We start from the raw sequence: 56,418 nt of genomic DNA, 5'->3' as shown, positions 1-56,418 counted from the left end.
AGAAGGTTGTGGTTTTATATTAGTTAAACCTACAGTCTACTGACTATATTCCATCCTACACCCCTACTGCTTTTCCAAAGATGATGATGTTTTTGTTTTTTTTTGGGGGGGGGGCAATGGGGAGCAGAGGAATTATTTTTACTTGCCTTAGGTGAGCTTATTTTACTCCTCACCATTTAGAATTAGACTTTATTGATTGTTATTGTACACTACAACAAAATTAGTAACTGAATTATTGAAACTCTCTCCCTTTGTCTCTCTCTATCTTTCAAAAATCTCTGGTTTTTCCACTTTTATTTTAATTTTTGATTTTTTTTTTCAGTTTTGTCACCACAAAATGCACTCTTAAAATGCCCATTGTTTAATAAGTGAAAAGGATATATCCATTAATCAAGTTTATTTGTATAGCACATTTCAGCAACAAGGAAGTTCAAAGTGCTTTCCATCAAAAATACATAAAAATACAAAGTCATTGAACACTCAGTCATTGTAGTCTAGTATTCCTAAAATTTCCTTTCAGGTAATTAATATTTATTTCTAGAATTGTACTGCTCAGGGTTGCAGCATGTTGGAGTATCTTTGTACTTTCACTGAAATTAGAATTTTGAATTTGAATTAATAAAGAACCATGCTTTTAATTCTGAAACTGTCCCTGGCTGCAGAATGCAAGTTTGTACTGTCACTGAACAGATGACAGTCTGATGATGTCATATATCATAGTGATGTCACAAAATCTACTTCTGTGATGCCAGTTCTGAGTCACTTGAATGAACTGAACTTCACTGCACTTCATTCCACTTTGGATCGCGGTGAAGTGTACACACTGAATTGGAACCAGTCTGTGAGCTGAGTTTCTTGGATTGACAGGAATTAGACATTTCTGGATTTAACTTAGACCTGCTTTTCGTGTAAAGACCCTTGGGATTCTGGTTATTGTGAAATACTTTCACTAAAAAATGGATAGAAATACAGTCATCCTACCATCATACTGTTGGTATACAATTCAGCAAATGTCAAGAGCACATAATCTTGTCAGTGAAAATTGCCAAAAGGAGTTTGATCGTTTGCGACCACAACTTAACATTATGGAGGCAAAACGCACTAAACACGTAGCAAAGAAAGACGCAGAGAAACTAGCAAAAGAGCAAGGATTTGACCGGATTGCTGAACAAGAAAGGATGTTCAAAGAACAGGAAAATCGTGCCCTAATTGAAGACAGCAAATACAGAATTATGCAAAGAGACAAGGCCGTGGAGAATTTTAACAGAGAACTCAATAAACAAGGGATAAAAGAATACAACAAGGTGTTGGCGGCATATCAACGAGACAAGAGGGCAGCTGCACGAAAACTTGCAAAAGAAAGTGGGGAGATCAATTCTTGGAACAATGCCGCCGATGAACGCATTAAAAATGACGCTATTAAACGGAAACAGAACACACGGGCTGATGCCGACAATTACATTGGCCGGATGCGTGAAAATAAACAAATTGCAGAACAGAAACGACAACTTGCACAAGAGGAGACAAGGCAAATTATGCTCCGAGATGCATACCTAAACCAAAAGGAAAATGAGGACAGACAGAAATGGAGGGAAAGGGAAAGGAATTGCATTGCGCAAAATGTTTTAAGGCCCAAACTCTCCAAAATGGAGCAGGTGGCAAAATCTCGCAAGGAGGACCCAGTGAATTGGGGGGATTTTCTCTCGACCTCTAGAAATCCAGAAAAACATAAGGCCGACAGATTAAGAGAGACTCAGATGAAGATACAAACCGTGTATGACAAACTGGCAGAGATAAAAAATGAGGAAGCTTCCAGGTTGGCTTCAAGAGAAGATAGAATGAGGAAAGTCGAGGAACAAATGAGGATGAAAGAAAAACAGCGAGCAGAGGAAGAACAGCAGAGAAAGACTGCAATGGAAAAATCAGTTTCGAAAACAAATGCTTATTTAGCAAGAGAGAAACTAGAGGGGAAACAATCCGACAAGGAGAAGAACAAAAAACGGCTGTATGAAATGAGGGAGGCTGACAAGTTGTATGCAGCTGAAGAAGAAAAAAAGAACCAACAAAAACGACAAATCAACGTCGACTGTTCCATCTTCAACCTTCGAATGGCAGCAGAGAAGCGTGCCAAAGAGAGAAATCAGAAAAATATGGACATGGAAGAACAGCGGAGGCTTCATCACAGTTTCACTACTGTTTCAGATCCAATTAAGGAATACATGAAGACTGAACTGCAGAAGGCTGAAGACAGGGGGCTGGATGTACGATACATCCAAAGCAAATTTAGGAAACCCAAGCCACCTCCCAAAGTTGGTGATTCTTGCAGGGTTTTAAACATTTGTCCCAGTTATGACACTTGTCCCAGTCTTGACACTGGTACCAGTCTTGACACTAGTCCCAGTTTTGAGCCAGACCCGGCAAATGTCGTCAAAGTGCAACATGCACGTATAATAAGGCATGCTCAAATGCCAAAACATGGCTTTCTGCCACCTATAACTTCCAACACTCCCTGCAATTGACTATCTAAAGCAGTGGTCTCAATCTGCAGTCCTCAAGACCCAGAGTCCTGCAGCTTTTAGATGTGCCCCTTGTCCTACACACTTGAATTAAACGGCAAAACTGCCTCACTAGCATGCAGTCAAGCTCTACAGAGCTCTGCTGATATGCTAGTATAGGATTTAGGTGTGCTGAAGGAGAGAGACATCTAGAATTTCAGGACCGGAGTTTGAGACCACTGCTCTAAAACTTCCCCCAATTGTACAATTTAATCTCATCTCTTCATCTCTTGTCTTGTCTTCTCATCTCGTCTTTGTCTATTCTGTTGGTTCTCTCCGGGTGCTCCGGCTTCTCCTGAAGTCCACAAACATGACACTTAATTGATCTCTTTAAATGACCCCATCACCATAGATTCTGTTATGTTATACAGTATGTATAGAAAATGGCTGGATAATAGAAATCAACTTGGATACAAATTCTATACAATTTTTACTATAATAATATTTTTACTATTAATACAGTAAAAATAACAAAATCTCCCCACTATGGAATAGCCACCTTAATGTGTGCAGCTAAGGGTCCCCAAGTCCAGTCCTCAAGGGCTACCATCCTACAACTTTTAGATGCATCTCTGCTCAAACACACCTGGATCAAATAAACTGCTCGTTACCAGCCTATTTCATAGCTGAATAAATGCTGGTGATGGTTAAATTGTAGCAGAGATGCATCTAAAAGTTGCATCTCTGCTACAGAGATGCAACTTTGCATCTCCTCCAGACATTGAGGACTGGACTTGGGGACCCCCAGGTCATACTATAAGCAGGTTGGTAGTTTTTATAAAATACAATAAAATAAGTCTAAGTCTCTATGTTCAACAGTATACCTGTATCTGAATACTCATTAGATGCTTAAACTTGCATACAAAATCTCTGTTTGTTAATTTACTGACTTATTTTCGTTTATCTATTTTAGACATGGTCAAAAGATCCTGGTTAAATAAGCCAATACTCCCCACCCTTCTCAACAACCTCTTTGGGGTTATATAATTGACAATCAATCAACTCACCTATTAGGTCCCCAAAAGGCAATTCTGTTGTAAAACTTAGTGGGGACAGCCAACGCATTCATACAAACTTTTACAAAGCAATTGATGAAACAAAATAGGAAGGTATATCTGACGAATGTCGAAAAATAAAATTAGTTAAAGAACAAATAAAAACATGAGCTAAAATGATATTGGACAGCAGCAATTCGACAACAACTTAAAGTTAGGGCTAACCTGGCCATTGCCTTCCTGTGCTATTCTGCTCGATTCAAATCTGGTTTATAGCTCAGTCTCGGCTTTCTCCCATTAATTTGGATTTCTCCCGAATTAATATTAACAGTCATCTTGTTTAGCTTAACACTTAAGAGTGGGGGTTGGCTATTTACAGCACAGGTAAGCTTCTTAACTTGGCGCATTACATGTCACAGCCAAACATGATACACAGCTCTGCATTACGATGTCACCAGGTGACTCAGAACCCTTCAAGTCACTGAACAGATGCTTAGACCAGATAAATGTGTGGATGTGCCAAAACTTTCTTCAGTTGAATAGAAACAAAACTGAAGTTATTATCTTTGGACCTAAAAAGGGACGGTCTAGAGCAGGGGTGGGCAATCCTGGTCCTTGAGGGCCGGTGTCCTGCAACTCTTAGATGTCTCCCTGGTCCAACACACTTGAATCACCTCCTAAGTGCAGTCAAGTTCTCCAGAGTCCTGCTAATGACCTCATTTTTTGACTCAGGTGTGTTGAAGTAGAGATGCATCTAAAAGTTTTAGTTTTGCCTTGAGGCTTGGAGTTCCCCACCCCTGATCTAGAATCAATGCACAGCTTCAGTTATTACAATTAAAAACCAGCAATCAGGCTGGAGAGTAGTGATGGACTCTGACCTGAACCTTCAGAGTCACATAAAAACAGTTACAAAATTGGTCTTCTATCACCTGAAGAACATCTCCAGGATTAGAGGATTAATGTCTGAGCGAGATCTAGAGAAACTCATCCATGCGTTTTATCTTTAGTCGCATTAATTACTGCAACAGCGTCTTTACAGGTCTGCCTAAAAAAATCAATCAGACAGCTGCAGCTGATCCAGAACGCTGCTGCTGGTGTTCTGACTAAAAACCAGGAAGATAGAGCACATCACTCCTGCTCTAAAGTCTTTACACTGGCTCCCTGTGGCTATGCATATTTTTAATGAATAAAAAAGACCACAGTTTCAAACTTAACACTACAATACCATTAATGTATAATTTATTGGAATTTGTATTTTTTCATCTTGTATTGTTTCTTTTCATTCATTGCTCCTCATTTCTTCATGTAGCTTATACATCAGGAAAAATGACTTAATAAATAAAATGTTGGGAATTTCTTGTACCCTTCTCCCGTAATATGTCTTTAGACGTCACAATTGAACCATGTTTTACTCACTACGGAAAAAATACATGCTGTAAATGTCATAAGAAACGCACTTGAGCAATCCCCTTGCTAAAAAAAATTGAATAAAAAATACATGTTATTATTCTATTGAGGTCCAAATAAAAAACCTCATTTCAAAACAAAGGCATATCTTAAAAGTACATCTACTTGGGTGTCACAGTTATGCTTTTTAAGGTGTGGCTTTCATTAAAGCTTCACAACAACTGCCTGGCAACTTTCTTGGAAAACCCCAAGCAAAGTGTGGTTTATAAATGGCAAGACTGGTTTTCTTGAAGAAATTCTGAGGCAGTTTTTAAAAAAATAATTTCTTAAACAACTGTCATCTTGTATGGATTGTCTACTAACATAGTCATACATTTACAAAAAAAACTACCCACAGCAAGTCAAGTCAGTGAGCGTGTGAAAACATGAACAGGAACTGCCATCACATGGCTAAAGATCATATGGCCCACACTGTCTGCAATGAACTTCAATCAGAGAAAAGGGAATAGTAATTTATTTCATTACATATACAGTAATATCACATCCAGCAGCTATGGGCAGGTCAGCAGCATGTCGTTCCGTCCTCACGAGCAGCGAAGCCTGTGTGTGAAACAAATATTACACATAGTTAAAGAATAATAATCAGTACAGAATAAAGTAACAGCAGGTAAAGAAACATGCAAACATTTCTGTGTAAACCTGTTTCTACAAGTGATTCAAAGAGAGCAACATGTTTATTTATAGTGCAACACAAGAACTGCTTATTCTCAACAGCACAGGATGATAAGCACATCTAAATTAAAACTGCAAAGAATCTGATGGAGAGATGTGGCATGTAAAAACACAAACAGCAACATGTTCTCCTTTATGGCCTAATTAAGAAAACATCTTCCTGTTTCAAAAAGAGACATTAGGTTTTCTCGCATTTCGCCATCACGTTTCTAAATCTGTCAGAGCTGAGATCATGTCTGCTTAGTGAGGCATAAAAGTCAGATGAAACAGGAAATGCTGAGTAAAATAGTCCATATTGTCCCCTTCTGTTTTTCAAACAGAAAAATGTGCTTTTTTATAAATCAGGTAAAACTGCATCAATACGTATTAATGACTGGCAATCTCAGTTTAAATATAATTAAGCATGTTTGATCTGAAAATATGCATTTAGGTTCATTGTCTTTCTTATTTTTGAAGAATGTCTCCATAAAGTTAGGCTGAAGGTAGAAGACGAATAAAGCTTGAGCATAATCTTCAAGGCCGCCGTGTTTATATTGAACCACCTGCGAGTCAGTTTCACTCTGTCTCCCACACTAAAGCTTTTCAAAGCATCTCCAAGTAGAAATTACATTTAGAAAGACTGTTAGCCTTGTACAGATGTTTATATTTTAATCAGCTTTAGAAGGAAAAATCTGGTAAATCAGGATACAGAGCTTGACACGATTAATCCTGGAAACCGTAACCACAACCAAAGTCACTTCTATAAACATTGTTTTAATAAAAAATGTGCTGAAAGTTCCTTGATGGAGGTGGTTGAGGAATTACAACATTATTCCCTATTTATGCATTAAAGCAAACATCTATTACTTTTATTTAACTTTGACTAAACTCAAAAGAAAGCACAATGAACATATTTATTGATCTATTTATAGATCAAAATTAGTAGGAGTTTTAGTTTTGCTGCATTAGAATGAAAAAAATGAACAAAAATCTGATTGTTTTGTATTTAACCTGTCGATCACTGATCTGAGCCTATCAATGGGAACTTGGATAAGTAAAAAATATCATAGGTTTCACTCTATATTTTTACCTCAGTTTATGAATCAAATATGAATAAAACATGTATGTTAATGGTTACATTATCCCTTCTCTTTAATGGATTAAACATTAACCATTAAAGAGCAGTGTAACTACTGTAATTTGTTTTTTTAACTGTTTGTCATAACTTGAGCATCTTATACCAGTTCAAATTTGAATTTAAGAATTCAGGGAACATGAAATAAACACAGAATAAAAATATTCCAGGAATAATTGAAAACAAAATGTTCCTAAAAAAATTGAATTATTCAAGGTAGAGTTGTTATTCAAGGTAGGCTACCTTTTGGTGGAGTTTGGTATTGATTCGATACCAAGTAAATACATGGCAGAAAGATACCTATATCCCACACCTCTATCTCATACTAGAGTTAAATCTTTCCACCTTTATTTAATAGTTAACATATACACAACTCAAATTAATCACTGTTTGTTGCTATGTGCAATTCATCACCTGGGTTACTGGAGAGATATAAAAAAAAGTGAATGACGTTATTGTGAGGGGCCACAGCCGCTGCTTTTGGGCTCCTGCTCTTCCTTCTTCAACACCGTGGGTCTCACCACGTCCACGTCACGGTGCAGGTGGTTCAACAAGCCGTCGAGGATGCTCGGAGCACAATAAAAGTCCACCAGAAAGTAAGTCCCTCTGCTGTGCCTCTCGTTGTGTTTTGTTATCTTGTAAGGCAGCAGCCTCTCTCCCATGTTCTCCAGGTTTCTCACCACCGCGCCGCGTTCCATCAGGGTCTCCACCGTGCGCCGGACGGCGGCCGCCGTCTCCGGTCGCTGCATCGCCTTCAGGATCAGAGCCAGCTCGTAGCGAGGCATGGCTGCAGTGAAGTGGTCCTCTTTTCAAGATTTCAATCTGGTTAACAACAAGTTGGGGTCATAGCAGTGAAGGCGACCATGTTATGACACGAGGGACACGGAAGGACTTCAGAATCACGCATGCGCATAACCTCCAAAAACCACAACTAATTATAAAAATAAAAATTGAGTTTGGAATATTATATCAAACTAATAAAAATATATATCTAAGTAAAATCCTACAGTAAGAATATGTACCTATTGGAATAAAAAAAAAAATATTCAGTGACATTCTTTGAAGTTCGGAAAATAAACTAGCAGTGGAGGTCTCACTCTGTCCGCAATAGAAAAAAAAGATACTTCAAATAGAAAAATAATTAAAGGCATTTTACATATTATATTGAATGTAAAACACTGTTTGATTTATTTTATTACCACATTGTCAGCAAGAACTGTTACCAGTTTTCTGAAAATGCTAAGCATTTTTTTCGAACGGAGGCAGCCATCGCCTCAGAGAGTAATCTGTTTACGTCATCATGAGGCGCCTGCGCGCTTCTGTCACTTCCTCTCTGTCCTAGGAGCGTGGTAAAAATGGCGGAGCCAAACTCTGTCCCGAGTGATCTTTATAAATGCGTTTATTCGTTCCTGCTGGAGAACAAGTTCACCAAGGCGGCTCAGCAGTTCCTCAAGCAGACTAAAGTTGTAAGTGTCTCACTTTGAGCCATCTGTTGTTTTGCAGGGAGAGGGTTTATAACGTAACTGAACGCACAGGTAACGTGGGGGGCCCGGTGAAATTAACACGTGCAGCTGTGTTGTAATCGCCACCTGTTTCAGAGAATAATGCATTAAATGTACTTATTTGTGAAAGTATAAAGAAGAAACGAGTCGATATGTGTAGTTGTGATTGAGACAGTTCTTTGAGATGAAAGACCAAGATATATTTTCTTGCTTCTTCCAGATTCCACAAGATCAAAATGAAGAAAGTCTGGTCAGCATCTACAACTTCTGGGTGAAGTCAGTTCCCTTTCATTTTTACACTCTTTTTCATAAGTATTTCCTCTCTACTGAAAAAAAAATGATCATAGATGATACTGGCAATATCATTAATACACTCTATTTTTTTAAATATGGTAGAAAATTGCTGGTGCGCCCTTCATTTTTAAATGTATTCCTTATCAAGAATGCTTGAATAAAATGCAATTGTTTTCCCGTTGCATGCTTCAATGTACGTTTGTGTCACAATAAATAAAAATTTAGTTAAAATATGTGGTACAAATAAAGCACGTTTGTTTAATTTTAATGACATTTGTAGTAAAAATCCAAACAAATATTTTCCCTATAAATTTAAGTCTAAGTAAATAAATTTTAATTCAGAAATTGTATATTATGGCCATATTATGACTTGACAGTCTTCCTGCAGGTTGTCATTGACACCATGTCTATCTCGCTTGTCAAATTAATGAAAAGCGTAGTGGAAGGAAAAAAGTATGGCATGAATAACCACAGTCTTTAGAGCAAGATGAAGCGAAGCCCATTTCAGAGTTAAAGGAAGACAAAGTCAAGAGTTAAAATTCTGACTGTTTTGCTTCTTCCAATGTTTGAACTTCGAGGAGCAGGAGATGGTGTAAATTCAAGATTTCCTGGTGAATAATCTAATTTGTTAGGAGTAATGTCATTCATTTTCCTTGATAAGGTCTCCTGAGGCCAGGAAACGGAAAGCAGCTTCAGCATCAGTTAATGGACCTTCAGCCAAGAAGGCCAGGCCCAGCGCAGAAAGCTCCAGCAGTGAGGACTCGAGTGACTCCGAGGAGGAGAAGAAAACTCCTGCAAAGGTGGGAATCAAAACCCTCATTCTGAAACTCAACATTTTTGCAGGATTTTCAACTGCACTCAGTTTCTAAAAATGAAATTTTACGTATGCAGACTGCTCTTAAGGCTGCGCCTGCTGCTGCAGCGGGTAGCAGCACGAGGAAGAAGGACAGCAGCTCTAGCAGCGAAGAGTCGGACTCTGAAGATGAGCAACCCGCCAAAGCTCCTGCAGCGAGTAAGTCAGAAGACGGCAAGAGTTAAACCTGTTAAACAGCATAAAGCTTATAATGAAAATGACTTTACATGCATTTTGTTTTTGATAACAGAAGCTGTCACAGCAGCCAAAGCAGCTGCTTCTGCTAAGAAGAAGCAGGAGAGCAGCAGTGAAGACAGCTCCTCTGACTCTGAGGATGAACCACCAGCAAAGGTAAACGGGGGGGGGGGAAAGTTTTCCAACCATGATTGCAGAAATGTATTGAAACATGTAATAATGGTTTAGTGTGTGTGTGTGTGTGTGTGTTCTGTAAGGCTCCTGCTAAAGCTGCAGCTCCAGTAAACAAAGCTGCAGCTCCAGTAAACAAAGCTGCAGCTCCAGTAAACAAAGCTGCAGCTCCAGGAAACAAAGCTGCAGCTCCTGCTGAGTCCAGCAGTGAAGACTCTTCATCTGAAGATGAAACTCCACCAAGCAAAAAACCCAAACCAGGTTTGATTTTGTTTTAAAGTTTTTAACTTTTATGTACTTGGAAATAACACCAGTCTGTCCATCCATCCATGTTTTTCATCTATTCCATCATCTACTTCTTTACAGTCGATCTTTTGCAACTTCCATATTAGAAGCCCGACCGCTAGAGACATATCTGTAATAAATCGATTGTTATAAACTCTATAAATGTTGATTTGAAAAATGTAAAGGATGTTTGTTCCTGCAGTCCCTTGTGACCTGATTGTAAATGTCCACCTCTGTCCTGTCAGGACCGTACAGCGCCGTACCTCCGCCTGCCTCCATCCAGAAGGCTCCTGCTGCAGCTGCTGCTAGCAAAGCCAAGGCCAGCGAGTCCTCAGAGAGCAGTGATGACAGCAGTGATGAAGAGGAGGAGAAGAAGAAGGTGGCTGGTAAGTTTTTCAGCTTTCTCAGTCTGACCTGTCAAAGGATTTAACTAGTGACTAAATGGTTAAATAATTACAGTAAAACCTGCTCCTGCGAAGAAAACCGCCGCAAAACCTGCAGCGACCAAACCTGCAGCAAAGAAGCAAGAGTCCAGTTCAGAGAGCTCCGGTAATGATCCCAGAACCCAAACGTTTTGTACTCTGGTTCATGTGAAGCTCAACAGATAAAATACATTTTTGCCTGTGTTTATGTACTCTTAGATTCAAGCTCAGATGAAGAAGAAGCCAAGAAGCCTGCGGCTAAAGCTACCCTGGCTAAAGCTACCCCGGCTAAAGCTACGCTGGCTAAAGCTACCCCGGCTAAAGCTACGCTGGCTAAAGCTACGCTGGCTAAAGCTACCCCGGCTAAAGCTACGCTGGCTAAAGCTACCCCGGCTAAAGCTACGCTGGCTAAAGCAGAGGACTCTGAGGAAGACTCAAGTTCAGATGAGGAGGAAGAGGGGGTGAAGAAACCTGCAGCAAAGACGCCTCCTGCCAAACCTGCTGCTGTTAAAGCTGCTCCTACTAAAGCTGCTGCGCCCATCACACCTGCTAAAAAGGATTCCTCCTCTTCCTCAGAGGATTCCAGCTCAGAGGAGGAACAGAAGGCGGTTAAAAAACCTGCAGTCAAAGCTCCACCTGCAAAAACCGCTGCAGCAAAGAAAGACGAGACCTCGAGCTCAGGTAAGGCAAGCCGGAAAGGAGCAGATTAGATCTGCAACTAATGATTATTTTAGTAATGAGTTATTATTAAAATTGGCACATTCTGCTGCTGATGTTTTTATTTAAGCTCTTAAACTATTTTATACAATGTCAGAAATGCAGTAAAAGAGGCAAATGAACAAACAATTTCCTTTTAAAATAAACATTTTATTTCCCTCAGTGAATCTGCTCTGGGTGAAGCTAAAACTATGAGGCAACTTGAAGAGTTTCTGGTAGAACATATTTACAGACAAAAGGCGTTTTTATCTTAAATTTATTATGTGTATATATATATTTTGTACAGATTTGGCTTAATTACTGCTCTGAGTGTGTTTTTCAGCAACTTGCATTTTTAAAAATCTGTATAGTCCAGTTAACAATGAATTGATTTCTTAATTATTTATCAAGCCTTAATCATTTCAGCCATAGAGCATTTCATGTCATCCTGGTTTTGAATGCAAATGTTTTGTCTCCTCAGAAAGCAGCTCTGAAGATGAGGCTCCAGCAAAGCCGCCCTCTAAGGCCGCGACCCCGAAGACCCAGACTGCTGCCTCTAAACCCCCCGCAAAGGCAGCAGAAACGAGCTCAGACTCGGAGGATTCCTCTGATGAAGAGGACGAACCCCCGAAATCTAAGCCAGCTGCTAAGCCAGCTGCTAAACCAGCTGCCGCTGCCCCAAAACCCGCTGCAAAGCCTGCTGCAGCAGCAGACAGCAGCTCGGACTCCGACTCCTCCTCTGAAGATGATGAGCCGGCGAAGACCAAACCAACAGCCCCTAAGGTGGCAACGCCAGTTTCAAAAGCCTCAACTCCTGCAGCCAAACCTGCTGCAGCAGCAGAGAGCAGCTCAGACTCTGACTCGTCAGACGAAGAAGAAGAGCCGGCCAAGGCGAAGCCAGCGTCAAAACCTGCAACACCTGCAGCCAAGGCAGCTACCCCAGCCTCAAAGCCTGCAGGAAAACCTGCAGCAGAAAGCAGTTCTGACTCTGACTCTTCTTCTGAAGATGAAGAACCAGCCAAGGCTAAACCAACAGCAACTAAAGCATCTACCCCAGCCTCAAAGCCTGCAGCTAAAACTGCAGCTGGAGCATCAAAGCCTGCAACACCTGCAGGAAATCCTGCAGCAACCTCTGAAAGCAGCTCTGACTCTTCCTCTGAAGATGAAGAACCAGCTAAACCCAAAGCTGCAGTGACCAAAGCAGCAACCCCAGCCTCAAAGCATGCAGCCTCAAAGCCTGCGACTCCTGCAGCAAAAACTGGTAAAACAAAGAGCAGCTCTGAGTCTGACAGCTCAGAGTCATCGGAGGATGAAGCAGCCACCAAACCTGCTGCAGCTGGGAAGGCCACCAAACCTGCTGCAGCTGGGAAGGCCACCAAACCTGCTGCAGCTGGGAAGGCCACCAAACCACCTGCAGCTGGGAAGGCCACCAAACCTGCTGCAGTGAAAAAGGCAGAAGAGAGCAGCTCTGACTCTTCAGATAGCTCCGACTCAGAAGAGGAGGCCCCTCCTGCTAAACCTGCAGCCACCAACGGCAAAGCAGCGACTCCTAAAGCTGCAGCTACAGTGGCGAAGGCAGCTGGTAAGCCTGCTGAGTCTTCATCCAGTGACAGCAGCTCTGAGGAGGAAGCAGTCAGTAAAACGAGTCAAGTTAAAGCTCCTGCTGCCGCAGCAAAGAACAAGACGGTGGCGGCAGCCAAAGCCGAGGAGAGCAGCAGCTCCTCAGACAGCTCCTCAGAGGACGAAGCTCCGCGGAAAGCAGCCACGGCTCCTCCCACTCCCACAGCCAACAGTGAGTTCCCCACATGTTGGTCTCCAGCATCAGATCATTTCTTTCCAACGGTCATCACTTGATCACTGTTATACAAAAACAGTCGAACCTCTAAACCTTTTCTCGTTCAGTCAGATTTCATAAAACACAAGTGGTTCATAATTGTGAAGTTTAAGGAAAATTATACATGGTTTCCAAAATGATAGACAAAGTGCGCCACCAGTGAAGTGTGGCGTTACAGTCACACAGAAAGCTTCTTGTCTTTTTATCACCTAAATTTACTTTAAATGTACTGAAAACTTCCTCCTTGACCGGTCTGCTGTGCTGCTTGGTCTTCATGAAGCTGATTTTTATTTTTTCTGTGGGCATTTGGAGCAAGGGATTTAATTTGGGGGCATCGGAGTTAAAGGGAACTGAACATAAATGCACACTACTGTTGGATTTTTCTTGTCTCCTTATGATCATGATTAATGTTTGCAGTTTGGATTGTTTTCTCCAAGTTTCTCCAACTGATTCATGCCTCTGATTCATCCAGATACAAATGGAAAGAGGAAACGTGATGAAGAGTCATCAGAAAGTGAAGAGGCAGCTGGAAAGACGCCAAAAAATAAGAAAGTAACGACCACACCGCAGACTTTCCCCAAAGCCAATAAGAAGGTAAATCCTGTGGAACTGATGCTGATGCGTTCAGATTTTATTGATGAGAAAACTGATGGAAATAACTTTGTTGCAGTCCTCCAACGTACCGTTCCGTAGAATAGTTGAAGAACATGTAGAAGTCGATCCCCGACTGGCAGATAACTCCTTTGAAGCTAAGGTGAGTTTAGATTTCTCTCAACATTTTACCCTTGAAGTCTCTCTCTCTCCCCCCCCCCTAGTTTTTACATTTTCATTTCTGCTTCTCCTCCCAGAATGGAGCCAACGGAGACTGGGGACAGAGAGCTAACGAGGCTCTCAAGTTTACCAAAGGAAAGTCATTCCGCCACGAAAAGACGAAAAAGAAGAGAGGGAGCTACCGCGGCGGAGCCATTTCCACCTCGGTCAACTCCATCAAGTTTGACAGCGATTGATCTCTCCTAATCCAGCTGTAGCCCAGCTGTGGGCTCAGGAATCTGTTGTTTGGTCCCCCAACCCCCCGGAGACGGTCTGACAGCATCACCTGAGCAACTGAGCCCAGCTGGCACTTAATGTACTCATCTACCTTTGGTCTTCTTTGATCTGATTCAAGGTGTGATATTACTTATGGCCACTAGGTGGCTGCAGGCCACCAGTTGATGGTACAAAGCTGAAGCTTATGTTAACCTGTCCCTCCGTCTCAAACGATTTGTGTCGTGTAACTTTCATTCTATAGGTTTAATTGTGAGTTGTCTCTTGGTGAATGACAGCCATGTGACCCATCAGGCTCATTTTTTTTTTTTTTTTTTTTTTTTTTTTTTGTAATGGAACTGAGGTATTGTTAAATTTAGACTTTGGAGCAGGGAGTGTTTGGGCTTTCCCCCTCCCTCTTACAATCACAGTAAACATTAAAATTTTATACTGTATTTATAGTAAAATTTTATTCCATGTGGGATTATTAGAGCCACCCATTTCTGCTCCATACCTTTTCTAATTGAACTTTTGTTTTGATCCTGTTTGTTTTGATCCTGTTTGTTTTGATCCTGTTTGTTTTGATGTGTGGATGCTCATGTTAACCCTCCACATTCGTTAGTGATGATGAGTTATTAGTAAAACTGAGAGCCATCTTTTCAGTGTAATGAGCTTCTATGTTGTTGTTTTTTTATTATTCTAACTTTAAATAAAAATCTAACATTAAAATATTTATGTTAAGGGATTCTGATGCTTAAAAAATATTTTTTAGAAACAAAAAACATGTTTTTGTTTGTTTAAAGCAAAAACATCACAGAACTAAATCAAATCTTTAAAATGAGATTTTATTTTTTATTTTTTTTTTCATGTATTAAAATCAAAATTTGATGTTTAGTTTTATTTTTTTTCTTCAGATTTAACAATTAAAAAATAATGACTTTTCTGGCTCCATACAGAGGTTGGTTGCACTGTCCTGAAGAGTAGCATTACTTCAAAGTAATGCATGAGTAAAATAAGTATCCTGCATTAAAACTACTCAACTTTATTTTTCAAAGTTACTCATGAAATGTACATGGTCACTACCAGCCTTTGCACTGAACCTGTCATCTACATGGTAAAGCATGGTGGTGGCAGAATTATGTTGTGTGAATTATTGTCTTTATCAGGAACAGAGAATATGAATTGGATTAAATAGTTACTTTGCAAAGACCTAATGGTTGCAAAAGACTTGAGATGCAGAGGAGGTTCACCTGCCAGCAGAACAATACCACTAAAACAGTGGTTTATGAAAGCATGTGTATGGGTAACCCAAAGACCTAGTCAAAGTCCAGACAGATATTTATTTGAAAATCTGTAGGAAAAATTTCAGCCTCCAGATGTCTAGTGAAGAGTTGCAGCTGTTACTGCAACAAAATATCTTTATGCAAAGTATGTTTCCTTCCATTTTGAAGTTATGTACCATTTTGTGATATGACATAAAATTTAATGAAAAAGTGTGGCTGTGATCTGACAAAATGTGAAACATGTCAAAAAGTATAAATAGTTCTGCAGGGAATATTACATATGTGTATTATATAGTCTTACACTAAAATAAATCCGAAAGGTTTTCATGGAGAAAGTACAAAATAATTTTAGGTCATCGAACACAAGCATTTGGGTTTGTTCCCATCGGAGCCTCCAGGTGGCAGCAAAGCACTTCTGTGTTTCTGTTTACATGTGGAACAGAGAGTTACTGGATGCCATGGAGGAGCTCTGAGTGGGTTTCTGGGTCCAGAAACCAAACAAAATGTCTGGATTATTTTTCACTAACAAGCCTGTCAACATGTGACGGTACTCCTTTAGCATTTCACTTTAGTAAAACGAATAATTTGACTGGGTCTCCATGACATTTACAGGTGCCATGAGTCAGAATATTAGCACCTTAGCTGCATTTCTTTCAACCTTAAATTAGAATTTAACACTAGATTGCACATTAAGCCAGATATGAAAAGGGTTTAATTCTCATCAGCTTCATCTTCTCATATGTCATTTCTGATGATGGGGCTCTCCTGTCATGAAAACATGGACATCTTGACGGCTCTCCCTCCAGGATGTTTAATTTTGGGTGCAGCTGAGTGTTTTACAGCACCACAGTGGAAAATCCACAATTATGTTGGCAGATCCTGTCACTCATCGCCCACACAAAGCATATAAGTGGGAAAATTTCAGTGTTAAAAGTGAGATCTAGGCAAGTTCAGACAGGAATAGTCGTGACATGTGACGCTTTATCACTTCTCAGTTGTTCTCGGTTATTTAAGAAAATAAGATTTTTATTCATGGAATCAAGCTAGATGACTGGTCAAGAACCTAACTCTGCTTTAATGTGAAAATAAAGCTCTCCTATAACTTTTAGAAACGATTAAGATCATTATCACCATTACATGAAACCAGCATACCATCGTGGGCCTACATGGGTTTGACTAATTCTCCCACATGAGCTTTGGCTGCCAGCAGTACCTCCAGAGTTACTTCGTATTCAATTTCTATGTTCAGGTGACAGTTTTTGAAATGCTCAAGGCTTGGAATGTTGTTTACCAAACCCTTTAATATCTGATCTTTCCTTTGTCTTCATGATGCCATTTGTTCTCTGAGCCCTTCACCAAACAACTAGATATGCCGACCTTAAATTAAATACAGCTGGACTCTATCGATTAGGTGGAATCTGAAGGTAGGCTCACTGGATGATATTTATGGGTATAATGTTGTTGTGTAGTTGTACTGGGAACAAGGAAATGCCAACTTCCCAGCCGGAAAAATCAATTGAAACGCCCTATGAAGTCAAAATTCCCAGTGGAAAAAGCCCCCGACCACTTCCCCCAGTTACGACCTTTAAAAGCCGACTTTGCGTTTCAATATGGCCGCTTCTGACGTCAACAGTAGCTGTGGCGGAAATATATTTAACAAGACACGTAAGAATGCATGTAAAATATTTGTTACATGCAGCGCCAGCAACTCTAAACAAATTAAAAGTGGTATTTGCTTATGGAAACTTAAAATGATGTAAGAGGTACTACAAACATGCGCGTCGCCATTTTGAAATTCCACTTCTTCACTGTCTGGTACCTGTTAATCTCTGACTTCCAAGGTAACTGGAGTGCAGCTCAGGAGTAAAGGGCCGGGGCCTGAATACAAATGGTCTAAAATCTCAATTTTCTTATAAGAATGTGGTTGTAACAGAACAGTTGTGGTATTTTAATTAATTCAAGAGAAGACCAGGCGGCCTGGTGAGTCACACATTTTCCTAATTGTAAATTAAAAAGCCCTTAGCATTTCAAAAACAGTATTATTAATGTGCACACAGAGAAAAGATAAGGGGGTAATTGATGTGAAGGAACATGATGTAATTACACAAAAGAGCTGGGCTGGCACCGACTCCGAATGCAGCTTCAGTGAGCAGGGAAACTTGACCGACCGTCCTTGCTCAGGGTTTACATGAATGGCTTCTTGAAATTCACTCTTCAGATGTGACTGTGTGCTGCCATTTCTGGGAGTTTTTGCACATCAAACAGTTTCTCTAAAGCGATTTTTGGGAATAAATGTCATGAAGTGAACACAATTTGAAACGAAACATTTTAATTTCAATGTGATTGGGATTCCAGACGTAAACTCCTGGAAGAAAACAGCTGAGGAATAATGATGAGAGGCCCTTGAACCTAATCTCCTGCCTAGCAATCACTCCTGAGCACCACTTCCGCCTGTCAGCGGTAAAACATGCGAGAGAGAGCAGAGCGGCTTGTTTCAGGCCAATGGTGCAGTGTGTGTGTGTGTGTGTGTGTGTGTGTGAGGAAGCTGCAGGACAATCTTTTAATGGGCAACAGAGGCCGAGGACTGCCCATCCTTTTCCATTTCAATTAGACAAAACTGCTGACTGTTTCCACACACACATCCATCGCTTTTATGTTTCTGAGTGTATGAGTTGGCAGATGTGATCAAAACACAAAATTTCACATAAACATGTTATAGTACACTCCATTATGCTTGACGAATGACTCCAGGTATCGGTGCCATTAATCCCTCACTGAGCTTTCCCTACAATTCAGACTGAAGAGAAGAACGGCACATTTACATTATGAAAAAATCTTTAATAGGATTTTCTTTGAAGATTTATCTTTAGAGAAAAAGAAGTATGTTCTTTATTGGACAAACTGGTGAGAAATATTAAGATAGAAGAAGCAGTGGGACTTGATTTGCTTTGTGCAAAACAAACTGAGCGGCCGGTGTCAGTACTGAACAAACATATCTGGGTAAAAACAAAACTGACTCCCCTTTTACTCTTAATTTCAATCAAAAAGTAAAGAAAAACAGTTGCTTTTAGTGTTTTTAAGTCAAATAATTAAAAAGCTTGAATATGGGGGGGAAAAAATAAGCAGAAACTTTGCAATATTCTGAAAAACACAAGTACAATGCAAGGCCTCAGAAAGGCACAAGAGCAGGAGCCGCTCAGGATGTTTCAGTCACGGTGGGTTAATAGCTTGAAGTACAGCAGCATGCAGTAATGACTGATGATCGCCCTCAGAGCTGCAGCTTTACTGAGTTCATGTCGATTCTCCTGAACAAAAGCGTCTTTGTCTCTTGCCACACAAAACGCCTCTGAAATGGTGTCCATTACGTCTTCGGAATGGCGAAGTCCCAGGCGGTGTCCTGGGCGCACTTCCACATGGCGCGCACCAGCCGGGTGAAGCCCATGTCTTTGGGTTTCTCCAACCCACGCATCAGCCGCTGCTTCATGATGGCGATGAACTCTTTGTTGCTAAGCTCCCCGTTCCCTGGAGGTGGGGGAGACAGACAGGGGGAGGGAGGTGATGAAATAATGAAGGAAGGGGAAGTAAGAAGAGGGGGAGAGGACTTCCAATTTTCTCAACTCTAGAGGCAATACAACACGGACAATATTCACACCCTTTGAAAAGCACAACATTTTGTCACATTCAAACTGCAACGTGTTCTATTCGGATTTGATCACAAAAGTCATGAATAATTGCAAAATGATGAATGGAAAAATAACATCCAGAAGCCTTATTGTGAAACATGGTGGTAGGAGCATCATACTGAGCGAATGCTGTTCTCCAGCAGAGACCAGATAGCGGGTAAAGGCATACCTAAAACACATGCGGCTGACATGGCAACCAAATCGCTCACTCAGGTTGGCCAAACGAGATTTTTAAAACCAATTTTCTTTTCATCAAAATGTTAACAATAAGGAGCTGCTTCACTCCTAAAATTTTGTTGTCACAATGATATTTATCATCAATCACCCTTGGCGACAGAAACTGCCATCAAGCATATGTGATACCCGACAATGAGTCTTTTCTCTCACAAGGGAGAAATTTTGTCCATCTTTAGAGAAAATTGTTTCAAATATACTGAAGGGTTTCAACTACGATCGGTCTGTTTGAGGTCGTGCTGCTTCATCTCAGTTGGATTTAAGTCCAGACTTAGACTAAGGCCACTTAAAAATCCTAATGTTGGTTTGTTTGTTTTTGTTGGATCATTGTCCAACTGCATCTCCCAAAGGAGTTTAAGCTGAAGGCTGGATGTTCTCTCTCTCTCTCTTTTTTTTAGAAACTTTATGCATTTGATCAGAATTCACGGTTCCATCAGTTATTTTAAGCGGTCAAAGACCCGAAGAAGCAGAGCAGCTGCAGACCATCACACCTCCACTGTATTTGACTCTTGTTATGATCACCCTTTCTGGGATATTTTTATCCCAGCTGCAGTAACAGGATGCAAATCCTAAACAAAGTTCCACTTTTCTCTGGAGGATATTTTCCAGAGAGTGTTGGGAATGAGAGATGGGCCATTGCGATCTTTTGGGTCAGATCTGGATTCTATCTTGGAAGTGTCGTGGAAGCCATTTTGCTTTCTTATGGTTAAACCATGAAAAGTGAACTTGACTGAGGGAAATGAGGCCCTGCAGAGCTGGAGATACGCTTGGAGAAATTTTGTTAGACTGCAACTCCTGGGAAGGTTCATTGCTTTTAAATCTTTTCTCTGTGGATAGAGGCTTCCACTGGAGTCCCATTTCCAGACTGTTGGATGTCAATTACTGTGTTTCTCATCTGTTAATTTCTTCAGACTGATGTATGATGTGTTGCTTTTTGAGATCTTTTGGCCTACTCCATGATATCAAAACGGATATAATTGTTGAATCTAAAGATCCGGTCATAATAAAGGGTGTGGCTAGTGAAATTGAACCAAAATTAATCAGAGATAATTCAGTTACTTTTCCACACAGGGTTGATTTGGATAGCTGCTACCTGTTAAAATACGCCAACACTGTAATGTGACTAAAATGTGACAAGTTCAAGGGGTGTGAATGCTCCAATGACTTCAGTTTCTTCATATCTACAGGGGCTATATGCTGTGTTTAATTATCTCCAGTGGAGGGATACGATAATGAGACAGTCATGTGCTTACCGTCGCAGTCGAAGAGAGCAAACACGACGTCGCACACGTGATCTGACAGCTCCACCTTGGCAACGGTGCGGGCCACCTGCTTCATGGTAACTGAGAGGGGGAGAGATTTCAGAGTAACAAAGGTCTGAGCGAGCTCACACGGAGAGCATTGTGTACACAAGTCAAACTGCAGTGGATCAATACTAGGCAGGTTCTTCCATTCAGCAGAGAGACAGGAGAGAGGACTCCTCCTCCTGAGAGAGGAGGAGGAGGACTACGAGGAAGAGTGGGGAGTATCGGGAGAAAAGAAAGATGGAGGCTGTGAGGAGACAAAGGTGTTTGGGATTAGAAGCTGATGAGAAACTGGCATGTGGTCCACTGTAAAGGTAGTTTCAATTATGTTGGGATATTATGTTATTGATCAAATAAAGTGGGAAAAAATATGCATAATTTTCAATATATCAATATATGTAGCTCAGAAAGAGAGTTTATACCAATTACACTGTGTGGCCTAGTCAAAGCCTAAAATCAAATGTAGAATGGAGGGATGAATTACAAATTGCAGGTCAAATCTAACTGTTTTGTAGCAAAACTGCGAAGATGAATGGACAAACCTTTTAGTCTATAAGTGTTCAAAGCTTGTAGAGGTAAACTGTAAACAACCCTAAAAGTACTGAGACAGCAGTATTTAGTTTTTAAAAAACAATAAAGACATAATTTTTGTAAATGACATTGTACCTAGAAAAGGAAAGAAATGGCACTAGCTTGTGTTAGTCTGTCACATGAAATTAATATTTCTGCAAGTCAATGTAATTAGTGAAAAAAAAATTATGAAAAAGGTCCATCATAATGGAAAAAAAAGTCAAAGCAAATGGTGAAAAAAAAAAAAAAAACCTGAGACAAATCCCACCAAGAAGCCCATTAGCGGCCTTCTTTTGTACCTTTCAGAGAGCCATTGTGCAGTTCCTCACTTAACGCCCACATATGAGAGAGAGAGAGCAGGGAAAGGGTGTGAAATCGTTGGATTTGAGAGTGAGATTAGAAAGATGAAAGCAAAAAGGAGGAACAGAAAAAAAAAAAAAAAAAAAAAAAACAGATATAGAAAAGCAGCAAACGATCCGAGAGCTCCTGTAGGCGGGAAGAGCATGGAGTCGGTTTTGGAGTGGACAGCAGAGGAGAGAAGATAAGTTGCAGACTCATGCCTGGCAGCAGGCTGATGGTTTCAGACAGACGTTGGTGAGTTAATGTGAGTCCGAACTGTGGCACCTCAGGGCCGACTCCTCACCGCGTTAACGCAGCTGCTGCTGCTTCATCAGTGAATAGATGTGCAGACAGGAAACATAAGGAGGTTTATTCATTGTCTCCTGACAATAAACATAGGAGACAATGAATCATCAAACGGTTTCCATATTAGAAAGCGGCAGATTCTCAGGCGCTGATGTCAAACTGTTCTTATTAGCATGTAATAATAAAAAAAAGTTAAGAAATTCAAATAACCTAATCAGTGATGAGTAATTCAGCCTCCACACTGATTAGAAACTCTGCTAAAGATGAAGAAAAAGCTTTCAGCATCCAACGTTTGGGAAATAGCGGTTTAATAAAATCGCTGGTGCTATAAATATTTGCACCCTAACGTCAGCAGGACAGCACTTCTCCTTGAAGATTTCCCAAGGTGGAGCAAACAGAGAGAGGGATGATTCCTCTCCGATCCTTTCTGCTGCTCTCCTCTCTTCAGCTCGCCACAGGTTTTACAGGATTTATGTCTGAGGACTGAGAAAGGTTAGCTTTGTGTCCGGTGAACCAACTATGTAAATATGGACATATGTTTTGGATCATTATCCAGCGGAAAGAGCAACTGATGACCCATTCCTGGTTTTCTGGCAGATGTCACAGGTTTTAATGTTTTCTCATCGGGGTTCATGATGCGGTGCATTTTAAAAAGGTTTCCAGGTAAAGGAAACTGAGTAGTGAACCCAAGAGGAACGTGTATGATTAATAGTGATGTATCTGAAAACCTGACGTGGGTGTAACCACTGCATTTTGGGGTGGTCTCCTCCTCTCTGTCTTTCCTGTACTGCTACTCATTTCAAAGCTGCTTTGTCATGGCTTCTTCTCTTAATTCTGTTACTGCAAAATAAAGGCTTCAATTAAAATATACTTTATGTATCCCAAAGAGAAATTAAATGTTGTTGTAACTCGTATCATCCAAGTATCTTCAGAGTCGGCGTGGAAGGTGACGCTGTGGGCAGGAAGGACCTCCCCTAGCAGTCACAGCTACCGTCTTAAAGAGAGGAGTGGTAGATAAACAGATGGATGGAGAAACGAATGACAGAGAGCTGAGTGAAGGGTGGGAACGAAGCCAAGCTGAAAGTAGATTTGGTTTGCAGGGTTCTAACATCTCAGAGGGTAAAAGTGATAACAGTTAGACCAGTTAAAGCGAGAGAGGGCGTACCTTTATCTATTGAAGCTCCAGCCATGTGGTAGAAACTAAGTGCTGTGTCCACATCGTTCACGTTCTTTAGAAAGGTAAAGAAATTCTCCACTTCCTCAAAAGTGATTCCCTGTGTAGAAAAAAAAAAGAAGAAGAAAAAAATAGGAAAGGAAAAAGTTTAGTCTAGCTAAAAAGGAAGAAAACCTGCCGCAAACTGTCACAATGAGATCTGCAACCGTAACCGAGAGCAGGTCTGCAGTGTGACACAAATGACAAGAGGAAGCGGGCAGAAGCTTTCGACACACATGGATGATCAGCGCGCGGCGAACGGACAGGAGAACAGACGGTGTTAAACACACGCATACAAACACAAACCCCTCAGAATCACCACCAGACAGCTGCTGCTCCCGAGTTCATTTGCAAAGAAAAGCGAGCAGCTGCTTTTCGGCAACACATTTCTGGTTTCTTTATTTTATATTTACTCTATGGGTTAGTGGAAATCTGAACGCCAAACAGCAGGATGAGAGAAGCTAAGTGATGGAAGTGCAGAAACGGGGAGTGATGCTGTGTGATGTTTAACTCCTTAGAGGAAGACAAAGCAAGGATGCATCTTTAGCATGAGTTGCAGGACCGCTCTGTTTATGCTGCTTTTTCTCTGATAATTGCTGCACTTCTCCATCAAATATGCCTCATCATGCCTCCCATATCTTCACTAAACTGACTGATGGGCTCATTACACTAAAGAGGAGCTATTATGAAACCACAGCCTGAAGATAAACTGGATATACTTTGGCTGCCTTTGTAACTCTAGTCTGGTATCTCTACGGGGATGCTCACAGTGGAATCTATTTTTCAGCTTTATAGAATAAGCCCACATCACAATGCTGCCACCATCATGTCTCACTGTGCTTATTTTGGTGATACACAGTGTTTGTTTCATGGTTCACAGTTCAACTTGGACTTATAAGTAATTCTCCAGTAAGGAGGCCGATCTCTTATGCCCAGTAATATTGATAATACAGGTGATTGCTCTGTTTAAGATCCTTTTTCTAAGATAATGGCTGAATTTCTCCATCAGGTTATGCCTCATCATGCCCTGTATAACTTCACTGAACTGACTGAGGGGCTCATTGCACTCAGTATGAACTAGTATGAAACCAGAAATAGACATGAAAGAGAAGAAAGAGGGCATCCATTGTGGTTGGCTTTACGTCCTAAAAGGGCTGCAAGTAATTATTTTAGTAACTGACGATCAATCGGATTAAACAATTTACACATTCTACAAATTTTTCTTTTAACCACTTAAGATTTTTTTAATACTGTATCAGAAATACATTAAAATATACACATAAACAATTCAATTAATTTTTAAAACAAGGAAATAAATATTTTGTTGCCTAAAACGCTCAAACTGCCTTTTTAAATCTGTATACTCCAGTTAACAATTAAATGACTACAAAATTAGTTGACGATCATTTCATCAGGATTAATCTAATTACTTGTTTCAGCCCTACATCCCAGCTGTATTTTCGTTGTCATGTTGTGGTTTCAGATGTTTGTTTGGATTCAATAACGAAATATTCCAGCAGAAACTCCAAGGTTTTGGCTCAGAACCTTAAAAAAAACATTTGAAACGGTGACCCAAAGTTCAACAGCCACTCCCTAAAGGGTTTCAGCAGATTTTTCTCTGTTTTGGATGTTTTCTTTGAAATAAAAGGCTTTTATCTTGCAGTTTTTGTTCAGACAAACTAAAAATACAGAACACTGCTTTGTTTTTGTTCCTTTTTCTGAGATAATTTCTGTACTTCTCCATCAGACATGCCTCATCCTGCCTCTCTCTGGCATGTGGTTTTCAATATTTCACTGTGATGTTTGCCAGCTTTAGTTTCTAGTAGCTCCTGTATCACTTTCAGGATGTAAAACGCACGGACACAATTTCACCGAGATGACTGATGAGCTCATTAGACTACAGAGGAGCTATTATGAAAGCAAATACAAAACAGAAAACACATATTTGTTTAAATTTTCATCTGTTCTTTCCTGCTTTTAGTGCTTGAAGCAATATATCTGGGAGCAGTGGAAGAAAGTTGGCGCCGGTGAAGAAAAGTTACAGCCTCCTTTCTGGAGCATCAACTTAAATTAAAGTAAAAGAAAGCAACTGAAAGAGAAATATTAAAGAAGCCGAACAAAGTCTGAAATGGTTGGAGTCTGTGGAGACTGAGATCCCGGAGAAGCTCAAAGATGGATGAAATGTTAGCTTTTTCTACGCAACGACAGCTCTTTCTTTGATCAAAGCTAAACAGTGTTGACCAGGTGGATGATGACTGGAATAGAAAGTGTTATCATTTCTTATCGATGCCTTACTTTTTACCTTGCCGTTCACAAACACAGCTGACCAGAAGATTCTAAACGTTTCTATCAGGTTTGTCAAATATTGTTAAATCCAGGAGAGTTCAGGTGAGACATTTGCAGACATGCATCGTCAATTTTGGTTGACGACGCTTCTGAACTGGGTGAAAAAGCCAAGAAGAAACTTGAGTTTGAATTTATAGATGGTTTTCTCTAATGCCTGGCCCACAATAATACACACAGCCTCAGATTTAGTTTTTTGTCTCGACTGTTGTTTTTTCTGTGAACTAATTTGTCTTGAAGGTATTCATTCTGAAGCAGGGACTTGTTTTTTATAACTATGGCGATGTGAAGCTAGCCTTAATGTGGATGGTGACGTTGATGTTGTGTGGCAGTTTTCAGTTCGTGGATTTGGATTTGGTGAAATTATGAGATTCGTGCACAATAAAGTACAATAAACCTGATTGTCTCTGACTGCAAATAAACAAAAACACGGCTCCACCTGTGCATCCTTAAACATCTTCTTCAAGCCCTTCTGCATCTGCTTGAGTTTCCGTGACTGGACGCCGCTGTACGCCAGCAGCATCCCTCCAAACTGCCTCTCCGTGATCCTGCCGTCCACCGGGTCATTCCTCTCAAACTGTGAAGACAAACAGATAGGAAGTGAGCGTTCCCCAGAGGGACTGACAGATTACTATGAGCAGGATGGCATGGGGGGAGAACGGGGAACAGTAAATACTGGAGTCAGGCTTCAAGTTGAATCTTGTTTAGAGACATTAAAGTTGAATGTGCTTTATGCTATCCATGTTTCACTGGATTACTTAACAGTGTTTATTTGGGGGAGCCGGGCGAGATTTGATGCTGTTTGACAGCTTAAATGCTCTTTTTCATGTTTCCCTCTGGATGTGATGACCTCTGGAAATTTGCTGCACTTCTGGTATTATTAAGCTGCTGTTGTTCATGTAGCCAGAAAAGGTTCCTTATAGTAAAAGAGACCAGGAACCTGGTCACTATTAAAAGCATCCTGGTAGCCTAGCTATAGATACAATGTTGTCCTCCTGTAATTTTAGTTTATTTAGTGAAACAGCTCAGAAATTGTCAGTACTTTAGGAATGCAAATAATGATTGTTTTATCAATTATTAATCAAACAAGCTGGCACATTCTACTGATTTTTCATTTATCCTCTTAAGCTTTTCTTATACAATATTAGAAATACATTAAAAATGCAAAAAAATAATAATAATTCAGTTGCCTGAAAAGAAATAGCACCAGGTGAAGCTAAAACTATCATTATTTCAATAATTGACTCTTCTCGATTAATCCCACTGATCGTTTCAGCACTATTTGTGATATAGCACTAGTGTATAGTGTACAAAAAATGTCACATCGTTGGTTTTCCTCTTCCGCGTCTCTTATTATTACTTTGACGTTTTGGGAAACCACCAACCAACAGAAAACCTGACATGGACTGAAAGCTTTTGAACACTGAAGCCAGCCAATTAATTTAATCCCCAAACAAAACCAGTCTACCAGGGTTGAGAAAACTATGTCTGAATCTATTGGAAACACGTCAGTCTCGGGTTTGTAATTTCACTCGCTGTTTGTTCATCAGTCTGGGCGCTCGAAATGTTGACAGCATGCATGCATGGCCAGCACTGATTGCCTGTTATTGCTACAACTATAGTGCTGCCAGGGAAATGCACTGTTTTTTTGGTGCTGCTTAAACATTAAAACTTTGTTGAACCCAAAGGTTCTGATGCAGTGCAGGTTCAAAATTTGAATATTAAAACATTTTACATCATTTCTAGACATTTTTTTGATTGGAAAAAACACATTACAGATTTTAAAGTGACAGAACGATCACACATTTTTTTGAAAACGAAACCATTTTAAAAAAGCACCAGTTTCAGCCTCATCACCCAGATATGTAAAAACTGAACCAGACGATAAAATTCCTTGGGGGATTATTGGAATTTTCCTCTGGAAATTATGCACATTTTTTTACACATTTTTTTCAAAAAAATATGAACATGTCATAAAAGAAAATGTAACTTTCCTCTTTTCACCTACAGTTTTATATTTTTCTTAAAAAACATAAAAATAAGAATAAAAGGTTGGCTCTTTATATGATCTAAATTTTCAATAGTAGTTATCTTTATTCAAAATATCAGGTAACATTTGTGGCTCTAAGCAGGTTTTACTTAGCTGGACTGAAGGCAAAAATGTGTATATATATATTTTTTGCAGACCCTTGATCGAGTTTCCAGCTTGGGATTAATAAGGTGCTGAAAACTGAAATCCATCTTCATATCTACAGCTGACAATTAAAGGTTTTAGTCAAAACTTATTGGTGTTTGAAACTTTAATTTCTAGTTCTTGTTGGGACGCAGATGAGCAAATGTTTAAAAAATGGCACTAGATCAGCTGAATGTGTAAACTTTTCAGAGAAACTGTAAGATACCCAACAGGCACAAAAACATTTGGTGAGTAAATCTTACTCTGTGCTCAATAGAAATATCACAGTTATACATCACTGTCAGCGTCTACAAGGAGCCGGTGTGCAGTTACTGATAAAAAAAGATAAACCTGGAGCAAATTTTATTGATACATCAAAGCTATGGCTTTAATTTCCTTTTTTGTTACCTCTAGTTTGAGCACATCGTGTTGCAGTTTCCTCTGAAACTCCAGGAAGCTGCCAATAGTGAGCTTCCCCTTCAGGTCCTCTCCAAAGAAATAAGTGGTGAGAGCAGAACTGCAGCCGGCCGTCTTCAGAGTGTTTCCTGTGGTGGAGCGGTCGCGGTGCCGCATGCCCATGCTGGTCTGGGATCGAATGATGCTCTGGACCTGAACACGAAAGTTGTCACATGATACAAGGCTGCAGACGTTCTGAGGAATCAGTTGGGGGGGTAGGAGTTGGTGGATTTTTGTTTTAAATCCTTTAGTGATAAGAATCTATACTGTTTAAAAAAACAGAAGCAGACAACACTGTAAAAATATCTTGCAGAAATCTGGATACAGACGCTGACTTATAGCACATAATTCCTCTAATTTATTCATTTATGTTTCTCAAACTTAATTTTACTGGAGATCGGTCCCAACTCTATTCCATGTCAGTGTTTTACATTTCAAATTTGACCATTTTTGCTGAGTATTCAAACGTTTCCCATTTCTCCTGCTGTTAGCAGTCTGACCTGTTCAAACTCCTCCAGGTCCACTTCTCCATCGCCGTTCAGGTCAAACATCTTGAAAGCAATCTCAAAGTTCCTCTGGGGAGCTGGACACAGCAGAACACGAAGACACAAAAAGAGATACGCTCTTAAATCAGCGCGGCACAATATGAAGAGAGGAGCCGCAAAAAGTAATGACATATTAACTATGGAGCAGGTTGTGTGATCACACCACTGGGGATGGGCTTCGGGTCAAACATACAGACAATAAACATTCCTCTGAGCACCAAACAAAAACGGCACAATTAACCTCTCCGTCTGCCGGCAGTGGTGCTGCTGCAACATACAGCGCTGAGAAAAATGTTTGCTCCTTAAAGATATATTGTGCTATACGACATATTGAAGAAAACGTACTGGCTTAATGCTTAAACCAGTAGGTGACTGCTTTCAAATCCTCTAAGCATTTAATGTTTTCATTTCCTAACATTACTTATGTTGCTGCAGCATCACAGCCTCTCAGGTCACCAATTCCCAAATGTAAAATAAACTGGCAGCTACCAGGAAGCTGATTGGTTTGAACTATGGTGCAAAAGCCCCAGATGAACACCCAGGTAAACGATTTCAGCATCTTAACAGGGATCCTGTGGGACTCTAGATGCATTTAAGCCCTAAGCAGACCACCCCACCCCAAAAAGGTGGTTTATAATCTGACCTTTAGCAGACAACTGCTGCTTTGCACAGAAATCCTACAGATATGAAACGGCTGAATGTAATTTAAGTCTGTAGATTTAAAGGATAGATTTGATTTATTTAATATGAATGACTAAGATGGAACAAATTTTTGCAAAAAGCATCCATCACAGGTCTACATTTGTATATAAAATGGATTGCAACCTGTCCGGTTCCTCGCATTTCTCCTTAAAAATGACTCAGCCTGAGACATTCTTTATACAAACAGATTATAATAAATGAACTAGCTAAACTACAAATGTAAATAAATTTAACAACCTTAAAGAGGAGGGATGGAAGTAAAATTTGTATTACTATTAGTTGAAATACTCTGAGCAGAAACATTACAGTGCAACTTCAGTTTCTGTTTGATTCAGCTGCTAATTTTAAAGAAACTGTCCAGCCGAGCGCACAGGAAACCTGACAGAGGAAGAACTTATGCAACGCAAACAGAACTGACCAAACTAACATCATCTTACTGGAAAAGGTCAGCTTTCATAATGAGTCTCTTCTGCCGCATTATAGAAGCAGAAAAGATGCAGCGCCTTGCAAAAGTATTGACACATTTTGACCTTTTCACATTTTGCTCCATTGCAACAAGAAACACCAATGTATGTATATGGGATTTTATGACTGAGCAACATTTTATTAGGGTATGATTGTGAAGTAGGAGGTGATTTACACTCTTTTTCCTGTAAATAGGAATCTTGAAGTGTGGCATGCTTTTTGTTTTCAGACCCCTAAATAATCTACAGTGCAATCAATTCCCCTGCATGCAATAACTTAAAATTTGAAAAGTTTAGAATGAAAACAAGCTAATTTCAGCTTGCTTGGAGAGAATGCATTTATCAAGAATCACCAAAGATTCTCAACTGGATTTAGGCTGGACTTTGACTAGGCCATTTTTTTATTTTTAACATTCTAGATGAGGTGAATCTGAAGTGCCAGGTTTTCTTCCAGCATCGTCCTGTATCTGGCTCCATCCAGCTTCTCATCATGTCTGAACAGCTTCCTTGTTTCTCCTGAAGGAAAGTATTCCCACAGCACAATGCTGCCACCACTAATCATCCACATAGGGAAAGTGGCTTCAATGTGAAGTGTTCGGTTATTTTTTTTTCTCCCACATACAAACAACGAACAAACTGAAAAACTCAATTTTCATCTCATCTGACCACAAAATGTTCTTTGTCACATTTGCTGTGTCACATCGCTTGAGGCAGGTAGATGCAATGTTTGTAGGGATATCATAGTAAAAAGGACTGAAAAAGTGTGTCACACTTTTCAGATACTTAAATTTGAACCTTGTTTTCCTCTTACAGAATTATTTATTACCTAATTTATGCACAAATTCTAATAAAGTACATGAAAATATGTGGTTGGAACTTAGCAAAATGTATAAAAGACCGCGAGGAATCAATACTTTTCTTCTGCGAACTTGTCACCCACAGGCAATGTGAACAGATTATACTTACTGGACAGCACTGTAGTGAGGAAAATGTAGTCAGAGAAGGAGATAAGGCCACATTCTCCTAATGCATAAAATATGCTGTCCTCATCTGCAAACTTCTCTCTCTCCTGGGCAATTTTCTGCTCATCCAGGTCAGGACAGAAAAAAAAGGGGGAAAAAAGTTACAAACAGCACAAACTTTACAGATTCTGCAGCGACGGTGTGTTTCAGAGTTGAAACAGAGAGCATGTACAGTACGCAATGGACACATAAGCATTGTTATTTTTTCCCCACGTACATATCGAGAAAAAAAAAAGTCACAATGCACATACGGGTTAATTATATCCAGACGGGTTATGACAGGAGTCATGCAACTGCTGCATACACGTGAAGCCATTCAGATGGGTGAGGGTGACATCGAAAAACAATTAGTGACTGGTCAGGTCAGGTTGGAGACACATTATCCACCAGAGGCTTTACTCACAGTGTGAAGGTGACATTAAAAACAGGGGGAAACATCATGAAAGACTGTAGCACAAACACAGTTTTAATTAACCATCTCTGAAACCCAACTCAAACAGAAAACATGTTAATTTAACTCCCTACACACAGAGATGCTCAGCTGACCTGATGTTTTCCAGTCAGCATGTGTGTGTGTGTATTAACAGCGTTACATGAAAGTCCTTTATTTACATGCACACACTCAGAGAAAGACTTGAAAGACAGAAGTGGGACGCTCCACCACACAGAAGGACAGAGCATGCCTAGTGGAGGAGTGACGGCAGAGTGCGGTGGGTAGAAGGATGTGGGGCCACGCTGAGCCCTCGTGGAGTTACCTCCGTCTGCAAACGGGTCCATTTCAGAGGAGGAGGAGGGAGGACAAACAACTGTTAGAGAACATTGTGGCCTCTGCTGTGTTCAGCAGGGCCTTGGATGACAAAAAACACGCATGTGGCATTCACAGAGTCACACAGAAAACTATCAGACATCATCGTAACAATACAAGAGCGCTGGTGGAGGCCACTCAAAATTAGGCGTTTAAATATGTCCTATCCTGATGGAGCTGAAGTATGATGGGAGAATCAGAAAAATCCTAAACCCGCTTTTTTTAGAATAAGCGGGTTTGTGACGAATTTCTTCATATTTAGTAATGTTACAGCTGTCAGTGGACATTAGTTTTTTTTTATATATATATATATATATTGTATCTGATAAATAAAACTGGAAATAAACATATTTATTTCCATCTTTTTTCCATTTGTTCTTAGAGGGGAAAGGGGAAGTTGGTCATGTCATAGTGATGCAGCAAAGGATTGTGGGGGAATTTAACTGATGCAAAGAAGCAGCACCCCATCAGCGGTGTGGTAGTCTTCTTTCAAAGTGTCAAAAGGGTTAAAAATCAGTTGTCGGCTATTGCAGCAGTTTTAATCTCGAATGTCAACATGGACCCAAATTTTTGCATCAGTGCATCCATAGATATAGCAAAAAAATTTCAATGTATTTTATTTGGATTTTATGCAAATATGTAATGCAATTGTGAAGCAGAAGGAAAATAATATATTTTTTTATATTTTGCAAAAAGTGCTTCATTTGTTTCCATTTAGCCACCTTAACAGATACATGCCCTTAAATAAGATCAATTGCAAACAACAGCCATCAGAAGTCCCCTAATTAGTAGTTAGAATTAGCTTGTGTGTAATTTAGCCTTACTATAATTAAAGTGCTCAGTGTTTTGTTAGAGAACAAACAGCATCATTATTAGGACCAAGGAACACATCACATGGATTTGGGAGGCAGGTGTGGAGAAGGTTCCAAGCATTGGAAGGGCCTATCTAAAGGCCAGACCTTAATATAACTGAGATTTTACTGACATGACTCAATTGATGTTAACAGGTGTTTTCCATACTATTTAATATATTTTTTTGTGAACAGTGAAAAATCATGGATCCTTCCCTCCGCTTCACAGTGATGCACCACTGTGTCTGTCTACCATATAAAAGCCCATTAAATATAATAATATATGATCAGTAATTTGGAAATAAATAGCTCAGCACTGCATGTCTGTTTCATCTGAAGTAAATCAAAGTGATGAAGCACTAATCAGTATTATTTCCCAAGCTGAATGCTGATTAAATCCTGGATAATGCAAACCCCACATCCCCATGTCCAGCCCTTTAGAAAAAACATAAATAAATGCTTAAAATTGAGTGGTGCCCCATTCACCGCATAATAATTCATTCACAGTCTGTCGCCAAGAACCAACTCCCTCCTCGTAACATACAGAAAGCACAGTGGCTGCTAAAGACAATCAAATTACAGTTAACAAAATTACACCCTGACTTTAAGTCCAGTCTGACTTTGGCAAGTCAGCAATGCAGAGACATAAAAGAGCAGATTTTACTGTGACATGTATTATTAATGTCATCTACATTAGCCATATTGGAGGAAGAGGAGGAGGGAGTGTGGGGGCAAACAGGAGGTAAGAGAAAGAATGCATCTGATGCTTGCATCTGATGGAGAATGAAAGAGAAATATATCAGATGTCCTAAAGGTCACAGACACAGAGAACAATTCAGAAAGGAGTAAAACCAGGAAGAGCAGAGAAAGGTTGGAGGCGTAATAAAGGAACTGAAAGGAAGCCGTCTCGGTTTGTGTGTTAATGCCAGACCAAAAAATCAAAAGGGCAAACAAACAAGCATTGCTCCGGTAGAAAGGTATCCTACATACAGCCACAAATACCCAGAGACACACTGGGCCTCGTTATTATTGCCATTATCAGAACTGAGGCACAGAGCACATTAAATATAATGGCTTACTTTCCCCCTGGCCTGAGTCAAGGACAAAAACAGCCCCACAGAACAGCCTGACTCACCTTGACAAAAAGCAAATGCTATAAAGATCAAAGAGAGGGAGCAAATGGCATATTTATCTGGTAAAATAAGAAATCTTGGACCAGTTCAGGGCCAAACAAACTAGTAAACTCTCCACAGATCTTCCTTTTAAGATCTCAATCTGGAGTCAGTCTATTCTCTCTCTTACACAGAGAGCTGTGAACACACATCAAACTATGAATCATATTTATCATCGGCAAGCTATATGAAAGCGCCATTATGCAGCAGTAAATGTAAAGATGCTTTCCAGCCTTTCATAGTGGAACTGGAGTAAAAATAATAGTGAGAATTCACCTCTAACTGCTGAATGAACCTCTTTAAAGTTCACTTCATCTACTGGATTGGTATTTTTATTCAGAATTTGCTGCTATGAAACTGGACTGGCCTGGCTCACATGCATCAGTTATTTCTATTTGGTCTGATCCATCTGCAACACATAGTCCAAAAGCCTTTTGGTTGATCGTCGTCATATTCAGCAAACTGGAGAGAGTTAGCAAGGGAAATTTTGGAAAGCAACCGTTAAATTCAAAGCATTGTTGCTGTGAAAAAACGAGGCTCTAGAACACCAAAATTCAATATGATACTATAATTATTACCGTTTTGCCAAAAACTAACCCCGAGTCTACATTTTCTTTTAAAGCCACTGATACTAAAATGACTGAAAGCTGATAAATTAATGTAGAAACTCGGTGTGTCAGTGTCATTTTTGATTGTTTGCTGTCTGAATAAATCCTCCGGGATGGTGATGCGCCTCATACATCTCTTCACATGCCAGCTAAGTTATAGCCAAGTCCACCAGCTGCACACAGATGAATAACTGAGCTGGCCCACCAGCATGTGAGATGAGGCAGAAACATAGTGCTGACAGAGCTGCTGGCTGAACTCTGAGCTCTGCTGGAGGTTGGACAGTGAAATGTACTGCTGTCATACAGACACACAGAGAGGGTGAAAGGTTTGGCCGGGTCTAATCTTTCCACTGAATATCAGCACATTAGGCCCCATCCGGCCAAGATTCAAGAGGAATAGGAAAGAAACAAACGAGGCTCATGTGAGACTGGATGAATGTCTTAGGACTTATGACAATCGCCACATTGATGTCATACTAGGTTAGAGTCCCAGTTAAACGACGTTTAACTGAAGTCCTAAAAGGGGCGCGGGTTTTAATGGTTTTATCTTTATTAATCTTTTTTTTCCAAAATCTCTTTCTCTTTCTCACTGTTTATTCGATGTCACATGCTGTTTTTATTTTAATTATGTAAAGCACTTTGAAATACCTTGCTGCTGAAATGTGCTATACAAATAAAATTTGATTGATTGATTGATAGAAAATGAGGCTGTCAGACTTCACCTTTAATGCACACCAGGGCATCTGGCTAGGGTGCCGATGGCTGCTTAAACTTGGCCTTCAATGTGTGTAGAGAATGCAGTGCTTTGTCACAGATGGGATCTGTGGCCAACACTGCAGCAGCTCGGTAGAAGAGCAGACAGGAAACTGAAGGGAGGAAGGAAGAAAGGACAGGCTAAGCTTTGCTTAATTTGAAACATTAATATTCAGGTTCTCAGTAGCTTTAGACGCAAGTTGAAATAACCTGACAAACTTAAGTGTAAGGAGAAATGAGTCCAACTGGATCAACATATACAGCATGAGAACAAAATGACTGAAGGATGTAGTGAATAAAAATGCTATAAATCAGAATCAGCACCTGTATGTCCCCTGTGCCACACTGTGTGATGTGTTAGCTTAAGGGTTTCTGTCACTTTATCCGGTACAATACAATACACAGGTTTCAGGGGAAACACAATTCAGAATGACTTGCTTGGGGCTAAAGGTAACTGTTGTCTGACTTGGATATTTCTGGACTGTGGCTCAAAGCTCTGACTGTGTAAGAGGAAAGCTAGAAAGCGCTGTGCTGAAAAACACTAAAGGAAAACCATGAAGCATCTTTCACCACCTTAGAGATCAAAAGTCAACATTTACTGATGCATACTGGTGCATGGTAATAAATTGGGATCAAAAGAGACCACCGTTTGCAGGTGAACAGATTGGTGTGTGTGTGTGTGTAGGATAAATTAATGCATTCGCTCTCCACCTCTAATCCCTGGGGTAAATGGATAGCAGGTGCTATGCTAATAACTCTTGATTACTCAGGGAGCACATTTTGAAAAATGACTCCTTATGTGGAACACTTATCAGCAAATTTTATTTGCTTAAGAAAGTGAAGCGTCTTATCCCAAAGAAGAGTAAACAAAATGAGCCGAGAGGCTTTAGAGAAAACCCAACTTCTAATGAGTTTAAAGAGGAGATGCAGAAAGAAAGAACTAGCTTTGACGGAGAGAAAAACAGACGGAAAGGTTAGAGAAAGACAGAACATTAAACCAAACACTGCCATGAAAAGTTCTTCAGCCTTGCAGATTTTGTCTTTTTTTGCATTCGTTTCATATCATCAAACACATTTTAACTTCAAATAACCCGAGCAAATACAAACCATAGTGTTCAAAAGATAATTTCATTTATTAATGTAACAGAGCTATTCAAAACATAATGACTGTATGTGAAAAAGTTAAGTCAATTACAGTCTTAGGAGCAATAACAGTAATCAAGTGTTTGCAGTAATTGGAATAACTTTTTTTTTTTACATCACTATGGATAAATTTTGACTCATTTTTCAAACAATTATGGAGGGTTTTCAAGTTCCCATCTGAGCCATCAGACCGTCACACTACGACCATTATTCTTGACTTTTCAAAATTCAAATTTACCCCAGATATGATGGGACACGCTCAAATCAATTAGCCAAGCTTCTTTCTTATTGTTGAGTCATGAACACTAACTTCAAATTAGGTAAATGCATTCTGCTAGCATGTTAAGATATTCTTTGGGGTTCTATTGTGCTCTTCTAGATGAGTTGATGTACTCAGAGTTTTCTTCATTTAAGGTCTACAGGAGTCACAAATCCTCCAAAATGAATTTTTAACCATTACTTAACTGATAAACATAAGAAATTTTGATTCTAATCTGAGTTTGGAACACGACACGTTGCTTTCTGAAATATTTTAGCCTATTGGATGTTGTCAGACAGGTCCTGTTGAGTGAGTTTCTTAATTGTGCAGGTCAGGCAGTAATCAGTTCTTGCAGAGGTGATCAGGGAATTTTCTGAAAACGTCATTTTGTATTTACTAAAGTTATCCTTGTCTAACTTTAAATATGTTTGATGATCAAAAACATAACACATCTGAAAGGGGAACATGTGTTTTCCAGACCCGTGTACACATATTTTAAAATAAAAACACAGCTGTCATGATCAAAATGGTTTCCTGGAAGCTTCCTGTGAAATCAGAAAAGGTCAACATGACATGAGTTGATGTAAAAAGAGGCTCGTTTCTCGTCCAAACTCCATCGGACTGACAGCAGTGGATTCTCCATCTTAGTAGGTCACACTGAAAACAGTTTAGCTCCACAAAGAGAAATACAGAAGACCACAGCATGAACACTGGGAAAAAAAATTAGATGAACAGATCAAGTCCTGGTTTCAGGAGCTCTGAACCATGCTCTACGAAGAAAAAAAAAAAAAAGAAAGAAAAAAAAATCATGCAGGAATGACATCTCAACAATCCAGAGGATGGATTTGTGAAGGCTCGCAAGCACATCAAAACAGCCTTGACATTTGCTAACAAAGCAGTTTCCTAGATCCAAACCCACGCCGCGATGCCACCATGCGCAGGAAGGAGGCGCCACCACCGGCTACTTTCCTCTGAGGCACAGGCAAAAAGAGCAGTGCATGCTGGAGAGAGCAGCTGGAGCACCAAAGCATGTGGAAACTAGAGCTGATACTTCTTAGAGGAAATGACAGGATGAGGAGAAAAGGTGCGTTTCCAAAGCAAGACAGAGGGAGTTGCAGGGGAACAGCACAGCTATGATCTGCCATCGACTTTATGAATTTGTCATTTTTAGCTGCTCTTTGCGTCTCAGCTCGCAAGGATCGACTTTCTTCATAAAGTTCAACTATACACCTAAACGAAACACACTTTAGGGGAGTGACTGCTGTCATGAAAATTATGTAGCAGTGCTGCAGCGTTTAATAATCCCTGCAGAGGCAAAGTATAGTCCTCACTTTTAATAATTCAGCAGGGCAGGTATGCCACGCAGCTGCCTGGAACAAGCTAAACAAAAGGGCACCTGGAAGGTCGCTAGCACAAAGTCAAAGAACAATGCAAAGCCTCATGCAGGCACACACACAGGTGGGGAGTACAGCCACTTCACTGCATGGCACCGCCTATTCTTCTCATGGTGAACAGGTTGCAACCTGGCCTTTGCTGCGCTCGCCTTATCTTCTCATTACCCAGACTGACGGAGGTATCCAGACCAGGAAACAGGTCTAATCATTCTGCAGATAAAGGAGTAGGCCAAAGCTCTCCTCATTGATCATGTGGTGGTTATAGAAAGTATTCACACCCCTGGGAGCAGCAACAGTAAAAGTGTTACTTTTACAGCGTTCCATAACGTTGTGGAACGATTTTCTGTTACATATTTGAAGTGACCAATTTTAAAACACACTTTTAACACACGTTGAGACTTTTGACCTTACTTCCTTTAGTGTTTTCTTGTTCTTATTGTGTTTTATCTGCTCCATATTTTGAGTGTATTGATTTTAATCTGTACAGCACTTTGTCGCTGCTGTTGTTTTAAAGTGCTTTATAAATAAAGTAGTAGTAGTTGGATGTTTTAACCTTTTACAAATCAATCATAATAAATGTTTTCTGAAGGTGTAGTTCTCCTGCAGATTGAAACAAAATGTCCTCCAAGACTTCATGTTTAATCTTCTACCTTTACAAGCCTTCCAGGGCTGCTGCCAGGAAGGATCCCCACAGCATGATGTGGCCACCACCATGTTTCACAGAGAGGATGGCGTGTTTGTGGTGATGAGTGCCACACACAGTATCTTGTTTTATGGCCAAAAAGCTACATTTTGGTCTCATCACACCAAAGAACTTTCTTCCACTTGTGCCTTGATATGAGATTTCTCACTGCTTCTCTCCCATAAAGCTTTGACTGGTAAAAACCCAGCCAACAGTTGTCATCTGCTGCGTAGTCATGTAGTCATGGTAACCTGGTGTCTGCTCTCACTAACCTCCTTGATGCACATTCACTCGGGATGTAAGGATGGCCTGATCTAGTTACAGTTAGACATCCTTCCATTTCTTGACGGTGGATTTAACTTAACTCCAGCGATATTCAGTGCCTTACAGATTTTTATATCCACCCCCTGACTGATACTTTTCAATAACCTTTTCTTCAATTTGCTGGATTGTTCTTGTGGATCCAGTTGCCAGGAATACTAATCAACTCATTGAGAGAGTCTAGCACCAATTGACTGGATCTCTGTTGATTTAGGTCAGCCACTTTAAAGAGGGTGAATATTTAGTGTTATATTTTTTATCATCATTTTGTAGAAATCAGTTTTCACTTTGACATTAAAGGTGTTTTTGTTTTGTTTTTTTCTGTCAATAAAGCAAAGTTTTGTTGATTATAGTTGATTTGTAGAAGCAAAACAATTATGTAAGTACTTTTTTGGCACTATATTGGAAAATTACGAAGGGATACTGAGCTGTGTATTTCTATATGATGTGAGCAGCTACAGAGTCCTTAAAAGTAATGCTTAAGAACAAGACCTTTGAGAGGAATTTTTTAGGCTTTTCCTCCATTAATTCCTTTTACCCTTTAAAATAAAATATTTTATTGCAGCATCTTACACTGAACTTGTATAGAAATCCAATATTTGCACCACTAAATCAGTGGATAAAAAATATACCACATAAAAAAATAATAGTTTCTTATAAAAATCCCCAGAGCCAATCTTATCGGTAGCAGTTTGTCTTCTATGACATTTCACAAGGTTGGAGCATACAAAGAGGAGCATCTTTAACCGTTTCTCTTAGAACAATCTAGATTATCCTTATATACACATTTTAAGTTGCAACCCAGTCTTTTCTGGTTGTAAAAAAATTAAATGCACTGTCTGGCTGCAGTCCTGTCCAAAGCAACTATAAACTAAAGTGAAGCCATAATCTGCCAAATCTGCCGCAGTCTTACACTTGCTGAAGCTGAGATTTGCTAAAAAGAAGAGAAAAAAAAGCACTTCTTCAGCTGTTCCCCTGAACTAATAAAAGTGAGACGCTACACTCTTCGTCGTATCAAAGGTGTGAGTAATTAAAAAGAAGAGGAAGTTCAGGCTACGAGGAGGAAAAGTACACAGGAGTAAGAGTGGAGAAGTGGTGACTACAAAGTGCAGTTAATCATTCAGGTGCAACACATGCTGCCCGGCACACACCCCATACCTGCCAGAAGTCCTGCAGAGAGGGAGGGACAGAGCGACACAGAGACGAGGACGGAGGGAGGGAGACAGAGGAGAATTAGAAGAGGTGGAGAACCGGGGAGGGGAGTTCGTGGGTGGAGATTGGGGTAATCAGTAGGCAGTATGATTTGGAGCAGAGAAAAATGTGTGGGGTGGTTGAGAGATGTGGAACCGAGGATAACGGTTTTTATAAGGGAGGGAGGAGAGGAAAATATGGAGAGGAGGAATCATTTTGGGGGGGATGAGAGGGAGCAGCTGATTAGAGCATGGGAGAGTAATCAACAGTGAATAAAAGCAACACGTGGTCACATTAACGTTTCTGGCAGCTGAAAGCTTGTACGCACCATGATGGTGGTAGAGAAAAATCCCATTAACAGCTGAGAGCAGCACAACAATTTATGATGACATAAAAATCCATTTATAAACAGGAAAAAAAAACACAAATAGGGACAAAATATCCAGCTTATGATGCCAGTTTTTTTATTCAGACTGATCATAAAACGAAATGATCAGTAGGTAAACATTATTTACACTCTGCACTTACAGATAGAATATATTTACCTCTTTAAATGTTCCATAAAATGGAGAATAGTTGGCTAAAACATTTTCAAATTCAACCATAAAAAGGTCAGAGAGGGGCAGGTGCATCTAAATAACTTTCATCATGAACAATAAAATCAATCTCTGACAACTGAATTGACAAATTTAAATTGCAGAGATTCATTATGCAACAAGTGACTTATTTTTGATGATAATATGAAAAGCCCCAAAATAAAATAAAAATTTTCCATGAGACCAAACAGAGAAGTGTTGTTTAAGTTACGTTCTACATATTCATACAGTAGATGGACATCGTTTTCAGAAGGCTGGCATTTCTGCATTAAACTTTTAATGTAATATTCAAATTTTCAGAGAAACGAAAATGTGGGTTTCAGTAGCTGCAACAGAAATAAACAGGCAAAATAAAACACAATATGTGATGGACCTATGAGGTTTACTTTTTTAAAGTTAATTACTGGAATTAAATAGAAATACTGAGAGTCACCTTTAAAGCTTGCATAGATGAATCGTGACAAAGTATTTCAGAATGAAAGCAATATTCACTAGATTGCATTTTAAATTACTATATTTTAACATTTAAGCCTTTAAATGAACATGAGATTGATTTTTTTTTGGTCAAAGCATTTTTAAATGCAATCACCAAAAGGACAAAGAAGCTACACAGAAAGAAAGCTCTTGTTTTACTCACATGACCTCCATGACATCAACTTTAGCGTCTGTTTACCACTCCACCCCAAGCTACAGCCCTCTCTTTTCCACCTTTATCCTCAAAACTCATTTACTCACTACTGATGTTCCACCATTGGCTATTCAGAGTCTAACATCTTGGCATTTTTATTTTATTGCTTTTTTTGGCAGATGATCATACTGCTTTATTCTTCCTCCAACTAGTTAGAAGAGCTCATAAAGCTGCAGAGGAATCACATATCACTCTGAGCAGCCAGAGTGGGTGCAGCCGGTCACAGAGGGAAAGAAACACTCAGGGTCCCTCTGGTCATGGCAACGAATTCTCCTGGGTCAACCGAAGCTAAATATGGTACCAGAGTAAAAGTCATGTGTCTGGAGATTTGCATGGCAAATAAAAGAGACATGTGGCCTTGAGATAAGGGCAGCATTTACATAAGGGCTGTAAATAAAAAGTGTCTAATTTTGATTTTTGGAATCAACATCTTGCGTTTTTGACTAGTGAACGCCACAAGCTCTTTAGATATACATTTTAAATAAGGGTAATTTGAAGTTTCATCAAATACAGAAGAAAACAAGCAAGCATGGGTCTTGTCAAAGACACTGACTCTTTGGGGCTTAGTGGGGTTCATCATTATGGAGATTAGGAGCAGATTTATTCCAACCCGAAGGCTGATAAATTTCATAATGAGATTGGCAACTACAATCTTCACACTTATGATTCTCTATTATGAAACGAATAAGGATGGGCAGCTCCTGGCTTGGAGGAAAACTCATTTATATCTATGATGGCATAAAAAAAAAAAGAATAAAAAGGTCACAACTCAAAATCAAAGAAAGCTGTAATGGTTCTAATTATGGAAATGGTGACTCAGTCATGATTTTTTCCTTAAAGATGGTAAATAGAAAAAAAAAAAAGATTGCTTGAGGCCTGAGATTCAGTCAGTCTGTTGGCAAGTTGAGACAGCTACAGAACCCCTTGAACTTTTTCACATTGTTTTTGTAAATAAACAAACTTATGTATTCTTACTTAAATCTTACAATACTCAGAGCAACACAATTTTCAAACTTTTTAAATAAACTCATCATTTTCCATCCACCACATATGTAACATGACAAAAAACCAATGGGAAAAAGTTCAAGGGGTCTAAATACTTAGCAAGGTGCTTGGCCCTTTATCAGAAAGAGTACTTAACGACACAAATAACTTAAATAGCTAAAACGTACATTGAAATAGAGCAGTAATGATTGAATTATATATATATACGTATATATATATTCATAAATAAAACTGATACTTCTTACCTTCCCATCATAGCGTTTCACAATGAACTGATCCAGGCCGAGATCTGAAGACGACACATGAAACAAAGACATGCAAATTATCAGAAACAGTCTAAAAATGGATATTAGGAAAACATAATACAGCAGCCTGAAGCTAGGAGACGATACAGTGTCATTACTGGACCTCCTGTGATCAATGACCCACGATGGAGATGGATAATAGCCATTAATAAACCATTTCCACTGCTCCAATTCTTTAAAATAAACAGTCTTCTCCATTCAGCTTTTACTATCCTGATGATTTTAAGTTACCTTTAGAGGTAAGAATAACAAATATGAGATAAAATAAGCGCTTAGAAGGTATCTCTGAACATGATAAGGGAGATATGATATGGAGGCACTAGTCAAATTGTGGGCTATCATGACATATATCCAACAGAAATAACAAACTGTGTAAACAAAACATTTTGAAGCCTCTACTGATTATCTGCACATAAACACGCTAGTTATTGAGAAAGGAAATGCTTAAAAGAAGAGATTTAGAGCTGAAATCCTCATTTTCAACTAGAAAAAACTGAAATGTGGTCAGAAATGTACAGATAATTTTTTCCATGAAAATGGAAACATCCCATGGCATAATGGTGCCACCAACATTTTTCACAGTGGACATGATCTGCTCAGGGTTGTTGATGCTTTGGAAAAATGACATTTTACAGTTTCCAGACTAGAACACCTTTCACACGTTTACTGTGTCCAATACATGATTTCTGGCAAACTGCAATAAGGAATCGTTTTCCAACAATTAAAAATATCTTACTGCTCTTCCATAAAGGCCAGATATGTGGCGTTCATGATTAATGGCCAAGTTACCAAGAACCTTTTAGCTGTTTTGTCTGATTTATGCTCTCCCTGTGCAGCTTGGCTTTTTCAAATGGACAGCCATTTCTTGGTAAAAGATATTCAAAGCTTTGGTATTATTTTATAACCTAACCCAGCTTGAACTCCTTTACTGATGTTTGAGTCTGTTCATTAATGTTCTCCAACAAACTTCTCAGGCTTTCACAGACCAGCTGTGTTTATACTGGGATTACATCACACATAGCACTTACAAATTAAGAGATTTATGAATGTAGCGGCTTTTATTCAGTGGTAAAAAGAGTAAAGGAGGCTGAATATATATGCACACCTCATGTTCCAGATTTTACTGTTAAAGTCATTATAGAAACTACAGTTATTTCTTTCAAGTCACAATTAAGTGCTGCTTTATGTTTGTACATCACAAAGAATCTCAATAATATATATAAAAATTAGTGGTTGTACTTAATACTTTTGCAAGAATCATATTTAGGGAAAATTCTCCAAATTTGTATTTTATTTAGAAGGAAATTCAGATTATGTTTCACTGAAACCCCACATGTCTCATCTTATGCTACAGAGAAAAAACCTCTTTCTGCTGAAAAACAAAACAATAGAAGCAGAATAAAGTTGGTCATCTGCAGCTCAGACCTCATTATCGTTTCTCTATAAATGTAAGGTTTGGACATATTTGGGTTATGGGCCAAAAGAAGCCGAGAGTGAGATGGTTGCTTATAACGAAGCTGGGTAAACTATAGCCTTTTCTAATCCTGGGAGAGCTGCAGTACCACAAACCATGGAGAAAAGGTATTAGATCCAACTACTGAAGTTTAATAAGGGGCCAAGCTAGGAGCAGCCTTGAACGTGATTAGAAGATGAAGGTGGTGGAGTGAGGAAGGTCAGTGTAAACGTGTCAGGCCGTGTTAAGTCCTTATTAAGAGGTCTTGGATGTTTTTTTTCTGTGAATGAATCCTCCTAGGGTAACAGTCCTCACTTGCTGTGAATTCCACAGCAAATCGTATGATGCAATCGCATCCCATAAAATGTCACTCGAATCCAACACAGTTTTTACGTTGAATAATCAGGATGTGTGGCGCTGAAACATGTGTTAATGTTCGGCTTCCCGTGGCTGTAGATCAAATCTCTCTCACTGGGTGTCCGCTCGACGCCTGAAATCTGCTCCAGGTTCAGCCGGCTAATTGAAACAGCAACTGCTGTGTCATGATTCCCTGATCTCCACCCTGCCCACCCGCCCTCCTGCCCTCCTCATAGCGACGGGTATCTTTATAAGAAGAGCTGTCATGCAATCTGAGTTAAGAGCTCCTGTAGCTAAAATAGAGCGGGAGGAAAGGGGAAGGTATTCAGGAATGCTGATATAGCAGCTTTGACTTTTATTAGGAAAGATGTATGAAAAGAGCCTTTAAATTCGTTTGTACTTGTATTGCATTAGTAGCATTGGAACTAATTACTTAGCATTTAAGTTGAATACGAAGTCATTAGTATCAATCTTGTCGACATCCCACCAAGCTCCAATAAAATAAATGTAACTTAAGTATTTTTAATGTCTACTTTAATGTTTAGGTTGATTAAAGTGCCCAAGAACGTGATATAATCTAATACAGGACTTTTTTGTTGTTGTTGCTGTTTTGTTTTTTACGTTTTAGTATAAATAAAACCATTACACTTTCAATATGAAGGGATTTAAAGCATTTAAATCAAATTAAAATTCCTTCAATGGAACGTAAAATTTTTCATTTTTCATGTAGATGACTGTAAGGGAGGCAAAATGTCTCCAAAGGTCACTGCTACAGCTGTTTCATGCCAGAGACTTGTTTACGTCAGAAACACTGATGTTGACCCTTTTGGGTGAAGGTTTATTCTGTCGCTTGGCTGGACTAGAACATCCACATTCCTCTAACTTTCCATGGGTTTGTCATTCAGGAAGGGAAGCATTTTAGAATCTAACAGCACTTAAAATTAAAATTATTTCAAGTAATTCCTATAACAACAGCATAGTTTGAGTTTTATATTACTTAGTAATTCACTTCCTTTATTCCACTTCAGCTACCAGTTGGTGGAGAGCTTTTATCAACAGCAACTCACAGTTTAAAACGAGAACGCAATGAGTTTTATGTGCTTGAAGTAAACTTCATCTGTAAATTTCCAAAGGATCGAGGGATCAGCGTGTCGCCATGACAACCATTAGACACCATCTCATTGCCAATCCGTTGTCTGGCAGGCAAGCCCAAAAAAGTCTCTTATGTCCCAACATGAGATGAAGATTGAGTTTATGGCAACAGAACCTCAAGTGGGACCAGGAATCGTTTCAAAAGTTGATGATGCGAACTCCATGAAAAACCAGGACATGTTTTATGAAAATCAGATGATAATAGGTCATTATCAGGTCTTTCAGCAGATAAACCCAACAGAAAACCTGCAGGGTGAACAGAAAATAAGACGATCTAGAAAGTTTGTAAATGATTGGTCAAAGATCCCTATACACTCTGGCCTTGGGATTTGTTGTAAGAGGAGACTGAAGGCCGTCCTAATAGCAAAAGTAGGTTGTAAAAAGATTAACAGCAAAGTGTCATTGGATTCCCCCTGACTGAATAAATGTACTCAACTTAAACTATGCATATTCCAAGGACATTTTCTCAAGATGTGCCATTACATCTGGAGAGAGTCATGTTCATAGTAGTAATGAACCTCGACTGCTATACAGTGTGTTTTATGTGTGCATTTGAGGTTTAATATCTAATCCTGGCCTTATAATTTACACTCTCTTGAATTTACAACATTCTTATGATACAAGAAAGAAAAACAAGAGTAAATGTGAACATGCTACCCTCCAGAGACTAAGCAGAGGAACTCACTCTCAGGCTGCTTCTCATTGGGTGTGATGGAGCGGATGAAGTCCTGGGGGGTCATGTAGACCTCGGCATCCCCGTGCTCGTTGATGACCTTCAGAGTGGCAAAATAGCGGAAAATCTTGTCTGGAGTCGAGTACGCCCTGATTCTGTTCTCATACTCCATCACCTGCCAAGCGATCGAGAGATAAAAATTAACTAAAGCTTAAACACATTAGGCATGAAACATTTCTAAGCAGTTTATTATTAATTGTAATAAATCCAGCTATTATGTGAAGGCCTCAGGGGTTTAGGAGACAAAATTAGATAAGATATATCATCATGGACGCCAGGCAGAAAAACTAGCAGTGCACTCTGGCTTTGAATGCACAATCCCCAATGTGAAACATGCTGGTGGCAGCACAGTTGATGCAAAGATGGAGGGAGATGAACAAAAGGTAATCCTGAATGAAAACCTGATAGGACTTTCACTTGAGACTGGGATAGAGATTCATCTTCCAGCAAACCAAGTCCAAATGTTTGGCTGGAGCTAATAATGAAATAGTTTAGATCAAGGTATGTAAATATTCAAGTGTTTCTATTTATATAAAAAAGAACATGAAAAAGGTGAAAAAAATACATGAAAATATTTAGTCACTTCAAACTAAAAATACAGGTTTAAGTTTGAAGTAAAGTAATTGGGTATCTGTGAATCATACAATTTTTGAGTTGTTTTGAGTTTATCACAATATTTTCTGGTTCTATTGTGACAGCAATGAAGATTATGATTTAAAAAAAATTACTTATTTTTTAGGTAACTGCATGATTGTGACATGCAGTTACCTATACTGTTCTTGAAAAGCAATCCTATTTGAAACGGGCATCTTTAGGAGACTACTTACTTAAAAAGTGCTGCACACAGTAGCTGCATTTAATCATATATTCAGGTTTACTGATATTAATTGATGTTCTTGAGTAAAAAACTTGGAGAAAATAGAAAAAGTAACATTTCTGATCATATTGTCAGTTTTGTTTTTTCACTTACAGACAATAACTGAAATTTATCATGACTGTGACGAATAAAAATTGTTTTGTAAATTTTCACAATAAATGATCAACGAAACGATAACAGCCCAACGCTACTCTACGTTCTACAATGAGGAAAATCTCCGTGAAGAGCTTAGACAGCGAGTGAGGGGTGAATCAGAGTGAAGAAGCAGGAAAGTTAGCCGTCAACTCAGATGGAGCAGTTTATTAACCTTTTTCCCGAAGCAACACATCATCAGAAGAGGAAGTCGGTGCTCTCAGGGTCACAATGACTGGCAGCTTCAAATGAACGAAGACCATTGAGTTATTGCAGCCGCACAAACACAATCAGCACTGCATCAATGATGTGTCCAGCTGATTCTGATAACAGAGCTAATTTATTCAGCTCTGTTGCACACATTAGTCACATGAACTGTTTGTTTTAACCATCTACTTTCAGCAGAGTATCTGAAACAGATGCTGCATTGCTGGAAAACTGACAGAGAGCTGTGAGTTTAGAAGCTAAGTGGTCCTTTCATGTGACACAGAGCAAGCGATTTACAACAGCTACTCCCCGTGGAAAACCACAACACGTTTTAGAGCTTCAGGTATTTCAGACTGTCATTATGTTCAATTTGGTAAAAGGGTGTTTGTGAGACAGATACACAGACACAGATCAAGGACAGAGGAGAGGTTTTTCTTCTGATGCAGTGTGCTTCATCACTTATGAGTCTGTTGAGTTTTTTGGTATCAAATAAGCTTCACTTGCTTTTCAGTCATGCAACATTTAATATCGACATTAAATGCAAAGGCCTACATGCACAAAAAACTGAGAAAATATCCAAACATCCAAGACCTCTTGTTTATTTTTTTTATTTAGATGTTTAGATAAGTGAACCAGTGATATTAACGAGGGTTAGGTTACTTGAGACCCCTTTTAAAAATGCTTGTCACTGCCTATTTTACCAGTTCAACACCAAATATACATTAAATTGGTTTAATAGGCACAGTGGAAACCATTTTAGCACTACAGCAGTCTTCCTCATCTTGACTCTTGGGGGTACAACCAATCTGCGCCAAGGAAAATGAATGGCGCTCCTGGATTGGCTGGTTTAAAAATCCCAAGCAATAGCATGTCACGTAGCTGTGCGTCTTTTCTTTCAATATTTTCTTTCAAATATTTTAGATTTGCTCTACAAAATGACTCATGAAAATGTGGGTTTCCTGCAAATAATCTGAAGTAAAGTTGCACCGAAAAACATGCGAATAGATCAATCCATGAATACAAAAAGTTTACCAAGTTCTATAGCTCTACCAAGATTTTTAAAATATTGTAACTAAACCTTATAATTGATAAAATATCAGGACCTCTTTCACAAGGGGGACTTGGCATGTCATTGTGGACAAGATAGACAACAAAAAAACAACAAATAAAATGCAGAAGTATTTGCTGCAGTAGCAATTTAAAGGTAAAAATATGAGAATATAGTAATAATTTAAGATGTAAAACCTCAGCACAGTTTGAAGAATTTCTGTAGTCGGTTTCTTAAGATGGAGTGGAAAGTTTTCAGTGAAACAAGTTCTGACAGTTTCAGTTCAGAGTGAGAGGCGTTCCAAGACGAGAGGGCAGAGATACTGAAAACCTTATTCTTGTTTTAGTTTGAGCGTGATGATCAGAGAAATACCAAATGTAGTTTGATCATAAGGAATAACAGCTTTTTGTTTTAAAAAGAATAGTGCATAAATAAGAAACAAGCTAAAAGAGCATTGTCAACCAGAGTCATCCAATGTGTATATGAAGAACTCAAGGACAGTAGCCAACAAGTTGAAGCGCACATCAACTAGAAAAACTAGCAGATGTCAGAGGCTTCTGAGCTCTGAGGCAGAATCATGACTTGCTTAAGTTATAAAAAACGAGCTTCATCATTAATTTGAAGATCATATTTTTAACATGAGCATTGACAGAAAGCTCCCCATTAATAATTAATCCCAGTTACTTGTAACTAGCAACCAACTAAAGAGTTTTTACCTTGAGCAGTTCTTATTAAGGGGATGTTCTTCAAGGGAATAGAAGGAAAAAAGGCCTTATTCGGTATTTTTCTGCATTTAAAACCAGTTTTAATTGCTCCAGACAAATCTGCAATGCATCAAAGGCAGACTGTAGAAATTTAAATGCCTGAGTGACTGAGTGTTAATAGCCGCTCTCTCAAATATTTGAAACCTTCTGCATTAGCAAAATGTGGATTAAAGTTTGATACACTGAGATTTAAAGAATTTAAAGTATTTCTTTGCATTGCAAAAAAAAATCCCTATTCATGACACAAATCTGAGGAGAGGTGTTAAAGGTTATAGCAGGTTTTAATTATAATTTTACAAGATTTTCAAATACCATTGTGCAGAATTAACAGTTTGAAAGCAAACTTAACTGTTAACTGATTAAACTGCAAAACTTTATTGCGCAAAGTAAAAAATTTTAAAAAGGCAATTATTAAAACATCCTGTTCACTTTCTCAAAACTAAAAAGAAAATACTTAAGCTTAGAAAACTTTAAACTATGTTTAAGGTGTGTGTACTTTCCACTACATTGTAAATATATAAGTTGGATCACTTCAAGGACGGTGAGAGCATAAATTGCTTTCTGGACCTGAAAGTTTGACCAAGTTTTCTGCTGCTGCAAAGGGAAGAGTGACTGCGCAATGTTCTCATCTGCAGTCATAATTCAAATATACCAGAAAATGGCAACGTATTTCATCTTAAAAAATGGCCCCTATTGTTCATATTTTTCCTCCTCACTCATTTTTATGATAATAATAATAATTATAATAATAATAAGCAACGAAGAGTGTTTATTTGGCAAGAAAGCCTGTCTCTGTTGGTCCCCCTTCGGTTTTCGCTTTGTCATCTGATGCCTAATTAAAAGTAATAAAATCCTCAAAGGTAATACATGTCTGTTGTTTATGACAGTGGAAATGCATGCTGATTACCTCCGTATGTCACTATGCTTGCTTAAAATACACTAGCGTTTGCATATCGGACATCAATTATTGGACGCCGTTCTGGAGAGTGACTGAACAGCTGCAGGCCTATAGTTTATTGATTACCTTGCGGTCACGGAATCCTGAGCGGGGTTTCTTCTTCTTCCCTTCTTCGTCTCCCTCGTCTCCGCTGCTGGACTCCACCGATTTCTCCGAGTCTGCGTCCCTCACGAAATCGGCTTCCTCTCCAGCCACTCGCTCAGAGTGTTGAACAGAAGGTCCTGCATCAGTATATGCTCTGATGTTTAGGGATTAAAAAAACAAAAACACAAGAGAAATTAATCTTAATACCACCAAATTGGTTTTTATGCTGCCATGCATGATTATTTAAAACTATTTATCTCCATGCTTTACAAATTGAAGTGGAGTTATGAAGCGGAGATCAGACTTTAATTTGAAGCTTAATGTGAACTACAGCAACGAAGCAGAAAGGTGTTTTTCCACAGGGATAAAGGCAAAGTCCCACTTGACCATTTTTATGCGACTGAATTGAAAGTTGAAGTAATAATAAAAATAATAAGAAAAAGCAACAGAAAGGCTAAGTAATTCAAATTAATGCGACACGAGGAGAATGAAGTGTGCGGTGAAGGTCTGGAACCGTCTCATCCCATCAGTCTAAAATGCCCTGAGGGTCCATCAATCACTGCGCCTGCCTGCTGCAGCTCAGTCGCTCTGTCCTTAAAGAGTTTTAGCTTTAGCACCCCACCCCCCTTCCTCCTCCCACAATGCTCCGCCTTAACTAAGCACCAGTCTTCTGACTAATGGACAGCCATAAATCACTGAGAATAATTACATTATATTAGAAGTGCTAAAAACTAAAACAGCTCATCTGACGGGGAAGCCACTTCACAAAGGTGAGGAACTACGTTTAACAGGTAGAGGAAAAAAAAAAGCTTAAGCTTATCATTTAGTGAGAAGCAGGACCAAAGTCTTAAAAGCTGGTCACTTATATTCTTATAAAGAGGCAAACGTGTGCGACGACGTCTCTTACCTGTTCCAGAGAAGTCCAGCACTCGCAGATGCACCAGTTACACCAGCCAGGGCAGCCAGCATCAGCCTCCTCCGGCCAGACGTGCTGGCCGCCCCGCTGTGATAGCAGCGGCGGGACAGCTGGGTCAGTCCCACTGAGACTGCAGACAGAGCCCGCAAGCGGAACATGCTGCAGAGAGAGAAGACTGAAGTTACTCAGCGTGATGACACAGATACGACCATATTGACTGTTATTATTAAGGGTTTCTTTAGCTGTATGAACTGTAATAAGGTGAACGTTGTAGGTGTGTCTGTTTCAATTGAACAGACTAAGGAGTTTCCCGTTTCAAGGGTTGATCCAAGGATTCCCACAATGAAGAAGTATGGTGTTTTTGCTGTGGTTGACAGCCATCTTTAGCAGGACCGATTTGGAAAAGTCATGACCTAATTTCACATGACTATGTCTTACAAAAGAAAAAGTGTACTGCATGCCGCTAACAGTAAAAGAGCAGAGATGGCATAACTCAACTGCCGTTGTTCCACAAAAGCCACCGGTGACCATGCAGAAAAGAAAGTAAAAAAAAAAAAAAAACAGCTTGAAAGTTTTTCATTCAATAAATTGCTAAGTTTATTAAGCAGGGAAAAACTTTTTTCTGGAACTGGATTGAAATAATGAATCAAATTATGAGTAAGGTAGCACTGTTTTATTTATTTATAGTAATGAGAAAGTTGAACATAATATAACCTGATATATATAAATCAGCTGATTTGCATGACATTAAAAAAGATGTCCTGGCCTGGTTATGATTAAATGCACTTTTACACATGCTCATCAGTGAGTCTATGGATTTTTGCACACAGCATTTAATTCTGAATCATACATTCACCCCATTTTACTTAAGCACCTCTTCTGTAGAGATCATGGCTCATTTTGGTTTAATTTTTTCAAGCTATCATGTTCCCAAAAATAATTTACTACTCTTAGGAACTCTTTTTCTGCCACATAAATAGCCAATAAAAACACAATTATGTCTTTTAGATCATATTTGAGTAAAAATAATGACTTTGTCCGACCCAATGTGAAGATCTGAAAAGCCCTACCAGGAAAAATATTTATACTGCACAATTAACATTTCCCTTTGTGAAACCGTCTTCACGAAGCACGAGAGGCAAAACGAGACATTATTCAAATCAGTGTATAAATATACTGGAACCTTCCTTCAACACAAAGCGATGCTGAAACTAATTTCTAGCGGTGTGGCTAAGCTCCAAAACTCCATTTTCAGCAGCACTGCTGTTTCTTAACTCCTGTCAGTGTCACGCAAAGATGATTAACAATTAAGCAGAGGTCTGCACCGGTGCGTCTGTTGCTCCCATGTAGGCACTTTTTAAACCAACTGACGGAGAAGTTAACATCATTGAGGCCTGCAACAACCACCTGTTAATGTCACTTTAACAATTGAGGAATTAACTACCAAATGGATTCAGCAGGAGAAAAACAAGACATTGAGAATGCTATTTGTAGCTCTCAGTAGCATGCCACAATGAAGGCTGAAGGAAACATACCCGGAACAAGCGCAGCCGAAAGGTTGCACCATTTTAGAAAATCCATCTGTTATTGCTAATTTTCTTCTCTACTCTCTGCTGTGAGAATCTGTCCAACTTGCCAAAGTGGCATAAAAATCCAAGTTCATGACATTTGAAATATGTTAGCCAACAGTTATTTCACTCCAAAACAGTTTTTTTATGATATGAATATTGCACAGGCTGATAGTACAATGATGTAATTTAGCCTTGCGCGTCAATCGTCTTTGCCGTTGTGTGCCAAAAAGCCCAACGCAACAGGCTTTTTGTTCGTACAGTGAACAGACATGTTCACTAACCTGAAAGCAGTCTGGTCTAAAAGCAAACATCTGGTTTGTTCACATTTATCAGTCATATCTGTAGCAGCCGAAACAGAACCTGCCTGTCCACATAACGTCAAAAATCAACATATGCTGGGATCAAAAAGAGATTCCAGAACTGAAGAAAAACAAAGTCATTGAAATCAACTTGTCTAAAAATGGTGACAAAACTATTTGTCGTTTTGAGACTCCAGTGAACAAAGTCAATTCATGCTCAGAAAGCCTCCAATGTGGCAGAATTAAAACAATTTCTCACTCTGTTTTTGGAAATACTTGACATGCACTTTGAGCAGTTATTGCAATCACGTTTTCCAATTTCGACCAGGTCAGTAGAATAACTTAACCAAACCTAGTCAAAGTCTTCATTTTGAAGATTTGGGCCATATAGCTCTATGGTTAAAAATATCATTATACAGACAAAGATATCACCATAAAACTCCTACCTGGATGTCATGAGACCAGCCAATATAACTAAAACTTAGCATTTTACAATTAATCATTTAACTAAAAAAAAAAAGCTTCTACTTAATTTGAAGACATCATCTCTGCTGTATAAAGTTTGGAATAAAAATCATAACACTTGTTACACAACTTGCCATTCAGAAACCCCCAAAAATATTTTTCAGTTAAGAAAAAAAGATGTAGTGTGTAAAATAATTGAACAAACACCAATCAGGCTTTTTACAAGCCGATAATTTCTAGTTTTCTTGAGGACTTGACCTGTAGGACACAATTTTCTTTCCAAAAATTATAACACATCGAAACACATTTGTGCAAACTTTCATCCACGTTAAAAAGAATTATTTAAAAAAAAAAAAACATTATCTATAAAAGACAAATGGGTACTCCAAGCAATAGCAGCTTTGAATACAATAGAAAATGAATAGATGACCCTCATTTTCTGTATGCTTCAAATTATAACCTGTATCTGGTTTCTGTTCAACCCAAAACAAAACGCATCAGTACAAGCTGCTCATTACTGCAGCTACAGACCAAAATTACGTAGATTTTAATTTGAAGCATGTAATGTAGAGCGCAAAAAGAAAAACAGAAGACAAAGTCAAATATGCAACCAATCAATCACTGGGAAATGGAAGTGAAAACTGTTAACAATGGAATAGGATTGAAGTGAGAGGAGACATGTTGACCTAACATTTTTTTTTTTTTTTTTTTACGTGGCTCAAACACTGTGAACAGCTAATTATCAAGGGTTAAAACACAGAGAAGGAAACCTGGATGGCATATTTCTGTAATCACACCATCTCTCAGAGTCCTCTGAACAACTGATCAGAAGCTAGATAAACCAAAGCCTACTGAGTGTTTGTCTTTATCTAATAATGTGTCTGCACCCTTCAAAGACAAGACATAGGATTCACAAGGTCACTTTTAGACTCTTTAGAAGTACAACAACACCAATCATTGAGCCAGAATCAGACAGTTTTCCTTTGACTTGATTGATCAGCAGACAAACATTGAATGCCACCCAGTGTCCAGAACTCAAATCAACAGAAACTCTGTGACGACTCCTTGAAAAGGATTTCTACAATAGAGCTCCTCACAATCTGAGGCTTGTACCTTCTCAGCGATGCTGCAGAGACAAGATGTGGGTTACTTTGTTTTATAAAAATGTGCTTCGTTAAAGCTTTAGTTTAAGTTTTACCAACCTGAACTAAATTATTACACCTTTTTATTTCATCTTAGCTTCTAGCATATTCATTTTTCAGCTGAACTGTACCAGAAAACCTACACTCACATCAGCTTGTGAATGAAAAAGGTTTCAAAATGATTCAGCAAGGTTTCTCTTTGTTCTTCAAATCCCAAAACATTTGGTATTTTAAAAGGGATGTGTGAACTTTAGTGAGCAACTGCACCTTGATATTTTCTTTTTTTAATAGTGAACCTGTAAAGCTTCAACAGCTTGATGCGTCAAGATGATCTTGTAATTGAATTTCTTTCTTAATTTCTAATGGATTTCAAAACACCTACAGCTTCTATTTGTTACAGTCCTTGTAAATAAAAAATGGATAATAAAAATTAGAGTTTACTGAGCTTAAAGTCTAAGCTCAATAAAAAAATTATAAAAAATGCAAAGGTTGATTAGCGTCTCTCTAGTTAAGCTGTCAAATTATTCACAAATTGTGCATGAAACTCCAGAACAAAAACATTTATTTTAACCTAAAAATCACAAAAGAATCATGAAAAATACAGATTCTGATCTGGAAGACTGGCATTTACAGCTGTACTCTCAATTGAAACTTGTGATCCACTCTCGTATTGGTAAAAGCTCAACATCCTGTATTGCTCTGGGATGTTTCCTTCCTCCAAGCCCTGGGCATACATAGATGGATGGGTTTAATCTATGGAGAAGCAGGAAGCAGAGCATGAACAGCTTTTTGTCTGAAGGCAACGCTCACCATCACCGACCTAAGGAGATAATCTGGATTGATCAAATAATGATTTGGAGAAAGCCAACCCAAGCTATAGCTCAACAAGAGCTGCTCCTGACGCTACAGCTGAACCATAGCAACAATCTTCCTGAACAAGCAGCAGAGGGTGGATCAACAATGCTTGTTTAGCTTTATGACATTAATTGTTAGCACCGGAAATAATGCCCACAAAAAGGAGCTTTGTCAAATTGTTCCCTTTTTTAATCTGACTGTTTCAAACCAGTCTGCTATATATACTGGCAGACAGATGGTTCACCCAATCCGCTGCCAAATATGCTTTGAAAGAGAGGCTAAACAAGTCAAGATGACTCCTCATAAGAAACCATATGGTGCATAAGGTTATACCAATTAAAACTATTTCAGACTTTACTGAAGTATTGACAGGTCAAGATCTTATTAAAACATATCTAAGCAATGTGTGTTTAAAAAAGAACATCATAGACAATGGCGTCATTACAGACAATAATAGAAGCAGTGTAGTGACTCACGAGAGTCATCGCTGACTATCCAACTGGAAGATCTGCTTCATAAGTAAAACTGGTAACTATGCAGCAGAAAATATGATTCAAACTTCTAAGAGATGCGACAATGAGGCTTCTTCTGGATCATTTTGATTTAGGTTTGTTTTTTGTGCAAAAAAAAAAAAAATACAATAATTTCATCCAAGAGACAATACAGTAAAATATGTACTGCAAGTTCCTGATTTAAGGTGTACATTTAACAGGGTTTTCCCCAGTGTATTATAAGCCTGGCGGCCCGCCATGCTTTACTAACCCCGCTGCCAGGCTAAGCGTTGCTTGTTTAAGTTTCTAGGAAAAATAAAAGAAAACAAACAAACAAAAAAAAAATAATCGATTTTTTTGGTTTTGTTTGTTTTTTAAAGCCAGGCTGCACTAGCACAGCAGATTTATTCCTAAAGGATAGGTTTA

At 39.1% G+C, this 56,418-nt stretch overlaps 3 protein-coding genes and 1 long non-coding RNA gene across 7 annotated transcripts; 2 read left to right on the top strand and 2 right to left on the bottom strand.

Moving 5' to 3' along the window:
- Positions 1-5,453: 5,453 nt before the first annotated feature.
- On the bottom strand, positions 5,454-7,718 carry mrps6 (mitochondrial ribosomal protein S6). The gene is made up of 2 exons (XM_015040747.1): positions 7,218-7,718; positions 5,454-5,557 (listed from the first exon to the last, which is right to left on the bottom strand). The coding sequence occupies exon 1, from the start codon at positions 7,586-7,588 to the stop codon at positions 7,256-7,258; it is 333 nt and encodes a 110-aa protein (XP_014896233.1). The 5' UTR covers positions 7,589-7,718; the 3' UTR covers positions 5,454-5,557; positions 7,218-7,255.
- Positions 7,719-8,054: 336 nt separating this feature from the next.
- On the top strand, positions 8,055-14,823 carry nolc1 (nucleolar and coiled-body phosphoprotein 1). The gene is made up of 14 exons (XM_015040746.1): positions 8,055-8,269; positions 8,526-8,581; positions 9,261-9,399; positions 9,491-9,611; positions 9,703-9,803; positions 9,905-9,930; positions 9,994-10,079; positions 10,349-10,489; positions 10,563-10,652; positions 10,745-11,206; positions 11,703-13,013; positions 13,528-13,649; positions 13,726-13,809; positions 13,904-14,823. The coding sequence occupies exons 1-14, from the start codon at positions 8,159-8,161 to the stop codon at positions 14,060-14,062; spliced, it is 3,009 nt and encodes a 1,002-aa protein (XP_014896232.1). The 5' UTR covers positions 8,055-8,158; the 3' UTR covers positions 14,063-14,823.
- A 3,355-nt stretch (positions 14,824-18,178) lies between these two features.
- Positions 18,179-54,530, bottom strand: micu1 (mitochondrial calcium uptake 1). Of its 4 annotated transcripts, XM_015040742.1 has the most exons (14): positions 54,514-54,530; positions 51,161-51,328; positions 50,236-50,407; positions 46,136-46,298; positions 42,429-42,472; positions 39,862-39,873; positions 31,471-31,476; positions 30,660-30,774; positions 28,483-28,565; positions 27,935-28,135; positions 25,793-25,930; positions 22,963-23,071; positions 20,532-20,621; positions 18,179-18,883 (listed from the first exon to the last, which is right to left on the bottom strand). In XM_015040742.1, exons 2-14 carry the CDS (start codon positions 51,325-51,327, stop codon positions 18,723-18,725), a joined length of 1,461 nt encoding a protein of 486 aa, XP_014896228.1. In that variant the 5' UTR covers position 51,328; positions 54,514-54,530; the 3' UTR covers positions 18,179-18,722. The 4 variants fall into 4 exon arrangements, with proteins under 4 accessions (XP_014896228.1, XP_014896229.1, XP_014896230.1 ...); XM_015040743.1 differs by lacking the exon at positions 31,471-31,476; XM_015040744.1 differs by lacking the exon at positions 39,862-39,873.
- On the top strand, positions 31,471-39,644 carry LOC106952560 (uncharacterized). Its single transcript, XR_001426013.1, has 2 exons — positions 31,471-34,631; positions 34,851-39,644. It is a non-coding gene; the product is annotated as an uncharacterized LOC106952560 (long non-coding RNA).
- Positions 54,531-56,418: the final 1,888 nt, after the last annotated feature.

Source organism: Poecilia latipinna, unplaced genomic scaffold (genome assembly GCF_001443285.1).
Source record: "Poecilia latipinna isolate Pla-1442-1.1 unplaced genomic scaffold, P_latipinna-1.0 Scaffold525, whole genome shotgun sequence".
NCBI classification, from domain to species: domain Eukaryota; kingdom Metazoa; phylum Chordata; class Actinopteri; order Cyprinodontiformes; family Poeciliidae; genus Poecilia; species Poecilia latipinna.
Note: the sequence above shows the minus strand (reverse complement) of the source record. Positions and strands in the feature narration are given on the sequence as shown.

Bases quoted from the DNA above. Each gene is read 5' to 3' on its own strand.
- mrps6 (XM_015040747.1), bottom strand. From the start codon at position 7,588: ATGCCTCGCTACGAGCTGGCTCTGATCCTGAAGGCGATGCAGCGACCG.
- nolc1 (XM_015040746.1), top strand. From the start codon at position 8,159: ATGGCGGAGCCAAACTCTGTCCCGAGTGATCTTTATAAATGCGTTTAT. The intron at 10,080-10,348 runs GTTTGATTTTGT...CTGTCCTGTCAG, and splicing joins AAGCAAAAAACCCAAACCAG to GACCGTACAGCGCCGTACCT. The intron at 13,650-13,725 runs GTAAATCCTGTG...ACTTTGTTGCAG, and splicing joins TCCCCAAAGCCAATAAGAAG to TCCTCCAACGTACCGTTCCG.
- micu1 (XM_015040742.1), bottom strand. From the start codon at position 51,327: ATGTTCCGCTTGCGGGCTCTGTCTGCAGTCTCAGTGGGACTGACCCAG. The intron at 23,072-25,792 runs GTGGAGCCGTGT...TTTTCTACACAG, and splicing joins AGATGTTTAAGGATGCACAG to GGAATCACTTTTGAGGAAGT. The intron at 20,622-22,962 runs GTACGCCCTCTC...TCCCCCTCTCAG, and splicing joins TGGAGCTTCAATAGATAAAG to TTACCATGAAGCAGGTGGCC.